Source organism: Ambystoma mexicanum, chromosome 12 (genome assembly GCF_040938575.1).
Source record: "Ambystoma mexicanum isolate Mex_15411 chromosome 12, UKY_AmexF1_1, whole genome shotgun sequence".
In the NCBI taxonomy this organism is placed as follows: Eukaryota; Metazoa; Chordata; class Amphibia; order Caudata; family Ambystomatidae; genus Ambystoma; species Ambystoma mexicanum.
In genome coordinates, this window is record NC_090936.1 from 693,066,428 (window position 1) to 693,138,516 (window position 72,089).

Below are 72,089 nucleotides of genomic sequence, written 5' to 3' on the forward strand. Positions count from 1 at the left end.
ACCGATGTTGGACGACGTGGATCAAGTATGTACCAATGCTCACGTGGGTGGAAACGGATGAAGACCCAATCACAATACTACCGCTGACTGCGCCCAAGGTATGCTACCAGCATAAAGGGGAGGTGGAACCAACTGTGCAAGTGTGATGGAGTTACCTGAGGGGGGAGCAGGAACAGCAGTAATAATGGACCATTATTGGGCCTGTGGAGAAAAGGCATACCATACACTGCCTCCCCTGTGGAATGGTGTGTGCACAATGGTGCACGTCAATGTACCATCATTAGTAGTACCCAAGAAGCATGTCAATGTAGCGAACTTTCCCAAAATGGATGAAGGGGACAAAAGAAAAAAGAGATCTGCACCACTTCAGGAGGAGCAAGGGAACAGGACCAACAGCAATGATACTGTCCTAAATAGAAGGAAAAGACAAGGAGAACCATTGACAGGAAATTACCTGTGGGGAAGGTCGGAAACGGCACTCACTTCAATACCACCAGAACACAGACTATTCAGTAGAGCAGCAATGTTCTTCTCCTCAATAATACATCCAGGACTGCAGGCTTACGCAAACGCAAAATGGCTCCAGATAACTAGATGGGAACTAAAGATGACCATCAATTCTACAGTAAATGGATTTTACGCAATAAAAGAGGAGCTGCGAGCTGTAAGGATGGTAGCACTCCAGAACAGATATGTATTGGACCTTCTCACAGCAATGGAAGGAGGAGTTTGTGCAAAGATAGGACAATCATGCTGCACGTTCATACCTGCCAACGATGCTGACAATGGAACACTGACAGAAGCAGTTTCACAATTGGCCCAGATGCACTCCAAAATGATGGATGAAAGTAACGGTGTAAACAAGGATAAGAGCTGGTTTTCACTATTATGGTCGTGGATGCCATCCTGGCTGTCAGATGGACTGAAAATTATAGTGGGTTGTACTATTTTGGCTGGAGCTACGCTGATCATAATTAGATTTTGGAAGGCCCGGAAGGCACGCACCACTGACGAGTTGCTCGAAATGGTGGGAATGCACCCCTTGATGCCAGCAGATGACGGCCAACATACAGGTATGATAATACAGGAGAGGGAGAAGTTGCGCAACCAAATCATCACCAACCATCTAGACCCACCATCAGTGAAAGTCGAGAACCCAAGAAACCCCAGGAGCTACATAGGGAAATGGGTATACTGTACTCCTGGAGGAACCTGTGAATATATGTATTGGTCATTTGAAGATCATGTGAACCACTATGGACATCTAGGAGGAATAACTAAGATATGGCGAGTAAGAGGAGATAACGAGAAGGATATGTTTGTGGTCGACAAGTCGACCAGAGGGGGGACTGAAGTGGGAGAATGGAAGACCAGACTCCCGTCCTTCACCTCTCGCGCTTGGCCTTAAGGGTCACGACCCAGACACCCGCCACGAGAAGAGTTTGTCCATTTACCAGACGACCAGATACCCTGGTACAGGAACATACGGATGTGTCCATCTGCCTGCCCAGCAGCCCGCACTGGCCATGCCGACACCTGCGGCACGGACCAACTAGACTAAAATCTACACGTCGTTAGAGATGCCATGACGACCTAGACAACGGTAAGCACACCTGTGCAAATATACACACTGGACATTCCCGCACCAATCTACACGAAGAATATACTCAGTGCTATGACGTAGGCGACAGGCATACTCACGGACGTGCATCTTTATTATTTTTACATAGGCTTTCAGAATGCAGAAACGCAAGACGCGTCATGAACTCATCTACAAGGCTTGCTCACGCTTCTCTTAAAACCAGTTACCACCATGAGAAATATAATGAAGACACGATACTGGTCATGGAACTATATGCTACTATAACCTAAAGCACCTGTGCACCAGACGGACCCACTTATGCACCAGGCCTAAGTAGGCCTCAAGCAAGAGCTCCCGTGGACATTAACAAAACAAGAGTCAGGTTGCTGATCCTGCAGAATGAGCCCGGCGAAGCAACCAGCCAAGGTCGCAATGTTGCAAACCCACATTCCAAGAGCAAATCATCAAGGGCACGATGTTGCAATCTCGCACGCCGCACACCAACGTTAAAGTCACACCTGCAAATTAAACCAGACACACAGTGGAAAAACAATATTAATTGTGCAGAATTCTGCCTCAAACACGGTCCCACCTCACGTGACCAAGCCGAACCTGACGAGATGCCAAGCCCAGGAGAAAAGAGGCGTCTGGATCCCTCGCTACGAGACACAGGCAGATACACTTGAAAGGCTCAATGGACATTTGCGACAGTGGGAGCGGTCAGCCTTCCAGCTATGAATAAATCCTCACATTGTCTGCACGTACCCATAGTGAAACATTGTTGCAAATTGCAGGTACACCGAGAGCTGGGAACAGCGGTGGTCCCAGGCTGGGAAGCTCACGGGCGCACCAATCAGAACATGGGGCTCTTATCACTGACGCCAGTAATATTAACCAATCCTTAGGAGTCTTCATGTAACAATTCTCATGTATCTAATTGTAGGGACAGCCCAGATATATCACCTGACTAACCCTCGACCACTAACATTGTTCTCTATATGTGTGCTATACTAACCCTACCACTCGAGCAACCAATTAAGAGTGGCGATAGGTTTTTTGTTAACTTTCTAAAGTGACGCAAGTAACGCGTCATAATACAGTAAAAAGGGCCTGCGAGCCCCACGATTGTGTGTGTGTCAGGACGGACGCGTACGCTCCTTGACCCATCCCTGCCGTTTTGTCTAATAAACAGCAGAGTCACCTTGCTTCTTGTGTGTGTCTCATACTCTATCTCATCTGGGATATACGGGAGGAGTTGGGGCCTCCCTGCCCGGAGGTCTGCGGACGGCCCGGCCGACCCCGGCAGAATTTCCCCCCGACAGGGGGGAGTACTGCCTGCAGAGGGGCCAACAGGGTTCCACGCAGTGGAAAATGAAGATAAGAGTTTGGTGCCCATGCAAGAGCCCCACATCCGGCTAGGGAAAGGACAGTCCAGCAACCGCAGAGGATGAAAAGATCAAATTATATTTCTAAAGACTCTTCCACATTGTTTGCTGAAATACCAGAAGAATATAGGCTTTTCTGTTCAGCAGAATAATTTTTTTGCCTCTTTACTCTTACCGGGAGTGCAGGCTACAGCCAATGCCAAATGGCTGCAAATAGTGAGGTGGGAACTGGTCCAGCTCATGTACGACGCAGAGAATGGGTTCAACGTGATCAAGGTCGAGTTGTGGGCGTTGAGACTTATGACAATGCAAAATGGCTATGTGCTGGACATGTTAACAGCGATTCCTGTTGTACATAGTGCCTCCAGAAGACACAGAGAACGCATCATTATCCCACATCATTGCAACCGTCCATGGGCGTTCGCATGGAGGAGGAGGGAGGAATACAGAACACTGACTGGCTAACTATGGCTTTCAACTGGGCCCGTTGTGGCTAGGAGCGATCGTGAAGATGTTAATACCCATCATTGTTTTCATCCTGGTCATTTTCTGCACTTGTCAGCTGGTTCTTCGATGCTGTGCCTCCGTGGCACTTGATAGCGCAAGAATGATGGTATCAATTGGGGGTTCAAAAGCACCTTGCAAAACAAAAAACATGGAAGTACAAACTGATATCCCACATGGTTGCCCGAAGTATAAAATGTTCCCCATCCTGTATGGAGATGAAGTTGATCCTCTATACCACACAATCATTTCCCCACCCCCTGATCCAGAAAATTAGAGGTTTGGGTGGACCTGGCGGGGGAGGGGAGATGAATTTACATTAATTGTTCACCTGAAGAGTATGCCCATGGGTGGGGGGGGGAGTTTGCAGGGCGTTGGTGCCCGTAAAGAGGAATAAGCCATATGTAGAAACTGGGCAGCGTGAGCACAGAACTATTCCAGAATTCGTTACTGTAGAAGTAACGAAAGGGGGAATGTTGGGAAGGGGGCATCCATGTCCGTCCCCCCGACGCTTTAAAGTAAGGCGAGATGCATTTGAGGCACTGTGATGAGCCAGGTGGGACAGTGAGAGAGACACCTTCCCATCCAGCAGGACCCCATGTTAATATAACCAATTACTTAGTATAATCAATTATAGTTTAACAACATGGTGTGGACCAAGGTGCAGGCAGCATCGCTATTTTTGCATAGATGCTAATAATCTTAGGTAGAAGAGAAGGCTTGCACGGCAAATGCACTATTACAAGCACCAGGCCCAAATCCACGAGGTCCCAAATCTCCAGTCATTCCCCAGCTCCCATAAGGACAGTTTGCACCCCCACTTGCCACACAGTTTATTCATTGTTCTTGAAAGTGTTGCAAAGATGTGTCTTTCACCCAAGAGGAATGCACCCTACAAGGCCGCAATCAGAGACCGGCACCTGGTGGGCATGTAATCTCACATTGGCCAAAGCATGACCCGGCTCAATCCTGAGTGCCCACAAGTTATATCCCATATAAGTGACTAAACCCTAAGAACCCCGAATTCCATGACACCAGGTGCCCTTTGACCACCAACCCCAAAGTGGCAAATCCTGAAATGTTCAAAGAGGATGGACAGGGCACATCGTTGAGCGACAATCGTGTGATTTGTATTGCAAGGTGCTTGGAGGAATACATTATAGTTCAAAGCGAGGGTGGAGACATTGGAGCCGGAAAGCACAGAGAGTGAGTGAAATGTGTGTCTGACGGTTAGAGTGCCCCAGAACCTCCTGTGTGTCTGTTTTGAGGCCTGCCAGGTGCACAGTATGAGCGATAAAACAAGCGGTATAGTAGGAGTGTAATAAGAAAAAAGAAAATACTGACTTTCAATGTGAGAAGATTGAGCCCCGCTGCACCCACGTGATGGAAGACTGACTGGGCTGGGACCAATAAACTGCCATGCCGTATGGATAAAGGTAGTACCTGTATAGGTTCCATCCAATCAGTCACGCAGGTTTTTACTGTATCTATTGCATCACTTATGATGATGTTTTGCCTTATAAGTTTCTGCTTGTACTACTTTTTGGCAGAACGTTCTTAGCAGCAGAGTTCTTTGCTATTGCTCATCTGCTTGTGAGATTAAACTTGTTATCCTTACAAGATAGACCTGGGCCTTTCTTCCCTAGCGGGTATATTCTCTCTGGTGTGAGCATCCAGGGACGTGCCTTCAGACCACTACCGTTCAGTGGGTGTTCCTTACGCCTGAGAGGCGGTGGGACACTTTCTGGCCCATTAGACCACCTCGGCATAGTTGTTCCAGCACATTCTGGGCCCAATGCTGCCTCTGGGCTCACTGTATAGCATGCTCGCCTCAAGATCAGGGGGTTCTCAGTCGAATAGGATCCCAATACCACTGCCCCTGCTGCCCAATCTTCGCTGGTGGCTGATGGAGACCAATGTCTCAGTGGGAGCCCCTTTTGCCTGTCTGGAGCCTATCCTGGAGGTAATGACTGACTCCTCCCTCTCGTGTGTGCGGGGGCTACTCTGGAGGCCTATGTGATTCATGGAGCATGGTTCAGGACGGAAACCCTCTTGCATATCAATCTGCTCAAGCTTAGGGCAGTGGGCATGGTCCTCAAGGCGTTCTTGCCCCTCAGCAGGGACAGGTCTGGTCAGGATGAACAATTCAACTACCATGTTTTACCTGAACAAGCAGGGGGGCACCTGTTCCCCCACCTCTGCATGGTGGCGGTTTAGATCTGGGAATGGGCCATGACGGAAGGGATTTGGATTTCGGCAGTCCACCTCCCGGGCGACAGCAATGCAGAAAAGGACCAGTTGAGTCACTTGGAGTCTAACACCTATGAGTGGGAGTTGCGCAACAACTCCTTGTTGCCTTTTCCAGCGTTTGGTATTTGCGGACCTAGATCTGGTCGCATCTCCCCAGAGTGCCAAGCGCCCCCAGTTTGCTTCATGGGCATGTTAGGGGTTACTGGAAGACGCATTCCAGACCTGTTGGCATGGCTGCAGGTGTTATGCATTCCTGGCCACCCCTCTGCTCCAACTGACTCTCTGCAAGTTCCTGGCCTCAGTGGGTTGCAGCCTCATCCTCGTTGCCCCCCACTGGCCTTCGAGACAATGGTTTTCAGATCTGCTGCAGTTGTGCTCTCAGGGTTCCGGCCATCTTCTGATCCTCAGCAGGGACTTCCTGACACAACAGGGCGGGCAGTGGAACATCTGGACCTAGCCAAACTGGACCTGGCAGCCTGGTTCCTGATCACCTGAGGCTTCAGAATGCTCAATTTTCAGATGACAACTGGGACATCATTCAGCAGGCCAGGAGGCCCGCGACTCGGTCCCAGTATAAGAGCAAATGTACTAGTTTCTGTCATTGGGCACGCAAAAAGGGCCTGGACCCTGTCTCCTGTCCTGGATGATGTACTGGCCTTTTTTAGCAAACCTGGCTCGTTCTGGTTGATACTTGCCACACATATTTGGTGGCCATTGGCTTGTGTTTTCGGGCAGCCAACCCAGTGTTTAAGGCCCACCTTAAGGAGTTGTCTAGGCTTTTTACTCTGGTGCATAGGCTGCTTCAAGCCTGGGACCTCTTTTTCTTGCAGCTTTGCAACACAACCCTTTTGAGCCAATGGCTTCTGTGGGCATCAGCTTGGTGATGCTGAAGACTGTTTTATTGGTGGCTCTCACCTCTGTGTGCAGGGTTAGTGCACACTCACCCAAACTTCTTGGTCAAGGTAGTCTCTAAGTTCCATCTGAATCAAGAGATCAGCCTGCTGGTGTTCTTCCCAAACCCACAGTCTGAGGCAGAGAGGGCCCTATATTCCTTGGACCACAAGAGGGTTCTCAAGTTTTCTCTCTGAGAAAATCCTTCAGGAAGTCGGAGGCATTGGTTGTGACTTTTGGGGCCTCCTCCCCCAACTCGCAGGCTTCCATCACCCGTTGGATGATTGAGGCCATTTTGGAGGCATAAACGGCCACGGGTAAACCTGTTCCTGAGGGGATTCATGCCCATGTGTCCAGAGATAACCCCACAGCCCTCACATTTCAGAGACATTCTTCTTGGGATGTAATCAGCAAGGCGGCTACTTGGGCCACTCTGTCGCCCTTCTGTAGGCACTACTCGCTGTACACCTTTTCGCTTCATCCTAGATATGAGACAGGTTGTCACAGCTCCACCCTATGTTCTTGTTTGGTGGAATCTCCCACAAGGATGGAGGAAAGGAGACGGGATGTATGAGTGAAGTACATAGGAGACTAGGAGTACTAGAGTACTCCTAGTCCCCTTTCGTCCATACGTCCCAACCGCCTACCTCTGCTAGTATGTCAATGGATTATGGGTAATAAGAGTAGCCAGGTACCTAAGAGCCCAATGTGTTCAAAGGGGACTGAGGTGAGGTGCTGGAGTGTGGGGCGTGCTCAATGCCGCGCCCCGAGCGCTATACTAAATTGAACAGGAAAGCTCAATTTTTTTGCTGCCGACGGTTTCGGTACTGTGCCCATGTTGGGAGATGCCCACAAGGATGGAGGAAAGGGGACTATAGACTGGGAACTCTAGTTACTACAGTAAGTAACTTTAATTTTTATCAACAGAAGATCAGGAAAGCCTGTAAAATGTTTAGTCGAGCAAAATGGTTGACCGCTTGAACCCAAAAAGTGTACTTGTGCCCTAACCGGAACAAAAGCAGTGATATTGTCTCACTTTAATTAGTATCCCTCTGTTCTCACCCAAGCCCTGTGAGAGGTCAGCAATGTCAGGCAGACGACTGTTCAAAATATGCCATTTTATTAAGGTATAAATAATATTAAATGCCTCACGATACCTATGGCAATTTAAAATAACATCAACATTCACAGTTAATCATACGTCCTGTCCCCTTTCCTCCGTCCTTCTGGGTGTCCCCCAACATGGGAACGGAAACGGAACCTTTGCCAGTGAAAAATTGAGCTTCCCCTTTAAAGTTAGTGCATCGTGCAGGTGTGTGGCCATGCCCCCTAGGCCCTGCCCACCTCAGTCTCGTTTTCCGCATGGACGGTATCAGACCTGGCAGTGAGACAGACTTTTTTTTTTTACTTTCTGCTTGCTCCCCTTCTTGTCTTTTTGAATCTTCACCTTCCTTTGGTGTCTCATCCCAGCACATGTTTGCTGCAGGAGTCTTGACGAGAGGCGTATCCTGTGATTGCTCATTCCTGGCCTCTGACCCCCATGCGCTCCGTCTTGAGTTCTTGGGGCCCCACCACCACTGGGACACGTGTGTGGCCTGCAGCGCTCTCGGCCACAGAGCATTGAAGAATAGTCTTTCACACTGGAGGGCGATTTTCCACGCTTCTCCCCCAGGTCATCATTTACAAATAAATACAAACAAGGCTACCGGCTCCTAAGCAGAAGGGCCCAGAGGCTCTTTTGGGCACTCCATCGACAGACCTGAGGCCGGCAGGGCTACTGGTTCCCAAGCCGAGGGGCTCAGGAGCTCTACCGGGCAGTCCATGGAGGGGCGATCAAGTTCATCCTTTCCAGCCCCAGTGGGCATGGAATCCTTGTGTTCTGCCTCCAACACGACTACCAGCTCTGTAGGAGGATGTCTACCGGAGTCTACTCTGAGGTTGTGGTACAGGGCGATTTGACTACCAGCCAGCACGCCGAGGGCTCCAAACCTACCAGAGCCGTCTGAGGTTGACGCTTCTGCTTTGAGGTCCAAGGAATGTCCTTCCATGTCTGAGCCTGCACGTGGCACAGGGCCTTCGCGTCCTCCCGACCATGGCATGGTGCAAGACCCCAAGATGGCAGACAAGCACATGACTGAGCCTGCTAGGCCGGTGGCCATCTTTGATTCGGATTCGGGCCTCCCTGGTTATTTGCCCACAGAGTGGGCCATGCAAGAAGGTTCCCGTCCCCTTCCCTCTTGAAGCGGCAGCAGACTTTAAGGTAAATGCAGCTGGTCTCTGCAGTGTTAAATCTACCCCTCGCAGCCATATGGCTACGCACCGCAGGCACCTATGCGTTTTGATCAGGCAAGGAGGCCCAATGCTGCCGTTGGGTGTGCCCCTCCGCACCCTGTGGTTTGCAAGGATCACTTCTTTGAGTGCTTCCTCGTCCTTATGCGCTCCCTGACAGGGCTCCTCAAGGGTATAGTCAAGGAGGTGATCCCTCAGGTCGTGCCTCTAAGGCTTCTTCCTCTGAGCCCTCCTCCAGGGCTCCCTGTACCATTGCCTGATCCCCCTCCGGTCCAGGCCCTGCCTGTGCTTCAAACCCCTCTGCCTCCTCCTGTACCACCACCTCCCCGGCAGCATCCATTTGATCCACAGCCATCTATGGGTCTGGATTGGGGGGGACCCTTCAGCTCTGTTGTCACAGGACTGAGATTCCCCCCCTGTCTGGAAAAGGGGGGGGCAATGACACCCAGAATAATGAACCCTTGGATCTATGAAGGCCATTCATGACCGCCTTTAGGGACTTGCAGAGTTCTGGGAGGGGGGTTCCTTCAGCCTGAGGAAGGCCCCCCAGGAGGCAGGAGTGCTAGCCAAGGTTTTAGCCAGGCACAACTCGAGCAGCTCAGGCATTACGCTGCAGAAGGATGTCCTGCAGGTGGCGAGAAAGGTCTGGGAGAAGCCTGGGGCCTACGCCCAGAAGAAAGATTGGTTAGCTGGTTTAGGCTCCTGGATGGGGAGCCAGCCCTCCTGGCCTCCCACCCTCAGCCACACTAAGTGGTGCCAGGGGCAGTGTTCCTTCTAAGCAGTGCGCTTGCCTAGCTTCCTTCTGGGTGCCGCTCAGAAGATTTTTAGCAGCGCACACAGACAATTCTCATCTATCCAAAAATATTTAATAAAGCACAAGCCACAGCAATTATTTGAAATTTGCTAGTCTTGATATTCTGCTAATTTGCATTACACTACTATGCAAGGGTGACCGTAAACACCTGAAATTCATAACCCCAAAATACACACATAAGAGGTTAAAAACTAATTTGAAAAACTCGCTCCATGAACAGAAGAATCTAACCAAGATGCGCCTTCACACTTAACCAAATAATGTTCCCTACCCACCCATGACTCCTAAATTTGATTATACCTCATGTTGACCTTATGACTTTAACTTCTGCCCCAGAACACATTAAGATTATACTGGACAACCTTGACTGCTCCTCTCTTGGCTCTGCGAAAGTTTAGCAGACGTGTTCCTTACATCCACTAATTTTATGTTTGTTGTAATATGAATAACGTTCATGTGCCAGAATTTCTGTTACTCATTGTGCCTTACCTAAAGCGTCACCCAGACGATACAATCGAACTACCAGCTAAAGTATTGGATACGGACTGTAAGTAAGCAGGCTACCTGGATGTGTAACCTTATCCTATATTTCCTCTTCTTTGTACATATGTCACGCAAGTGCTTTGAAGCGGCCCCCTTGCAAGTTAACGCATTATAAAACTCAAATATTAATTTGTATCTCCTACTTTAGCATTATTTACATTACCCTATAAGTGGAGAGCAACATTGCAATATCATTTACTTTGCCTACAAGGGATAATGAGTATGGACTATGCCTGGGATTACTCGTCCATAGTATCTGGCACCGGATATTCAGACAGGAGAATGCTTTTCACACAGTCTGCCTCATTTCCATGTGTTCAGAGTTCCTTTGGGCATAGACCTTCACACATTATATGGTAACTCGCTGATATGCCAAAACAGTTTCACTGAGCACTGTGTAATCCTAAACAATGATGTAAGGGTGAGGTATGTTGCAAACAATGTTGTATGCACTGCAAAAATAATTGCATACATGCAGAGTCATGACATTCTTAAAATGCCCATAATATGTTGAGGCATTAAATATGCATTGCTTGCAAAGTATTGTGGGTCTGCAAATATCACAGTGAGTGTTTACTGCTAAAATCCCTCACTTTTTACAGTGGTCTATCAACTAGTATTGAAGGCTAGAGTAGGGGCCGGGGAAGGTTATGGGTGGACGAGCACAGGTCATAACTCCTTGCGGGTGATGAACAAAGCAGCATATTTCAAAAACCAAGTCAGACGTTTCAGCAGTACATTGAAGGTAATGTGTTGCTCGTTTGCTAATGGATAGGAAATTCTAGTACCCGTCTAGACAACAGCACCTTCTTTCTATGCTCAACTGCTGAGGGCTTTTCAATATAAACATGTGCTCTGTATCATCTCTTGCATTTCCTTAACTCATAACAAAGAATTACAGAAGAGGGATCCATAGTTACAGAAGAAGGGACTCAATCTGTTTTATCTCTTGAGATTTGATGCCATTAACTTAAAAGGCATATATATGTGATCGTCTTACACAGGGAGCCATAATAAACATCAATAGAGCTCTTGTTTAATTTGTCTAGGCTGTGGCGTGGAAGGGTCACCAAAACTATAGACTACATTATGTTCCCTGTCATTTCACTTTCTATGTCAGGGTTACAAGCAAGGCTCTAATCAGATTTTGCTCCCTACTTGGAGTCAAATGATTTTTCAGGGAGTTAAAAAGTAATTAGCTTTGCCAATAGGGATACTTTCTGCTTATTAAAAGATGTTCTTCCCCTTAGAACTCCTGTTGAGATCAGGCATTAATATTATTATAGTTCCTTCCTATGCCGCTGCTCTCTACAGGTCACTAATTCAAAAAAATATTAGTGGAGCTTTGTGGGTTGAAGCAACAAAATGTTAATTGTTTCTCGGTTTTGTTGGACACATTTTCATTTTTAGGGAGTAAAAATTGATGGTGTATATGTCTCTCAGCTGTAAGGCTGGTATTATCATAACCAAAGGGCAACGTAATGTGGATAGTAAGCAGAGGCACAGTAATATTTGATCATTATATTCTGAGTTGCAGTTATTCTGATGCAATTATCATCCTTACACAAAGTATTAGAAGCATGTTCTCCTGGCCCTAGAAATGACTAAATAATTAAAAGTGGCACTTGAACTCCAATCAGCATGTTTTTTTGACACATTACTTTTAATTGCCATTAATCCATCAGCAAATGTTGTATTCTGAATTTCTTGACAGCTACATCAGTTTATGACAAGAGAGATTTGTATGTTGTAGTACACGAGTGATTTTCCAGTGGCATAACACGTTTGCAAGGTGCTGTGGCAGATGTTGAAGTCTTGGACTGGTTGATGAGATTTCTGTTTAATCACATATGACATATTCTATTTTAGCCTATGTGTTTGATAAAGTGTTGTAAGATTTGTCAAGAATTGCAGTGGCTGGGAAGAGGAAATTCCTTTCCAAACTCTCTTGTGTGGATAGTTCACTAAATACGCATGCTCACAAAGTGGCTTACCTCATTAGTCAGTTGCGCACATGAAAAACAATGTGCGCACAACAGCAAACCATTTCCGCACATAGAGAACAATAATTAGAGGGAACATTGACCTGGGGGCCTCTTTGTATTCTAAACCATCATCTTCCTCTGCAGGAGCCGATTCCAGTTGTCTGTCCAAGGAGGACAAAGCCTTTTAGTCTTTTGGTAAATGCTATGTCATCTCAGGGCTAAGTTTACAGCAGGCTAACACTGGCACCCTCGTAGACGCAACATACCAGAAGCTGTGGCGAGAGCTTGGAGTTCCTACCTGGTCTCCCCCTGGAGAGGCAGGCCTCCTTTAAGGCCGACCTGGTGGATGCCCAGGCCGTTTAGCTGGACCTCAAGGAGTCTTCGGTCTCCCACATTGACACAGCCAGCAGAGGGCTGTGCCTGGGGGTCGAGGTGAGATGGACTGCGTGGATGCATGCCACTAAATTATTGTCTGATGTTCAAGAGAATACTGCACCTTCATTTTGAGGGCTCAGATCTTTTTCATTTGTCCACCGATGACGAGTTCACTATAACGCACACAGACCGGCAGGTACTTGGCCTGCCTGACTAAGCCAGGGCAGAAGTCCTTCCCTCATATGTCGTATCCCCTTGCCTCCAACCTGTATGAGGCGTCCCTTGCAAGGGGCGGGATCAGAACCTTTTCTCCAGAGAAATATTGCTGTTCCCTTTAAATTTGGGCACGCATGGTTCGGGGAGCTTGTGCTCTCTTGACTCTGCCCACTGGCGCCACACCTCAGTCCTCTTTTCCGCATTGACTGGATCAGATCGGATTCTCCAGTGCTTGTGGTTGAGCCTCATGGCCTATAATTCCATGTGCCTTTACCCCCTAGTTTCTTTGTTTTGTTTAAATTAACTATTATTTTTGTAGAAACACTGTCCATGGGTGCCTTGCCTGTCCTTCGCGCATGTCGGCCGTGACGGGCTTCAGCAGGTGCCCATCTTGCGACAGTCCATTTCCTGCATCGGCCCCACATGCCCTCTGCCTCCGGTGCCTTGGGGAAGACCATGGATGATGCGGCTGCTCGGCGTGTGACGCACTTACTCCCCGATCCCTAAACAACTGGCTCGCGCGGTAGAGGGACTGTTCGCCAGTTCTCTTCCAGACCACATTAAGGAGTATGTCAGAAGGAAGACCAAGAAGATGAGTATATTCTCCAAAGCACCCTACAAAGGCGACTCCTTCCCAGGGAGATCAACCAGTGGGAGGGGCCAGTCAGTTCCTGGAGAGAAGGGTAGTGAAGCTCAAGTAGCTACCGGTCCAACGGCTGAAGAATCCAAGGATCTTCCAGGTCCCACACCCAAGGAGCCAATCGGCTCAAACACCGGTGAGGGCCTGAGCTGCAGGCAGGGGCACAGCCTACACGTGTCAGCAAACAGGCTGAGCCCAGGCCTGCATCAACCAGGCAGGCACGCCCTACAGGGGTGAACAAAATGGTGGCCCAGGCAGACAAGTTGGCAGCCAGATCAGATGCGCACCAGTTGGGCGAGCACCAAAGGCGGGAATCGATGCAAAGAGTGGATTGGACACCAGTGTCTGTGTCACTGGTCACATGGTCCACAACCTACCCAACAGTGTCGGGCCTATGTGCTACACGCCGGCCTCATTTGCACATGACAGGCTCATTGGGGCCAGACAGCAGGGTTAAACAACTCTTCCTACGCAGACACCAGTGCAAGAGCGCGCTCAGCCTGCGAGGAGATGTTCTTTGACAAATTCCTGATGCTCATGCAGTCTCTGCAGATGGGTAACATTCTAAAGAGCATCATCCAGGACATAATCCCTCCCATGTGCCCTCAGCAGCCAGTACCAGCGCAGGGGCCGGCCCAGCTACTGGCTCCAAGTGGAAGCAAAACACTGCCTCAAACTACGGCCCCACCCGCCACCCTAATAGGTGCCGGCATCCCTCCCCCTCTGGCCACTCAACCTCCGGTGGACCCTGTGGGTCCCCCTGGCGCAGGCAATCAGCAAGACACTGCTGAGGAAGAACAGAACACCTCTTTGTTGGCGAGACAGGACAGGATTGCCGGCCTGGTGGAGTGCCGGGGCATCCCCCAGCCTCAAAAGGCACAGTCTGAAGTTGGCATCCTGGCAGAGGTTCTCACCATCGTGCAGACTCCAGATCAGGTATACCTCTACAGAAGGATGTTGAAGCCCTGACTAAGAAGAGTTGGGCTAAGCCACACTCCACAAAGCCAGTGAACAAAAAGCTGGATGCTAAGTTTGGCAGGTCGAGGGCGATGCACTACTCTTGTACATACTCAGCCGCTGTCGTATGTCATTGCGGCAGCCTCCATGTATGCCAAATCCCAGGGTTCTTCAACCAGCACATCCACATCGGTGCTACTGGGCAAGGAGGGGAATGTCCTTGATGCCTATGGCAAGAAGGTCTATTCTAACGCAAGGCTTCACCTCAGGCAGGCAAATGCTGATGCTATCCTCGCCGCAGCGAATCAAAGGCTGTGGCGTGAAATTTCTAACTTCCTCCCAGACATTCCGGACCACAAGCAGGCTTCATGCAAGGCAGGTATGGCGGAGGCCAAGATAGTGGCACAAGATATCTTGGAAGCCACGGTCGCCCCTATTGATACTGCGAGTAGAGCCATATGCGTAGTGACTGACATGAGAAGGACGGCCTATCTCAAAGCCACAAGGTTCAACCCAGATCTCCATGAAAAGATTCTGGATCTGCCATTCGATGGGGGAGATTTGTTTCACTCCACTATGGACAAGCAGCTTTACAAAAAGTAAACCAACTCCCAGGCGGCCAAGTCTCCGGTTATCCTTACCAAGCCGGCAACCAAAAGCTTTGGCCAGGCGCAACCTCGGGCAGATTTCATGGGGTTCCAAGACCGAAGGGCCAGGCAGCCAGACCGGTACCCCAGTCAACACCACTGCAAGCAACAAATCCTTGTCCAAGGGTTTCTTGCAGTCCCACTACCACACCCAGCCTCGGAGGCAAAGAAACTATGACTGGACGGGTCAGATCCACAGCACTCCACTGGGAGGCAGATTGTCCTACAGGACTGACTGTGGAGGGCCAATGTTCTCAGACCCTTGGGTGGTGTCGGTGGTCTCGCAAGGCTTCCATCTCCCCATTCCGTTCACCCCCTACCTGTTCTCCACCCCTCCCCCAGATCAGGACACAATCACTCCTAGCGGCGATACGCTTGCTTATAGTGAGCAAAGCGGTAGAGGAGGTCCCAATCCCTCAGCGGGCGTTTGGCTTTTACTCCCGCATATTTGCTATTCAGAAGAACTAGGCAGGCCTGTGAGTGGTCCTAGATCTATCCTTCTTAAACATGTACCTGCCCTTGCAGGAGTTCAAAATGGTTATGCCAGCCCCGATAGCAGAGACTGGATGTGCTCACTGGATCTGAAGGAAACATTCCTACACTTCCTTATTTGGCAGCCCCTTTGTTCATTCCCCCGGTTTTCGGGTCATGGGCTTGTACTTCCAATACAAGGTGCTGCCATTTGGCCTCAGCTCAGCAGCAAGGGTCTTCACGAGGCTTATGAACACTGGCAGTGCAGCTCAGGTCGGAGGACCTACATTTCTATCCATACGTCAATGACTGGTTGGTCAGGGGGGAGTTTCCTAGGCAGGTCAAGAACACAGCAGATAGGCTCATGACCACCCTCTACAACCTGGTGTTCTCCATCAACTTTCAGAAGTTGCAGTCTGCACAAACCCTAGTGTTCCTGGAACTCCTATGGGCACGCACAACGGCAGATGATATTTCCTAAGAGAAGGTGGCTGCTGTCGAGGCGGCTGTTGGGCATTTCCTCAGCAGGACAGTCACCACAGCATGGTCGTTTCAGCTCCTGTTGGGCATAATGGCCACATGTCTCCTGGCGGTGCTGTACACCAGGCTCCAAACGAGGAGACTGCAGATACACTTTTCAGACTCCTGGAACCAGGAGGGCGGGGCCCGGTCAGCGGCAGTTGCCATACCGGCGAGCCTGCACCAGGATCTTGGGTGGTGGAGGCAGGACTCCAACCTCATGGCGGGCAGGCCATTCAAACAGCCGGAGCACATAGTTATGACACTCCTCCCTCCGGTGATGGGGAGCCACACTGGACAGCCAATGCCGTACGCAGGCTGTGGCCGGTGGACGACCAGCAGAACCATATCAACAAAAATGTGAGATCTTGATCTTCGAGAAACTACAAGATGCACATGGAAGGTGGAAGAAGTTTAACTGGCACATTGCCAAAGAGGGAATCCAGCTTGCAAAACATACCACATACCTGGGCATGAGGATTAGTGCGAGCAGAAATGATGCACCTTGGGCAGAAGCAGCCAAAAGCAAGTGTCGTCAGCTAGCATGCCAAGCCTCTCTAATTAACAGCAGATATGGAAAATTTTCACTAAAACCTACCATCACGTTTTTTCAACAGAAAGTTGTGCCTATCCTATTTCCTATGGAAAACGCATTTGGCTGCTCGTCCGACCTGTGGAATTCACTAGAAAACATCTTCTGGACTCGAGTGCTAAACTTACCAAAGGGTACCTCAACCATCTGCATACGGAACGAACTTGGTCTTATTTCAATCAACGCAAGAGTCTCATGGAACTTACTGAGTCTGTATCGTAAAACAATGATGAAGGACCCGGTACCTCAATTCGGCATCTTACACAACCCCGACTCCGATAAAGAGCACACCATCCTCTTTAAATGGAATTGCCTCTGTCGAGAATTATTGGAAGAGTATGACATCCCTCCCACAATGTTAATAGAAAATCCGGAGGCAGCTAAGAGGAAGTTCTGGAGACTGGACTGGATCAAGACCTGCAACCTAAGAGCAAATTCCAAAATGATGCACAAAGTAACGGGTGAGGCTAACGCATATGACCAATGCCACACTTATTTAACGCGCCTACCAAATCAGCACGCAAGGGCCCTATATATGCGACTTAGACTAAATGCACTTCCAACAAAAGAACGCATAGGTATTTGGTCCAAGCAAGCTATCCTTAACCCTATTTGCCGGTTTTGCAACGACGCCAAAGAAACACTAAAACATCTGATTATGTCATGCCCGGAACAAAGGACCAAAGAGGACTTAGTTTTGCCCCAGTGATTAACACCCATCGTACAAGGAGCATTGAAGAGTGGTGGAAAGTACTTTTTGAAGGATCCAATAGAGCAGCACTGTTCGCTCTAATACATTTTCTTCAAGTATTAAAAATCCAGCTAGATGAACAGGAAATAATCTAAATGGATACAGAAAAGTACCGTGCTTGTTTGAATGAGGGCACATTTCACCGTCCATAAAGTGGAGAAATTGACTTATTAAAGCCATCAAGAGAGTGGGAGGGAGGAAATGGATCAGTGAAACGGATCACTGTAATGGTGTGATTAGTGTTATGTCTTGTCTTTTTAAAGGTTGAACAAACCAATAAAAATAAAAAAAAACTGGTTGGAGATGATGGCCATTTGACTCTTGCTCAGGGCGGTTCTGCCAACGGTCCGGGGCTGTGCAGTGTGCACTCAAACGGACAACTCCACGTGCCATGCATGTACTATAACAACAAACTGGGCGGTACCAGGCCCCCCCCCCCCCCAGTTGTGAATGCTGGTCACCAGCGTCATCAGCATATGGCAGTGGGCCTTCGAGCACAGCATATGGATCTCAGCGTTGCGTCTGCTGGGGGAGTCGAACCTCGTGGTGGACAGGCTCCTCAGCCTGGGGTCTGACAATTTCAAGTGGCAGCTCAACAGGAAAGTCCTTCAGAGCATTTTCATCATCTGGGGGCATACTCACATAGACCTTTTTGTGACGGAACACAACCAGACATGTCAGCAGTTCACCTCCTGGGGGGGGGGCATTGCAGATGCAGTGGGACGGAATGTGGGCCTACGCATTTCCTCCAACCCTTCTGCTGCACAGGGTCATTCACAAGATCAGGGAATCTCGTCATCTGCAGTTGATCTGAATAGCGGCGAGTGGCTGGCCAGGCCTCTGTATTAAGACCTCCTACAGATGGCGGATCGCCTACGGTCCCCCTCCCTCTGGGGACTGTCCTGCTCCTGGTCCAGCGGGGGGGGGGGGCTGTGACACACCCCTCTCCACAGAGGCTAGCCATAGCAGCCTGGTCCCTGGGCAGATAACTCTTCAGCACCTCCATCTGTCTTAGGACAACATGGAAATCATCCAAGGTGCCAGTAGCCAAGCTACACACAGACAATACAGAAGCAAATGGGCCAGGTTCTGCTTCTGGGCCAGAGGCACAGGGGAGGGCCCTCTAACATGTACCCTGGACGAAGTGCTGTAATTCTCAGCGCATCTAGCTATATGAGGGGGTCCAGGTAAAGACATGCAGGACCTACCTAGTAGCAATAGGTGCGTGCAGAATCTCTGATACAATTTCTTTTTATACTTCCAACCCAGTGGTGACAAGACATCTGGTGGTTTTGACAAGGCTGTCCCTGTCGGTCAAGCGCCCGCGTCCAGTGTGGGATCTCAACATAGTCCTCAGCACACTTGCGTATTAACCACTTGAGCCCATGGCAGTTATGGACATCCGGCTGGTTACTATCAAGACAGCGCTACTTGTAGGCCTCACTTCGGCATGCAGAATTAGCGAAATCCAAGCTCTGGTGGCAACTGAGCCCACACAACTTTCCATCAAGACGTTTATTTCGAAGGTGGTCTCCTCTTTCCACATCGAGATGGTACTCCCAAATTTCTTCCCTAGTCCTACCGATGAGGCAGAGAAAGTGCTGCACTGTCTTGACGTCAGGCGAGCATTGAAATTCTACTTGGACAGGACCAAGGATTTCTGTAAGTCAGACGTTCTGTTTGTCACCTTCGGTGGAGCAAATCCGGGCAGACAAGCGTCCAAGCCTTAATAGCCAGTTGGATGGCTTTGGCCATTCAGGAAGCATACAAGGTACAGCGGAAGGAGTTTCCAAGAAACATACATGCTCATGCGATCAGGGCCAAGGCAATAGTGGTCCTTTCCAAAGACATGGACCATTAAACACAGCTCCTGGTGTCAAGCTTACCTGACTCTTCCAGGCTAGAAGTAGGAGCTAAGTAGCTCCCAGCAGTTTCGAACCCCGAGTTACTGTTCAGATTCTAATGCTAGAATAGAAATTGAGCTCTGCAGTTGTTCAGTGGATCTTCAGGTATATTTTTTGTAAATAAATATGTGCATCCAACATGTCTCTATCCAGATTTCTAGGCAATTGCAAGGTAATCTCTAAGAGAGAAAGAATATTGTGTTTTAGTTGACATTTACAACACCTTTACCATTATTATAGTCTGTGTGATAGTGGCATGAACGCCTTTTGGGACCAAACTCCAAAATGATGGAAATCACAGAGTAGGATTACAATGCCTTTCTGCATTTGGCCACAATAATGCTTAGGGTGGCTGGCCGGAGTCTTGTACGAAGCTACCCACGAGGTCGGGCATGTGAATAGGTGCTGAGGGAGGTTAAGAGAAAGTGCGAGGGAGTCATTGTGTCCGGCTGGCCTGAATTTGACTTAGGTCTTCGTTGCATACTGATGACAGAGATGTTAAGGCAGTCTGGTGTAAGTAGGCGGAACAATTGTGACCAGCAAGACCACATTTGTTGTATTCGTTGTTGTATTCTGATGTGTGCGAGTAGTCATACCTATGGCCAGTGTCCACCGGAGTGGTGCGTTTATACGTACTTAGAAACTCAGATGGAGATTTGTTGTAGATGCACCTGTTCAGGTAGTGTCATCCTCTGTTGATTTTTGCATCTTTGACAATTGGTTAGCGACACAAACTAACCTTCACAAATACCACTGGTAGAGTTTGGGCTATACTTTTAATCTCTTCCCGGTGGAGAGCATGGGGAATCTTCACAAATAGTGTGAACACGCTAAACCATCCCAAATGTTACAAGTACCATGAATGATCAACCCAAACAGTTGATCCAAACACGATACTCGGCCACCCCTCACGTCCTCCCAGTGCGATTTAGGGCAACTGTCTGAGTTTGTTCACGTGCAATACATGAGAAATCCCCACCTGTCCTTCAGGTGCAAGACATGGCCATGGCACACAATTCTTCCAAGGGCAAACCATTGCCAGACACCGCAATCTATCCAAGTGCAGCAGGGCTGTAGTTTTATCCCAACATCTTTGATTGCTATTTGCTTGTTTTCTTATACAAAACCGGTGCAGTGACTAATAAATCCAGTGCAATTTTATGGTGTGAAACTGGAGGAGTGCGGGAGCAGGGTGTCTTAATGATGCGGTTCAGGTGTTAGGGAAGGTCATGAGACTGGAAGATTGTAGTTGGTGTTTGATAGTGTGTGAGGTTGAGGCTGCTGTGATAACGGCTGACGTCCCCTGGTGGTGTGAGGTCAGGGCTGCCGCAACAACAGCCAGCACCACCTGATGGTGACTGTACGTGTGCTTGGATTGAGTATTGGAACATTAGGGACGGGGTTCAGGATATTGTGAGAAATAGACAGGTTTTTATGACTTTTTTTTTTAAAGAAAGGTAGGCCTCGATGCAGCGGATGTGAAGAGGAAGAGTGTTCCAGATGGTGGGAGCTAGGATAGAGAAGGCTGAGCTACCAACTCCAGTGGAGTGTTAAGGGGGAATAGCGAGGAGGAAAGTCAAACCCTATCTGAGGTTTCTGGAGGGTTGGCAGTGGATCCTCTTTTCCTGAACAAACTCCGGTCCTGTATTATGGAGAGCTTTGTGTGATGAACATGGCTTTGACGGTCACCCGTCTGCCGATAGGGAGCCAGTATAGTATTCTGAGGCCGGGATTGATATGTTCTCTAGGTGTGAGGGCAAGGAGGAGTCTGGCTGCTGAGTTTTTGATTTGTTGGAGTTTCTTGAGCTGGCATGCTAGGGCACCAATATAGAGGGTGTTGGCCTAGTCTAGGTGGGAGAGGATGACGGCAAGTATTGCGGAAACTCTGAGGATAGGCGAGAGAGAGAAAGATTTGCTCTAAGATGCGTAAGTGGAAATGGCACGTTCTGGATACAGAGTTGATGTGTTGAGAGAGAGAGGTCTGCGCCCATGGTTTGGAGAGCCGGTGTCCTTCCTTGCGAGAGAGATCAGGAAGTGTAATTAGTGGGCAATTGGTCGGGGTTGATGGTTTTTTTTTTTTCCAGCGAGGGAGGGTGATGAGGTTTTTTGAAGAGGTGTTTGCTGGCGGTGGGGGGAGTGGTGAAGACAAGAGAAGAATATAGTGTGGTGATCTGTCCAGCTAAGAGGACGAGGCGGGAGTGGAGAGACTAGATCTGAAGAGCAGAATAATGAGGCAATGGTGTGCCCTGCAGTGTGAGATGGGTAGAATATCAGTTGTGTTAGGCGGAGAGCTTCCAAATTGTTGTTGAGGGAAAGGGTAGGCAGGAACATCAAACCAAATATTAAAATCTCCTAGCAAAGTGAGTGAAGGGTGCTGGATCAGCGTGACTGAGAGGTAGTTACAGAGGGGAGTTGGTGAAAATCTGATCATAGGAGAAGGAAACTGTGAGAGAAGGAAGGGCTGAGGCAGAACTTTGTGAGAAGTGATTTGCATTCTGTGCTGCAAGATAGATTCTCTGTGGATATTACGGAAAGGTGTTGCTTGTGGAGGATGACTATTCTCCCCCCTGCCTGCCCGCTCTCCCCTCCTGTTGGACAGTTTTTGTACGACCAGGAATTAGTCAGGCGGAAAGGCCTTGTGCGTGATGGTATTGTAGTCATTGAAGAACAATGTTTCAGTGCTCAATGGGATGTCTGGGTTTCCAGTGCATATGAGGTCAAAGATGTGTTTATTTTTGGAGACTGATCTGGCATTAATGAGTATGCAAGATAACTTCAGCGAATTCTGCTGCATGGTGGGGGTTGGGCGGGTGGGAGGATATGGGAGGGAATGGTGGGATGCTCAGAGGGTGGGAGGTTGAGAGGGATGCCACTGGGAAGGGGTTCTGGAGGGTTAGTGAAGGGCTAGGACAGGGTTGGGAGTGGGGGAAAAGGCTTGGAAGAATAAGGAGAGGGTGTAGAGGGGATGGAGAGAGCAATGTGTGACGGTCTAAGATGAGCAAGGCCTGAGTGAGTAGGAGGGTTCATTGACAGGTTTGTGTTGGCCAGGGTCCCTCATGCTGTGCTGACGGAGGGGGAGCATGAGATTAGTGTACTAGAGGGTGGGGAATGCAACAGTGCCTTGTGAAAGGGGGAGTGGGGGGAGGGTTATGGTATGAGCTGTGTAATGGTGTTCTGGAGGGTGGCGAGCTGCCTGAGCCACCTTATTCCTGTTGAGGTGTGGTGAGCGGGCAAGAAGGGTAGAGCGCGAGTTTGGAAAGGGGCTGAGTATTGGTGTTAGCTGGGGGCTGGTGTGTACTGATGGGGTTCTGGAGAGTTGTGTGCCAGCCCGAGCCGCCTTATCAGCGATTAGAGGAATGCAGTGGTAGGGGTGTGGTATGTCTGGGGCCGGCATAATAGGGTGAGGAGTGAGTCACTAAATAGTGTGAGAAATTATGCCCTGCCTATCTCGGAGCGCACCTGGGAGAGAAATACAACCCAATGCCTATCTCTGTGCGCAGTGAATATGCCAAGAGAATAATGTCCATTGGAAGAATAAGAGTAAGTAGCTCAGAATACTCTTAGCTCTGATGGATACTTTGTTTCATCTGCATGCTCCTTGGCACCTGCTCACCTCCATTCAGAGTTGCCTGGGAATGTTACTAGTACCAGTTTGCCAGGAAGTATCCTAAGAACTATTGAGGTGGGTGGGTAGTGCCATTTTCGCACTGTGGTGCTGTCAAGACTATCTCAAGCCATACTGCTGCAGTGCCCCCTGTTCTTTTGAGAGCATGAAAAAGCTAACCTGGTGGCTTAGTATTCCAAAGATGAGCAATAGGCAGAGGACACAACGTATCTATCAGACCAGACTTTGCTCCAAGGTACAATGTTTTTGCTTGCTGAATGGGCCAAACATTCTGTATTGATTTTGTATGTGAATGGAAGTTACAATGCCTAAGGTTGGTTTACTGTGATATATTGAATGGCACAGCTTTATTGGGCATTCCATCAAAGTATACTGTGCCGAATCGAGGGAATTTGTCCTTTCTCCCCAAGGGGGACCCCCATCCCCCCCGTGCGACGGGGAAGGTGAGCCAGCTCCCCAATACCCTCTCTAGGGGAAGAGGCAACTTGAGACCTCACTGGGAGAGACTCCCCCTTTGGGGATAAGGACTCCTGTTCCCATGAGGGACCCCCTAAAGCTAGACATACTGTAGCTTACATGGGATGCTCAAAAGGTTTGGAGGATATACAGTATCAGGACTGGGACGAAGAAACATCTAGTCACTGCCATTATCTTATGAGAAAAGTGCATATCCCTTTAAATAAAAATGACCAATCCACTGAGACAAGGAGGTTGATTAATGAGCCCTCCATTTGGAGGCAACGAAAAGGAGAGACACAAGCATGTACGTAGGCTTGGGGAACTCCCACGCTATGTAGCTCCTGGGGAAGATGGAAAACTGGAAGCCTGCGGGTTTTGAACTTGCCTGAGAACAGTGTGAGACGCCTGCGATACTGTGAACTCCAACGGAGAGAAACCAGCACGGCAGAAGCCTGTGAGAAGGGTGTGGCGAAACCACAAATGAGAAGTTTGGTGGATAGTCTATCCACAGAATATCGCGGAGTCCACTGCCAAAAGTGAGTCACTAGGTGCCCGCTCACACAGTGAAGTACTAGGACACTACGAAGAAGCAAGTGAAGGGAGAGATGCCACTGAAACAAATAAAACGGCAGTCTGTGATCTGAAGAACGGTGCCCGACCAACAAAGCTCCTGAGGACGTCCCGCTTCAGTAACAAAGGTAACGGGAAGCACCCAGGTAAATGCTATACCGCACATACAACTCGTCTCAGTGAAAATTATGAAGCAAAGTTCACTGGGAAACAAATTAACTTAAATCTTATTGGTACTAGAGAAGAAACCATTGAAAACCTAAATAAAGCAAGAGAAAAGCTGTGGGACGAAATATCCCGGGGAAAGTAACTAAATACCTTATGCAAGAAGGGTATGTTGTGAGAGAGAACTAAACAATTGGACTATATATTAAGAGAAGTAGCCTAAGTGAAGGGGATATACAATTGTCCAGGAGAGAAAAGCCACCAGAACATTAATACTTTAATGAGATACACTAACATCAACGACAAGAGATATAAATCATGTGAGAAAGTCTCAAAAGGAATTCCTAAAGAGAAAGGAAGATTTAATAATGCAGTTGATGAACTAGAGAGACTGATTTACGAAGTCACAAGACACTATTTGCAAATTCAATACTAACAAGGAAGACTTATCTTGTTACTAGGAGTACCCTCAGGAGAAGGGAGTGGTTCTCCTGATTTAAGTTAGTTGTCATACTGGGTAGGGTCAGATAGGGTGGATTTTTGATAGCGGACTTGTTTATTTGGACATTCACGACTGACTAACAAGCACCTTAGTTAGGAACATAGGTAGGCACCACCCACAGTGATATGGAAATATAGGCCTTTTAAGTTAACTTGATAAAATACTGTGCATTATGTCATCTAAGAGTCTGTGTCCTTATGACTGGCCACAATACCTGTATGTGGTGCCTCGATCACTGGGCTCTTATTGGGAGGTTTTTCAGTGCAGTTGCGGGAAGCTCGTGAGATGGGTTAACTATTTTCTCATCAATCACTTTATTTCAGCCACAGCATAAATGTTCATTAATGGCACGTGCAAAACAACAATGCAATAGGCGTATCAAGCTGGACATCACATTCTTAATAATAGCAGCAACAATGGTACAGAACAAAAAATAAAACACTGGTTACAAACCAATCATGTGATAAATGAAAAGTTCATCAACACAAATCGAGCAGCATCAGTTCCAAGTTTTAAAACCGCAAGAAATGTTGGGACTTCACAGATTCATTAACACTTAAAACGGGCCACTAGTCTACCGATAAAAATGTGCCTAAAAATACACTAAAAGTCCATTAACCCAAAGATATAAATGAACAGGTCAACCAACATCAATTCCAAGTTAAAAACCACTACAAATAAAAACATACCAAATTAGGTAGTTGCCAGCAGTGGTAACCTCTACAGTTTGTCCTGACAGAGCAAGGGCCTTAGTTCTTACAGCCCAAGCCCTACGAATATAGGAAGACACTGCAAAGAATATTGCTCTATTTGCTGTGGATTTACAAAGGGCCAAAGAATCCCTAAGATTTTGAACTGCAAATGATCCAGCAGGGGCTTAAGAAAGCGAGACCTGACATGACTGTAAAAAGGACATAAAAAGAAAATGCGCTGCGTTTTCCCTATGCAACTGGCACAAGAGACAAAGATCAGAGTTGCTTGTGTGCCACCCCAACAACCGATCTTGAAGTGGTAGAATTCCTAATTGGAAATTGATATAAAAAGCATGAGGATACCTGGCAGACACAAAGTGTAAGTACGCTTCATAACTGTAATGTGTCTTCAAAGACTGATAGTCAGCTGTAAGGGCGGACACAGAACACAACACACTAAGTTCACTCTTTTCCTCTGCACATAATCACATTTACGTGCTAGTAAACACTTGACACTGGCTGCTATTTGCTTCGGATTATGTCAGAGCTCCCTTGCAGTATAGCACGTACATGAGAGCACCATTTCAAGTTCTGGCTACTACTTTGGGATAGAGCATCCTTTGTATATTTTCTCAGATGGGGTGAGGACCATAAGCACAACCAATATCGAACTGGAGTGATGGCAATGAAGTCATATATAGGGGGCTCGTTAAGTTCCAATCATAAAATCACATTTTGGGTTGATACTGGGAGACGCAACCCTTTTTTAAGAAAATGATTCTCAATTGTAACCAATTTAGATGTATTTTGTATTTTATTGAATTTATAGAATGCGTTGAACAAAAAGAGTATTAAAAAAAGTATTAAATTCAAACTGATAAAAAAATAAGCATATGTAGAAGTTGCATCAGAGGAGAGAGAAAGCAGAGTTTGAGACAAGAGAAGGTACAGTTTGAGGTTTGTTTGGAAGATGGGACGAGATGAGGTGGAATGGAGTGAGAGGGGAAGAGCGGTCCAATGTTTAGGAGCCAGAACAGAGTACAAGGGTGAAAATGAGACGAAGCACACAGAGTATTAGGAACAGTTAAAATACATATTCTGTGATTGCAAGGGGCACAAGGGGATATAGAACGAGAGTAGGATGGAGAGATAGGAAGTAATGAAATTGAGACTGGGGAGTGTGTTATGGGGACCAAATGGGTAAGGAGAAAGAAGACAAATGGAGGAATTGTAAATAGAACAAAGAGGAAGAAGGTCGCAGGTGGGGAGACCAGGAGACCAAGCAGTAAAGATGAACAATAGTCAATGCAGGAAAAGACTAGAGAAGAGGAGTTTTGTAGCATGAAAAGAAAGATGGGGGGAGCACGACAAATGTTAAAAAGAGCACAGCGACAGGAGCGGGCGATGGAAGAAATATGAAGGGAGAAAGACCAAAGGTAATGCCCAAGTTGCGTGCTGATAACGAAAAGCTGAGATGATGGGCGGGAAAGGATTGGGAGGGAGGGTGGGCGGGAGAAATAGTAGAGGCAGGAAAGAACAGAACCTCCTCAGTTTTTGAGGGATTAAGATGTAGGAAATGAGAGGACATCCAGTTCTGGAAGGCTGTTTGAAACAGACTGAAGAGCAGAATCAAAGGAGGAAAAGGTGAGAAAGATCTGGGTGTCGTGGGCGTATAAGTGAAAAAGGAGATGGAAGGAAGAGATAAGGGCACAAAGGGAACTAGTGTAAAGGGAGAAAAGACGACGCAGTACAGAGCTTTGAGGTACACCATAAAGAAGAGGGAGGGAGAAGAATGTCCAGCCCAGGTAACGGAATAGGTCAGTTGCGAAAGAGAAGAGCAGAACCATTTGAGAGCAGACCCAGAGATGCCCAAGGTGGAAAGAGAGGAAATAAGAGTGATCCACAGTGTTGAATACTGCAGACAGATCAAGGAGATTAAGAATAGAAGAACGTTTTGAGTTGCAGGCTGTGAGGAGAGAATTTGAAACATAAAGAATGAGACGGATGAAAAACAGACAGCAAAGAAGGGAGGAGAGAGTGAAGATTCAGATAACGGGTTAGCTGGGTATATACAGCTGCTATAGAAATTTGGAAAGGAAGGGCAGAAGAGAAATAGGGTGGAAATTAGCAATAAAAGGTTTTTTCAGAATAGGGAGAAAAAGTGTATGCTTAAAGGCCGGAGGAAAGCAAGAATGTACAAAGGAGGAGTTAATGAGAGAGGTAACGTATGGCAGATGAGGGTATACTTGAGGGATAAGAGGGGAAGGGATCATGAGAGGCAGTAGGATGAGCACAAGTTAAGAGGGCAGAAGTTTGCAAGGGGAGAGAATGATGAAAAGGAATGTAGCGATGGAGCAGGTGGCTGCAAAATCTGAGGAAGGCAGGGGCGAGGACGCAGGTGGAGTAGTGGTGTTAGGAGAGAGGATATTGTGTAGGAGCTGATAGACGACAAAGGTCGGGAGATACAGTGCGAGTTTGGAGAGATAGGATTTCTTTGCAATAAGTAAATGTGAGGCAGGCATGGTATCAAGAGAATAGACAGACAACAGGAGTAACAGTTTGTAAAACCTTTATTGAAAGTCTTTGTGTTGGTTTAACGCCCATCTTGCCCTATAACTAAGGTGGGGTTTTCCCTACCTAAATGAACTAAGGTAAGTCTGTCTGCGAGTCAAACTCAAGTCTCTATCAAAACACTATGCTTGCCCTCACATCTAATACTAAATATAGTAGGGATGTCAGTAACCAAATAAACATTGTTCAAACTAAAGTTCTGAGCTTCGTCCAGTTCTTGGCTTGCTCTTGGGCCCCTTTCCAAGTTCGAGATAGTTCCAACAAAAATGGTCTCGAGGTTCCCTTCCCCAAGTTCAACACAGTTCAAACAAAAGTATCTCAGGGTTCCCTTCCCCGATTTCAAGATACGGTTCAAATAATGTTTCACTGGATTCACAAAGTTCTCAGGCTCTGCCCGAAGCCATGGAATGTTCATCCACGGACGAGGACCTGGAGTCCTTACACACAGTTCACAAGGATGTGGAAGGGGACGATGGTGGCGCAGGGCCTAGTGTTCCGATTCCGCCAGTTCCGCTGAGGGATGTGTCGCTGGACATCCTATCAACCCTCCACACCTTGGTGTTGGAGATCCAGAAGAAGATGCTGCAAGGGCCGGTGCCAGTGGTCCCCCAAGCCCCTAACCAACCACCAGCAAAGAAGAGGAAGCGCCATCCGATGCCCCCATTTCAGTCTCCATACCCGCGTTGGGCCCCCTTTCCCTCAGCAGGCCCAGACACAGGGATGGGAACAGATGCGGAAAAAGCGACATCGTTGCGAGGTGGGGGTTGTTTCATTCCATGATCGCCGAAGCCTCCGAGCTGTTCCAGCTCGTGCCTGAGGAAGCCAGGTAGGAGGGTTTCCTGTATCAGAGGCGCGAGGCCAAGAGAAAGACTTATCATGGCGGTAATCCGCGTGGATGACGCGTGGTAGGAGGGCATGGCCCTCTTGAAGAACCCTTGCACAGCTCCAGCCTAGCGGGATAGGATAGAGAAGAAATACCGGGTACCGGAATCCATACCCAAGTGCCTGAGGTCGCAACCATCACCAGATTCAGTGGTTTTGGCGGCCACGAGGAAACGGTCAGCAAACCCATCCTCATTGTCTTCAGTCCCTCGGGACAGTGAGGGTAAGATGATGAACGCGATGGGGAGGAAGTTGATTTACTCCGTGGCGTCCACCATCAAGGCTTCCAATGCACTAGAGATCCTAGCCAGGTACGACCAGGAGCTGTGGTACAAGCTGGGTCTGATTTTGGAGTTCCTCCCAGATGACAAGAGGATGGAGGCGATCGCTCTCTTCCAGGTGGGAGAAGTATCGTCGGATCACGCCATCACAGTGGCGCTGGACGTCGCTGACACAGGGTTCCAGCAGATGGGGCCCGGTTTCTGACTTTGTCGCAAGGCTGGAAGAAGGCCAAACATTTCATCCCAGGAGGTCCAAGCGAAGGTGCTGGACATGCCTATTGGCAGAGATGACCTTTTCGGGAAGGTTGTCAACGAATCCCTACAGGCCATCAAGGAGGATACGGAGGGCACCCTTCCAGCAACACAGCTCTTCTTTTCATTCCTCCAGAGGAAAGTCGGGCAGATTTTTAAAAGGTTTCTCCTCCTCGTACCATCAGCCTTCCAGATCAACGACCCAGGAAGCTTACAGAGCCCGTTCCCAGGCCTACGGTGGAGGGCAGGGCTCTGGTGCCGAAGCAAGCCTGAACCGGCCAGGACATCAGGCCCCAACCTGTGCACCCCGGTGGGAGGCTGGCTGACAAGTTTCATTAGCGAGTGGGAAAAGATCACCACCGACAGATGGGTGCTGGATGCTCTCGCCCAAGGACATACCCTGGAATTTCAGTACAGGTGTCTGCGGATCCCTCCGGGTGCCCGTCAGGAGCAGCACATCCCTCAGCTCTTGGAAGAAGTACGGGGCATGCTACGAAAAGGGGTGATAGAGCTGGCTCCGGAGTATATTCCAGATACTTTTTAGTCTGAAAAAAGACGGGGGCTGGAAGCCCATTCTAGACCTATGACGTCTAAACAAGTACCTCAAGTCCCAGAAATTCAGGATGGTTACATTGCTGGTAGTATATATAAAAGAAGGTGTAAACACCGGACAATATATCCACAGGGATGATAAACACACGGAAAACCGTATATTGCCAAATATACTTCTTAATACATATATTTATTTAATTATGACACTCTTAAAATGATCATGTTACATAAAATTCATAATCAAACATACAAAATATAAAACATATAAAAAGACTACTTCACAAAACACATGAAATTCCCAAATAATGGGTTGATTCTGCTGATTTTTAAATTAGCTGCGTGTGGGGCTCCACACTGGAGTGATTTCTTTTTTGTCTAGGTATTATTAGTACTTTCTCAATAACCCAACATTGCTGCACATGCTCGGCCAACTGGAAAGGGAGGATTTCTTGACGTTGCTGGACATGGAAGACACCTACTTCCATGTACCCATTCACGAGAAGTACCGAAAGTTTTGTGCTTCATAGTGCAAGGACAGCGCTACCAGTTCAGGGCCAGACTCGATACTGTCTTGCCTCGCTTCTCCCTCAGAGAGGCTAGACGGCCACAGTGTGGACCATCAAGTCGTTGCTCGGCATGATTTTGTCCTGCATCTACCTCATCCGGCTCTGCAGGTTGCAGATGCGCTCTCTTCAGGAGTTCCTGGACGCTCGCTGGGTACAAGTGTCCAGAAACTTTGCAGACAAGATCACTCTGGACAACGAGTTCCGTCAGGCGATAAGGTGGTGGAGCGTCTGCTCCAACAAGCCCCCAGGCACAGGGTTTCAGGACCCCCCATTTCAGGACATGGTCACCACCATGTCCTTCCATGGAAGGCTGGGGAGTCCACACCGGGAGTGTGCACACCAGAGGCCTGTGGCTGCCAGAGGAGAAGTATCTCCATATCAACATCCTGGAGCTATGGGCAGTGTTTTGGGCCCTCAAGTAATTCCTTCTGTCTCTGAAGGGCAAGGTGGTGAGGATCTTAACGGACAACACCACCACAATGTTCTATGTCAGGAAACAGCAGGGCACTCTATCCCCGGTGCTCTCCAGGGAGGCGCAGCACTTGCAGTGCTGGGCCACCGGACAAGACATGTTCCTCGCCTCTCTTCATATAGCGGGAGTCAAGAACACCATTGCGGACTCCCTCAGCAGGAAATTGCGCTCCTGCCACGAGTGAGAACTTCGGCAGGACCAGGTGTACTGCATTTTCGCCAAGTGGGGCAGGTCCCAGATCGATCTGTTTGCGACAGCGGCAGAATGGCAGAAGTTTGCCAGCAGATTCCACCAACCGAGGAGCCTGGGGGACGCGTTCTTTCCTGTGAGAGGGGATGTTTCTGTATATGATATGATAGGTTATTTATAAAGCGCTTAATACCGGTCATGACCACTGTGAGGGGGCACACGTTGTGCCACAAGTAGGCTCCCACCAGAACCCTGAGGGCCTTAAAACCACTGCAAAAGGGCTCCTGGAGCCAGTCCTGGCGCCTTTGGCACCAGGCTCATATATAGGAAGGAAGGGCTGTTCAAACTGGGTCCCATTTATGTAAATGGGACTTTAAATCCAACATGGAAGCACCCACACAGTCTAGTTCTAAGAACCAAGCCATGCGGTCTAGTGTTTTGGGTGTGGCAGGCCTGGAACTACTTTACCTGGTACTACTTTACCTGGACTATATAAACCACACCCTGACTGCAGAACATGCTTCGTGTTATTCTGCAACCAGCAGCGTGACACTCACCGTGTCCAGCCCCTGGTCTTCAGCATCTTCCTGTAATCCTGCAAGAACAAGATTATTACCTGTAATCCTGCAAGAACAAGATTATTCTGTCTTACCTGAGGAAACACCATCCAGCACTCAGCATCTCAACTGGGCTGCAATTTGTGTAAACCGACAGAAGAAACACTCACCTGTGAGTACTAGCTTAAGGACTTCCGGCGAACTGCTACCACAGCTGCTGTTTGAACATTGCGGCCTGCAATAACGGGAAAGGGAAAAACAATGTTAGAACGCGCGCTTCCAAAACATCGAATTCCAGAAGTCTTACCAGAATTCCATCGCGCTACGCCACGCTTCCATCCGGAGCACCACAGCAACATCTGCAAAGGAAAAGAGACATATTCAGGTTCGCTTTCAATATTAAACAACCACATAGCGCTGTACTACCTTAACGGATTCCAGGTCCTGTTTTTCATTGCGCTCTCATCCACTCGCAGCACCACAGCGGCCTGTGAGGAGAAGAAAAAACACAGGTTAGCTTCAAAAGACAATAAAGGCGCTGCGCTTAGCACTTTCTCTTACCTAGAAACGTGCTTCTCCATCCGGCACGCCAGCAACAAGACCTTCGCACCCCAAAAGTAGGGGATAAAGACATTGACGAATTCCCACCATAAACAGAACAAAGACTTACAATTAACAAACCTACCTGCCTACCAGCAGATTCGGGATCACAGCAGGCCTGGGCCCAATGAAGGAGTACTGCACCAGTGAAGCAATTCGGGCAGCTCGCCAACAAAAGTCAAGCGCCCCTGCACAAGAAACGCAGGATGGATAGCTCACCCTACAAATAACTAAGATTAATTATTCAGCACTGGGCAACTATGCATCCAGCGTTCCAGATCTCAGAGCCTTCCAGACACCCCCAGGGATATCAGGTGAGTGTAACAATAACCAGAGGTTTCTATGTGTGGACCCGGGCCTCAAACCTGTGTTGCTCTGTGTCGTCTTGTTTCCAAGGCGAGCACGCTGCCCCAGAGTATCCTCTCAAGTATGCGTTTCCTCTGTTGCCTCTCCTGCTACGTGTCCTCAACACACTCAGTGTCAGTGCAGGATGATGCTCATCGCCCTGGCGTGGCCGAGGCAGATTTGGTACTCGGACCTTCTGAGCCTGTCAGCGTTGCCTCCAGTCAAGCTGCCGGCAGTCCCGGATCTTCTCACCAGAGAAGGAGGTGAAATCGTGCAACACGACCCAGGCTCGCTCAACCTAAGGGCTTGGCTCCTGCAGCCATAGAGTCTGGAGGATATGAATTGCCTACGGACTACAGGGAGGTATTCTCCAAGGTCAAGGCATCATCGATTTTAAAATAATACGGTCACAAATGAATTACCCATCTGAGGGTCATAGCCCCGCAGATTCTTCTATACTTACTATCATTGGCCAAGGCCGGACTTGCTCATGCCTGGATCAAGGTACATCGGGTGGCTATCTCCCGCTACACCAGGTCTCCAGGAAGGTCTTCACTTTGGTCTCATCGACTCATCAAGGAGTTCCTCAAAGGACTTTTTTGATCTCTTCCGCCAGTGAAGGCACCTGCCCCGGTGTGGGAACGCAAAGTGGTTCTGACGAGGTTCATGGGAGCGCCATTTGAGCCTATGCATGGGGCCCCTCAAGTTTCTCTTGTGGAAAATGGCTTTCCTTGTGGCCATTACCTCGGTCAGGAGCGTGGGTGAGATACAGGCCCTATCCTGCTAACAGCCATACCTGACCCCTCTTTCATGTCGAAAGTTACGTCGGGATTCCACAGGAACAAGCTACTTACCTGTAACTATTGTGCTCCAGCATGGGTCTGGCATGGATTCAGATGCGAAACCTCCCTCCGTCCCCTCTGCGGCTCTTCTTGGTCATACTGCCACTTTACGTGCCTACCAAACCTGAAGATGGCTGCCAGAGGAGGGGCTTAGGGAGAGGACTGTCATTGGATGGGGCAGTATGACCCAGAGGACAGTAATTGGTTTAGAGGAGAAATACAGTTTGTAAGTGAAAGTGAAACTGGTTTTCTTTTTACTGAGGATTCCCAGCCTGACGACAGAATATTCATGAGCATGTGAATGCATGCCAGACCCCGTGCTGGAGGAAAATAGTTAGAGGTAAGCAACTTGTTCCTTCAAAGCCTTTTAGAAGGTCACCCTTTGAGTGGGGTGGCCAGGGCTAAAGGTGTCCAAGGGGGCACTTCCTAGAGTAGTAGTCATGTGGAAACACGCAACTGCCAGTCACCAAGCACAGGGGAGTGGGACAAGGTTGAGGAACCCGCTGCAGTGGCGATTTAATGGCCACGATGGAAGTCAATTTGGAGGTCCACGAACAAAGGCACGGCGTCAGCAACAGATGACAATGGGAGAACAGCGCAAGTACACGCTACGACCAGTGAGCAGTGAAGGTGATCACACTGTTCCTAAGGCAGTGCCTAATATGGCGTGAGACCAGTTCAGAGAGAGGCACAAGGTTGGGAAGTCAGAGAAGATAGTAACGTAGAGACATTGGAGGATGGTAATTCCAATGTCCCAGGTAGAGGTCCAGGTGCAGGCAGCAGAGGATTACAGGTAGACCGTGCTCGTTCGCTGAGATCTTAAGAACTACGGGTCACATCCTGGAGTGGACTGTGGATACCACCCCAGCTGTTGGTTTCAGGGGGTGGGGAGAGAGACCAAGCCAGGAAACCTGGGTGCACAAGGGGCTCAAAAGCTAACTGCTCGCAGTCACCCCTGGTGACCCACCTCCCCCTAACCCAAGCTACCATACACTTAGGAAAGGAAAAAAGAGGGGGGGGAGGCTGTGCACAGATGTATAAATAGTGGGAGCTAGAGGTAGGGAGCAAAATCACAGATGGCAACAGAGAAAGCTTGGGTCTGTGATGGATTATAGGCCTGCTATGTGGGTCCCACCAAGTGATCAAGGCACTATAGGCACCAATTGCCTTCACAACATCTGTACCACAGTTCCTTCCCACCATAGGTTGCCCAGTTCACATTGTCTGCGCCTGCCGGACAGTGTGGGTCAGGCTCAGAGCCTACCAAACCCTGCAGTAGCAGGGCTCGAGGAGGCTCACAAAAGCATACAGGGGCTGAGGGGGCACCAGAGAACTGGGAGCTTGAATGCTCATGTAGGTGTGGCGCTATTCCTCGAGGGCAGCGTTGGAAGCCAGGCACAGAAACCACAGCTCCAGCGGCTTGGGCTTGTCTATCCTCAAGCATCCTCAGACGCCGGGTGGATCCCGTACTGGTGCTAGGGGAAGCCAGGTAGTTTAGAGGAGTGCACCCACCAGCGTGTGGGGTTGAGCATCAAGCTGCACTGTTCACGATTGCCAAGGCAACAGATGTAGATGAATAGTCCCAGAGCTCTTCCCCAAAACAAGCAGCGACTCTGGCCTGGTGGACTGGGCAGTAAGCGCCATTGACATGGTCTTGGCTGAACTTCAAAATCGCATTGCTCTGTCTCTCCAGGGACAGCATAGCCCGGTCCACCTGGCTAGACCAACTACCATTGCCAGAGAGCTTAATAACTAGATGCACAAAGGAATCCACCTGCTCAATGCTGATTGTGATCATCAGACTGGTTGGGCCCCTCTGCCCAGGCTTATGAAAGACCATTGACTTGGTCTTCTCATAATTAATGATGAGACGAGAACACATGCCTCAAAGAATACTATCATTACATTACAGCATTTGTATTGCTCACTGTGGACCCTTGGACATAAAGGCGCAGACAATTAGACAGACAATTACAAATAACATTTGTCACATGAAAATGTGAGCAGAGGCACCAGTAGGGAGCAAGGCAGAGGAGTGGGAATTAATCAAACAGATATGTCTTAAGATTCCAGACCTAGCCGATGGCTTTTAAGAAAGAGCTAAAGTGTTTAGGTAGTTGGTTCCAGAGTTTGGGAGCCACCAAATGGAATGCTCCCTTCTTGGCTTTTGGTGTTCTGCTTCTGGGGAGAAATAGCCCATTCTGCCCTCTGTACCTTAGCTATCTTCCATTGGCTTTGTCTGTAATGGAGTCCTGCAAGTATGCTGGCATAATCCCAAGTCTGCACTTGAAGGTCATAGTTAAAATCCTATAGCTACTGCGTGCTTCAACTGGTAGCCAGTGAAGAGACTGCCTGGCTCCCATTACATGGTCTCTTCTTGAAAGACCCAGCACTGCTCTCACTGCTCTATTCTGCATGGTCTGTAGTCTGTGAATGCCATGTGTACTAATACACGCCAATAAACTCCCACATCTTCGCGCCAATGATGGCTCTGGCGATTGTCTCTGCGCTCGCCTGGGTAATAAGTGGCTTAAAATGGTGAAGCAGTTTAATATAATACACTGAGGCAGTAACAATGCTAGAGATGCGGGGACCCATGGATAAAGACAGGTCAAGAATTATGCCCAAAATCTTTAACTTGGGTACTGATGCAATAAGGTCAGCTCCTAGCCTGAAAGAACAAAAACTACTGTCCAGCTTTTTTATGTCGACAGAGCTACCCACAATCATAAGTTCAATTTTACTTTTGTTAAGCGCCAGATTATTATTGAGCACCCAGTTCTCTATTAAATCGAAGATTCTGTTCAACTTGAGTTCATCCTGAGAATGACATCCTGAAAACAGGACAACACATTGTGTGTCTTCGGCATAATTACTGAACATAATTCCCTCAGCTTCCTAGTTTGTCGGCATAATTACTGAACATAATTCCCTCAGCTTCCTAGTTTAGAGAAAAACGGTGCCATAAAGATATTGTAGAGGCATTGAGTGCTGATGAAGACCTACGGGTGTTTGTTGAGAGCAACACGGCATCCTCCGCGAATAACGAAAGTAGGATTTCATCTGCACCTAATTTAGGTGTGTCAGATGGAAGATCTAGAAGTGTGGTTATGGTTTTGTTGATAAACAAAACGGTGCAAGGATGCACCCTTGGCGCACCCCTTTCTCAAGAGATATTGGTGCCATCAAATCCCCTGCAAGATTCCACCTGACTCTAGCCTTATTGTCATTGTATAGACCCTGAATCCCACATCAGAGCTGTGTTGGGATGTTAAGCTATTTTATTTATTATTGGGCTTTTAAACTGCATCAAGTACCACCATAGTGGTCTCAAAGCACCTTGCCTTGTCAGAGCTGTAGGGTGTTATTGGCTTCCCTCCCAGGGACCGCCAGACCTTGGTCTGCTTGATGTAAATGAAAATAGGGGAGTAGAGGTGGACGTGGCATAAAAAATGGGACAGAAGTAAGAGAGAGTAAGTGGAGGGGTGATATTGTAAAAGTATTGAGGATTGAGGTGCTAGAGATACGCTTGGGCTATCCTATGTATAGGGAAGGCATGATTGACCAGACCACTGCATGGATGAACAATGTCTTGTAAAGGTCTAGACAAGTGGGCGACCAAGGCTGGAATTTATAAAATGATCTGTGGCATCCATAATGTTCTTCCTAAATCAATACGATGACTAGGCTGGTATCCAATAACGTTAAAGACACAAACTGATTTTCTTAAATTAATATAAGTGATGAAGCATTTTTCATGTGTTTCTTGACAGTTTACTTAACAATATGACCAACCTGATGTGAAAAGCGCAGTAGATTTTAGCAGCGGCTGTGAGAAGCAGGCCACATGCAACAGGAGTAACGACTCCACCACAGCATTCAGCAGGACCGCATTCACGACAAAGAGTTTCCTCGAGTTCAGACACAGCAACGCCACCTGGTCAAAGACGGCCAGCTTTGGAAAGAAGAAAATCTTCCTCACCTGTTTGACAGTGCTGAAGAGGAGCTGCGCCGAAAACACCCAGATGCTGTCAATCCCCATCACCTTGCCTTTATAAGTGTATTGGGAGCAGCAGTGGGCTGTGGCGTAAGGCTTCCTGCCATTGGGTTTGGGCTGTCACTTGCATGAACAGGTGTTACCCCCCCTCCCCCAACTCTGAACAGCTTGAGAAAAAAGTAAGTTAATGGTCGACTGATTGATGCTGCACTTCATTAGTCAGTATAAGTCAACAGTTGGAGGCCGCATAGTGGCACAGTGTTGCATTTTGCTTTGTTATAAGTTCTGTGTTCCATGTACAGAACGCAGACATAGAATATCAAAGATGTTTGAGAAGATGCAAAGCGATTGGAAGTATGTTGGCATAGATGGCGCAGGCTCTGGAAGTTACCTCTAACAAATGTTCATGACTTACTTGGAGCATGTTTGAAGTCCTTTGTGCCTGAAACACAACACACCAAGTAGGCAACGGGAAAGCCTGTGGAACGAACCCACAAATGCTTGCAGCAGTGATCCAGGCGAAGGGACAATCCTAAAATAAAATCGGTAAACAAAGGCACTTGCAGAGGAGTTGAACATTGGTAAGAAGAACGAAATTTATCTACTAAAGAAACAAAGCAAGCATCACACATGCAGCGTGAGAAGTAGATCGCATTAGAGGGAAGAACCTACCAACATAAACACGCTGAAGAGGAAATAGACAAAGGAATGCAGGTTGCCGTAGCAATGGGGTTAGCTCTGATTGCGGAACAAGAAAGTCTGAAAGCCCACACCATGCAGGAAACACGGTATACAAAGGCAAAACAAACACTGAATAAAGTAAATAAGTCACAAGAAAATGCAAAACAATTAATTTTCAAAAGTAAATAAGAAAACAATTGCCAACAAAATAAGGATAGAACCTGCAAGCAATCACAGTACATCCCCCAGAAAGTGTTTAAAAAAGAAAAGAATGTATTTACCAATTCCGGGACAACCCTTAATTCAAGGGATGGAATGCAAGGTCTACTGGAAAACCCTATTTTATGGCTGTGGAGCATGACAATCTCACAGCTGATGAGAGTAAATCATTACCTCTCCAAGCATTGGGTCCGGAAGGACAAAGCAAATACAGAGAGCTACCACCACTGACAGAGGCAGAAGCAGGCAATATGGATAAACATAGGAGAAATATGAACGATGAAAAATGCTGTGCTCCTGATGCTAATGTGGCCATTAACAGATTCAATTTCTATTCAAGGACACAGAAGGAAGAAGAGCCAATAAAGGAATATGTCTTGTCACTATAAACCCTAGCCATATCTTGTAGATTTGGGTCAGGGATAACCTTTGGAGATGAAATCGTAATACACTCAAAGAACTCCACAGGGCAGGAAATACTACAGATATATGCAAAGCCATCGTTGAAGGAGGCCATTGCAATTGCCAAAAAAAAAAAATACATAGCCAGCTATGTTCCAAGGAAATAAAAATAAAGAAAAAGTGCTTCAAGAAAGAAATGAGACTAAGAGAGAAGTAGAGGAAGGTAATCAGATGGAAATTAATATTATCAAAAAGACTTCATAATACAATAAGCCAATCAGAGACAAAGAAACAAAAGAAGAAAAGATGCAAAAATACAGAGACATGGACAGAGCACATAAGGCTGATTCAAGGAAGAAATTCTAAATGTGAATCAGAAACATTCAAATGCTTCAGGTGTGGTAGATTTGGACACTGCAAGCTCAAAAAACTGCCCAGCAATGAGCCAATTATGTGCATCCTGTAGCGAGAGGACATTTTGCAGTTTCATGCACAAGAAGAGTGTTGATTTTACAAGAAGAAAGTGATGCAGAGGTGGAATGAGTAATGGTAATAATTCAGATGGATTCAAAGAAAGCAAAGCAGATTTAAGATGTTAGTTGTGAAATAATAGAGAATTGGAAAGTAAAATCATTGTAGAGTGTGTTCTCTATATACCATCATAACAAAACACAAGTGGGAGAAACTAAAAACTTGTGGCCTCACGGCAAAGTTGTATGAATCCGATATAAATAATCCAGGAGGTTTTGAGGGTTCAAGCATTGAAATAACAGGCTGGTTTAGTTCAACTGTTGAATTTAGAGAACGAGTAGCAGGAATCAAAATCTAGGTTGCAAGGAAGGGTGTGAACCTATTTGGTTGGAAAGACCAAGCAGCTTTAAAAATAAAACTGGACCCTTGCAAAGCAGAACCCGTTTTGAGCATAATAACTCAAAGGAAATAAGAACCGGAGCAATATCTGGACGTATTCGATTCTGGGAAGGGAAGTTTAAAAGGCTATGCTCACAGGATTATATTGAAACCCAATGCAATACCAATAGTTCACAAATGGAGGCCAGTACCATTTACATTGAGACAAAGCACAAAGTGAATTAGAGGATTAGAAAGGGGGGAGATCATTGAAACAATTGACTTTGCAGAATGGGTATGTCCCATAGGGGTAGCAATGAAGACAAAGGGCCTCATTATAACTCAGGCGGTCCGGAAATAACGGTGGCGGTAAACCCGCCGCCACCGTTGTTTCCGGACTGCCTGATCCCGACTCCTGCAGGCGGGAGGTGATGTTCCCGCCAGGTCTGACCTGGCGGGTTTAACACCGCCCGCCTGCAGGCGGCCGAGGAAACACCGGCAGCATTACGAGATGCTGCCGGTGTTTCCATGATCCCCATTCCCATCGAGTCCCATAGGACTCAATGGGAATGGGGATTAACACCATTCCGCGTCCGTGATTCCCGGAAAACCGGGGTTGTAATGCCCCGGTAATTCCGGGAATCACGGAGGCGGAATGGTAAAACGAGTCCGGCGGTAACCAGGCGGTTTTACCGCCGCGGTTACCGCCAGACTCGTAATGAGGCCCAAAATCTGATTTGCGCGGATCCATGAGATGTAAACGGGCACGTACAAGTTGATGGATATCCATTACCAATAACAATTGAAATGTTGAATTGCACCCAAGAAGTGATTTGTTTACAGCTTTGGATCTATCGAATGCTGATCAAATTATGTTTACTGAAGATTGCAGAGATCTCACCGCTTTTATAATGCCTTTTGGAATGGATCATTATCCCAAGATGCCTTCTGGTTTAGCATCGGCAGCTGCTGTTTTTCAGAGAGTAATGAGCAGTTTTAAAGGGATTATGTGGAGCTATGGTTTATGAAGATGATATTTTGGTAAGGGGAGGAAGGAACATGGGAAGTGCAAATTCAGAGAGAAAGAAGTAGAGTATTTAGTTCACGTGGTGAGTGGAAGTGGTTATCAACCAAAAGAGGGTGCCATGGCAGCGATAGAAGATGCACCAACACCCTCCAATAAGTATGAGATTTGGTCCTTTTTGGGATTAGCCAACTATGAATTAAATGTCACCAGTATAACATCCCATTAGGAAGTTGTTAAAAATTAAATTAAGAATGTGTGGAGGCTATGATTTTGATAAAGGAAGGGATATGTACATCAACAAATCTAGGAAATTAGAGTAGATGCAAGTGGACATGGATTAGAGGCAGTGATTTCTCAAGACAAGGACGGGGTGGAGAAGATGGTGTGCTATACCTCAAGGGCAAATTCATAAACTAAAGCAAGGTACTCCGGGGATTGAGAGAGAATTGTTCACGTCTGTCTGGGAAGTGAACTATTCTCGCAAATAATTGTGGGGTAATCGGTTCACGATTTACACTTACAATAAACCGTTAGTAGAACGTTTGGCAGTTAAAGGGATGTGTAAACGGACATGAAGGTTAGCCAGATTAAGTCTGAAATTACAAGATTATAATTATCAAGTGAGATAAGTACAGGTGTCAACAAGGTTGCTGCTTTCATGTCGAGATTACCTATATCTGGTAATGGAGAGCGAATGCAAATTAATGATTAAGAAGAAACAGTGGCTGCATTTTTAGACGTGGTGTCAAGGGAGCAATGGGAACAATAGTTGTTTAATGATTATATTTTACAGAAGGTAATAAGATCTACTATTTCGGGATGGCCCTAGAAACTAAAGTGGGAGCAGAAATTGTTGCAGTTTTGGGAAGTTAAAGAGCTATCAGTGGAGGACATGATATTCAGAGGGGAGAAACTGATACCATGTGAAGCTTTGAGAGGTGATTTGGTAGCAATGGCATATCAAGAGATATTGGTGGCTGTGTGTGGATGTCAAAGTTGGGAGGTTGGTGAGGAATTGGTGGCCATGTCAAAATTCAGATGCGAGTTGCAAAATACACAAAAAGGAAATGGTTCCAGTATTACCCCCTACAGGAGAATGGAAACAACTGGGAGTTGACATATTGGGAACATAGCATATGTTGAATTTAAATTTGAAATTTATCCTAGTAATCGTTGATTATTTTTCAAAAGGTTAGAGGTAAAATTTGTAAGGAATTTTGACACAATGGAAGTGATCAAGTTTATTGGGCATGGGGGCGCTAGGGAGCCTGCAACTAAGATGGCCGCCTAAGTTTGAGCTCTGTACGGACTGCTTGAAAGGGAGACCAGAAATGTACCCACCGGCGTGAGCAGCTTAATCCAACAGCAGGGGCCTATGTCTGATAGTGTAACCCATCTGACAACGAAATTTGTAAGCAGTCGGTGGCCGCGAAGGGTGCCTATGGTGAGGAGGAGGCTGTGTGAGACTGCACGTGTTGAGCACTTGGTGCCGGAAAACAGCGAGACTGGGGTGCCGTGGTGGCAGGGGCTAGTCTGGCGCTGTGGCTGGAAGGGCACACCACCCATGCAAGCTACCTACGTCGAGCACTGCAGGCGAGCAGGGGAGGAGCAGCTGATGAACAGGGAGAGGTGGACTGCCCGGTATGTGAGGCAGCATCAACAGCAAAACGTATCAGGTAGACTGAACAATACCATAGAGCGTGTGCATCGGAACGCCCATGCCACCAGAAATATGTCCGATATCCACTTGAACCCTAGGGAGGCTATAAAAACAACTGTGTCCAACAAGTGGCATGGTGCACGACGTGACAGGGCAGGAGCTATGCCTAATAAGTGCTGGGATGGAACATTAAGAAAATAAACACAGTGACCTTGCGGAGAAGCAGTGCCTGCAGGGCATTGGGAGGCCAGCAATAGCTCCTCTGGTTGCTGGGACTGTCGGCGGTCGATCCTCGTGTGAGGGACAGGCGTGGGACTCGCTGCAATGCTCTAACACCCCATAAAGGTGAGCTTGCCACCTTCTCAGTGTTGGGTGGAGGCTGTGACCGAACCATCAGTTACCTTGACATAGTTCGGTAAACTACCCCTCTCTCCACCCGCATCTCCCGGAGACGCCAACACAGACTACTGAACCCAATTACTGAACGCATTGTGCAGGATCCTCGCCCTGGCAAAGCCTGATACCATCTTAGCCCAAACGAGAGTGGGTGCAGTGTTTCTGGCTAACCTTTGGCTGGTGGGATTGACTAACAAACATTGTCCCTGCGCCCCGGTTGGCCTTGAACCCCACAACAAAATTCTCAAGCTCCTGATGCGGACCTGTAGGGTTGACTTCTGCTCCTGGGGGGATACCACAGACGTATGTGAACTGATCTGACGAGGACACTGGCCAGGGAGTGGATGAGGTGGTACCCTTGCCAACACAGATATCCGTCTGACCCCCCTTCCTGGGGGGGCTGCAGGCGGTCCCGGGTCTCCGCTGCCGCAGCCGTGCCGAGCCTCCTTGGGTGGCTGTAACTCACATTTGGTGCACACTACTGGTTGCTGACCCCCCTTTGGGAGAGCTTGAGATCACTGCTGATGGGTGAACTGCGGATTGTACAGCTGACTAAAAGCTGCTGACCATAGCGGTCTCTGGGGCACAGATGGTGTCCCAGGGCATGGTGTCCCAGTGAGGGCCGCTTGGGGCGGCGGCGTGGCAAAGAGCCACGTGGCCAAAGGAAACAAGCGACAATCTCAATTGCCTTTCACCCAGAAGGAAAGCCTTAGTGGGGGGGGGGCGAGAAGATGCTGTCACCCCGTGACAACACAGAGAAATCCAGCCTGCCTGACTAGGGGGAGGCCCCTCCGGAGTCTGCTAGTGGGGCGCCAACCTCGGAACTTGTCCTGGTGTTGACGGAGATGAGGTCCAGAATTGCATCTCTGAATATGAAACTCGACAGCATGGCGTACAAAGTTGATTTCAGGTAGGAACAGATCGAAAAAGAGAGTAGTCAAATCTCTGAGGCTGAACTGTCACGCTCACCTGGTCTCCACGGGGGCGTGCTCGTGTCCGCAGGATGATGTCTGCACTGGTGTTGCTCTGCTTAAATGAGGGTGCTAGCTTGCATCTTCCCTTCGTTCTTGCCTCAGGAGGAGTTCGCCTGCAAGTCGAAACAAGATATTAGCCAACTGAATGGAGCTGTTTTTGGTTTTCACCTCCTTTCAATTTTCCTGCTCTTCCTCTGGCTCACCTTGGTTTTTTAATGGGTGAGCTCTCCGTCCTGCACACTCTGGCAGGGGCGCGGTTACACTGTCGTTCCAGGATCAAGTTACTTCACTGATCCGATGGAGGTTGCTGAAGTGGAAGGACCGAAGTAAGCAGGTACATCTCTATTCCAATAACTCCTTGGAAAAGCTGCTTTAAGTCTTTCTGCTCAAGGTACCTAATGTTCGTTCTTGTCTTTCAGGTGCGGCATTAAGCGGCTTTCGGATGATGGGAGGACTCTTCTGACAATGATGAGCAGGATTCCTGCTGGTAAGTATAGCACTGTGCGACACACGCTAATTGTTCGCTTTATTTAGCTTTCCTTTGCTGTGTGCGACTAACCTGCTTTGTCTTTTCTGTTCGGCAGGTGCGGCGCAATTCCAGGAAGAAGATGGAAGAACCGTTTGACGGTGTCGAGTGGCGGCGCGATGCAGAATGATGGAGAACTGCTTGATAGAGTTCCTGGAGGTGGCCGATTCAGGTGAGTAGTTACCTGAGAAGGTACCTTCTGTTTGGTTCTTCTACAGATGCGGCGGTCCGTGGGTAAGAAGAAGGCGAGGTCCGGATGTTCTGCAGGTAAGGCCTTCAATGCATGAATAACTCCTGTTCTTCTCTTTTCACAGGAGCCGATGGATAGAAGAGTCTGGACAGGCGTGGCAGAAGGGAAGCAAGAGCTGAACTGACATGGTGAGCGTTACGCTGCAGGAGTGCAGAATAACGCGAAGCGTGTTCAGTTTTCAGGGTGCGGTTTAAATAGCCTTGCAAATAGTTCCAGGAAAATAGACCCCTTGACTGTATCCTGCCTCTCAGGTAAAATAGTCCCAAGCCACACCCTGTACTGAAGGGTTTAGCATCTCAGAGCCAAGTATATGGACCATATGTTTAACACCTACCATGAGCCTGGCGCCAGCGGCGCCAGGACTGAGTCCAGGTAAGCCTAGCTGGGGCCTGAGAAGCCCCCAAGGAAGCCTGAGGCAGGAAATGGGCTCGCCAGTTTCAGGGTTTTGGGAGCATGCACCATGACAGCACCCCCCCCCCCCCCAAGGCCACCCTAAAGGCAGACTCACCCATTGGTCCTGCTTTGTTTGGGTGATTGCGGTGGAACCTTTTTAAAAACCGAGGAGCATGCACATTCTCGCTAGGTTACCATGATCTTTCATGTGGTCCGTACCCTTTCCAGTCTATCAAGTAAAATAATTTTGATTTGGTGATTTTCGAGTCAATAATTTCTTTAACCTCGAACTCAGGTTCCCCGCTTACTGTGACCGGTTTCGGTGGTTTCACAACTCGTGTTCCAGGTTGCACTGGTTTCAAAAGTGATACATGAAACACAGGATGAATCTTCATGTGCGGGGGTAAGTCCAATTTCATGGCCACCGGATTGATAATGGCCTTAATGGTATATGGACCTAAATATCTGGGGTTGAAGGTATGAGGCCCTCTCACTGGTATGTGCTTTAACGCCAACCTGATATCTTGGAGCTTCACTTCTATGCACATCGGCTGATTTCTTGTACCTTTCCTTAGCTTGCTTTAGATGATCCGTTGCTTGTTTGAAGGCTTGGGAGATGGTAGAGTGCAAACTTTTCACAGCTGGCATTTCCAGAAGTTGCAGTGGGTCAAGATTGGAAGTTCGCGGGTGTAACCCATAGATTGTATAGAAGGGACTTTGACCTGTACTGGAATGTAGGGAGTTGTTATAGGCATACTCGGTGATCCATAAAACATCCTTCCAGCTGCCTTCAGTTTGATGTAACATGCACCTGAGATATTGCTCCAAGGTCTGGTTTGTCCTCTCTGTCTGGCCATCAGTTTGGGGATGGTGACTGGTGGAAAGTCTTACGTCGATTTGAGCTAACTCGCAACATTTCTTCCAGAAGCGTGAGATAAACTGGCTGCCACGGTCTGAGACCAGAATGGAAGGAAATCCATGAATTCGGACAATCTGTTCCAAAAATTCTTTAGCCAGAACTGAAGCTGAAGGGAATCCTTTTAATGGGATGAAATGGGCCATTTTCGAAAACAAATCCACCACTACTAAAATTGTGTTGACCCGTTACAAGGAGGAAGGTCCGTTATAAAATCAAGAGATAGGGTATGCCAAGGTGTAGGTGGGATGTCTAATGGCTGAAGCAGGCCTGGTGATTTTTTTTTCTGGGCCTTGTTTTGAGCGCAAACTCCGCGGGATAGTACAAACTGCTTGATGTCTTTACGCCATGTCGGCCACCAAAAATGCTGTTTTACCTTGGCCTCAGTTTTTGCAATTCCAGGATGACCTTCTACTATGAGTCATGGTAATGTGAGACAACCTTTTCCTGAAGTTCTCTGCTGGGTAGGTAGAGACGTCCTTGAAAATAGGGTAACTGATTTGTGACTGAATGGTGAGGACCTTTGGTCGGCCAATTCTTTAAGGCGTGGAGTCCATGAGATGAGAGATTCTTTCTTGAATGTCTTCTAACGTTAGAGACGAAGTAATTCCAAGAATCTTTTCACCAGGAATGATGGGCACTGGGTCGGGATTGGCGTATTCCTCGTCTACTCCTATACGGGACAGTGCATCTGCCTTGCCATTTCGACAGCCAGGTCCGTAAGTGATTACAAAGTCAAACTCAGCAAAAAATAATGCCCATAGGAGTTGGTGAGATGATTGAGCTTTTGCCACCTTCAGGTACTGTAAATTGCGATGGTCAGTAATTACTGTGATGGTGTGCCTAGTTCTTAAGAGGTAATGCCGCCAGGCTTTGAAGGCCGCCTTGATGGCTAACAGTTCCTTGTCCGTAATAGCATAATTCAATTCGGGAGCCGTAAACTTCCGTGACCAAAAGGCTACTGGGTGCAGTTGACCAGTTTCGGGGTCCCTTTGTGAAAGGACCGTGCCCATTGCCGGACTGGAAGCATCCGTTTCGACCACGTACGGTAGATCTGGACGAGGGTGTTTCAGGATCGGGGCTAAGATGAATCTTTGTTTTAGCTCCTGGAAGGCTTTCTCAGCCTCTTCGGACCATTGAAAACGCTTGTTTTTGCGGGGCAGAGTGGTGATGGGGTGCACTAGTTGTGAAAATCCTGGAATGAAACGACGATAGAAGTTTGCAAATCCAAGCATACTCTGAAATCCTTTAATCGAGGTTGGCGATGGCCAGTTGAGAATGGCATCAACCTTTCGTGAATCCATGCACACACCATGAGGGGTTAGGACAAATCCAAGGAACTCGACTTCAGTAACATGGAAGAAACATTTTTCCAGCTTTGCAAATAGTTTGTGTTGTCGAAGTTTGTCCAAAACTGCCCGGACATGTTTCACGTGTTCTTGCTCTGAACGGGAGTATACCAGAATGTCGTTGAGGTATACTATGACACACACATCAATCATTTCTCGTAAAACATCGTTCATGAAATACTGGAACGCCGCTGGGGCGTTGCAAAGGCCAAAAGGCATCACCTGGTATTCGAATAGCCCGTATTTGGTGCGGAAAGCGGTCTTCCATTCGTCCCCTTTCCTGATCCGTACCAGGTGGTATGCTCCGCGGAGGTCTAACTTGGTGTAAATTCGGGAATCTTTAACTTGATCCAATAGGTCAGGAATCAGAGGCAACGGGTAACGGTTTTTAACAGTGACCTGATTCAATGCGCAGTAGTCGATGCAAGTCCTAAGGTCACCTTCCTTTTTAAGCACGAAGAATAAGGGTGATGCCGCCGGGGACTTGGATGGGCGAATGAAACCGTTAGCCAGGTACTGATCTAAATATTTTCTCAAATGCAGGTTCTCGGGCTCTGTGAGAGCATAGATTCGACCGCATGGAATTTGTGCTCCTGGTACAAGGTCGATCTGGCAGTCATATGACCTATGAGGGGGCAGTGTGTTGGCTTGATCCTTTTGGAATACATCCCGATAGTCTTGATATACCAGAGGTAGAGAGTTGGTTGGTTTCATGATCGTTGTCGCTCCTGTGACCAAAGGTCCTTTAGTTGGATAACAAGTTTGAGCACAATCGACTGAGAAGGTCAACCTCTTGGCACGCCAGTCTATGCAAGGATTGTGTGATACTAACCATGGCATTCCCAGAATTATTCCAAATTGTGGAGTCTTGAATATATCAAACATTAAGGTTTCCCGATGACCGTCTTGGCACCAAAGAGTCATCTCTGTCGTAGAGAGTGTTACTGGACCCGAAGCGATTTCAGTTCCGTCGACTGTGGTGACTAAGTCTGTTGTTGCCTTTTCGCAAAGGGAAAGGTTCATCCTCGAAGCCAATTCTTGATCCATATAATTTCCAATGGCTCCACTGTCGATGTATGCTCTGACTGCATGCATTTGAGACGGTTGTTGGTGGTTTATAAGGACCATAGGCAAAACTAGGTGCGAGGTCTGGGAATCCTTCTTTTCGCTTGGCAAGCGGACCTCTACGCCTGCCGGGCGGAGAAGTTTTCCGGCTCAGACTATGTTTCGACCTTATCAGCGACTCCTACTGCCTTTTTAGGTGGCTTCACTGGGCACTCTCGAAGGAAATGGCTGGCTGACCCGCAATACAAACACAGGTGTTGTTGTCTTCTCCTATCCCTTTCAGCCTTGGATAGCGGCCCACGCACTCCTCCGATTTGCATGGGTTCTGAAACGTCGGTGGCCTTGGAGGCGTTTTTCTTGGGGCGTACAAATACCCTAGAATCGATTCTAGCACAATCTGTTTTACGGTTCTGCAGTCTGTGATCTAGCTGGACCACCAAGTCTATGTATTCAGCACAGTCTCTGGGTGGGTTAACCACTTGAGCTAAAACGTCCTATAACTCCCCTCTCAGACCGCGGTAAAACAGCGTTGTTCTTTTGTCATCCGGCCAATCAGTTTCCACAACTAGTCTATTGAAGGTCGCAATGCATGTTAGCAGATCCTGGTTGCCTTGACGCAAAGACAAAAGCTCATTGTCCAATGCCTGATCTTGGCAGCACCTGGCAAATAGCTTCTCCATATCCATTTGAAATCTTTGGAAGTCTCGCAAGATGGGATCATCCCGACTGACCAGCGGTACCGACCAGTCAGCAGCACTGCCACTAAGATATGAAAGTACAAAAGCCACTTTGGACTGGTCGTTTGGAAAAGCTCCTGGCCTGCATAAGAAATGTAGACGGCACTGATTCATAAACACTGCATACCTTTTTGGGTCCCCAGCAAATCGTTCTGGGGATGCCAAAGGTACAGCTCCTGGGAGGACCACCTGAACTGGATTGCTTGATGCAGTGGGTACCGTTGACCCCACCCCAGGTAGCGGTTTTTGCCCCGCCTGTGACTGGAGCAACTGCCTGGCGAGATCGTCAGTGCGGTCCTTGGCTACAATCAGTTCCCTTCGTAAGGCATTGGTTTCCTGTCTAGCCGAATGCACCTCGGCCCTGAGTTCCTCCAAAAGCTGAGCTAGCTGATCCGTTTCTGAGGTTTCCATGGCACCCAGATAGAGAATTTGTGTAAGGCTTCGCATTCTGTCACGCTCACCTGGTCTCCACGGGGGCGTGCTCGTGACCGCAGGATGATGTCTGCACTGGTGTTGCTCCGCTTAACTGAGGGTGCTAGCTTGCGTCTTCCCTTCGTTCTTGCCTCAGGAGGAGTTCGCCTGCAAGTCGAAACAAGATATTAGCCAACTGAATGGAGCTGGTTTTGGTTTTCACCTCCTTTTGATTTTCCTTCTCTTCCTCTGGCTCACCTTGGTTTTTTAATGGGTGAGCTCTCTGTCCAGCACACTCTGGCAGGGGCGTGGTTACACTGTCGTTCCAGGATCAAGTTGCTTCACTGATCCGATGGAGGTTGCTGAAGTGGAAGGACCGAAGTAAGCAGTTAAGTCTCTATTCCAATAACTCCTTGGAAAAGCTGCTTTAAGACTTTCTGCTCAAGGTATCTAATGTTCGTTCTTGTCTATCAGGTGCGGCATTAAGCGGCTTTCGGATGATGGGATGACTCTTCTGACAATGATGAGCAGGATTCCTGCCGGTAAGTATAGCGCTGTGCGACACGTGCTAATTGTTTGCTTTATTGAGCTTTCGTTTGCTGTGTGCGACTAACCTGCTTTGTCTTTTCTGTTCGGCAGGTGCGGCGCAATTCCAGGAAGAAGATGGAAAAACCGTTTGACGGTGTCGAGTGCCGGCGCGATGCAGAATAATGGAGAACTGCTTGATAGAATTCCTGGAGGTGGCCGATTCAGGTGAGTAGTTACCCGAGAGGGTACCTTCTGTTTGGTTCTTCTACAGATGCAGCGGTCCGTGGGTAAGAAGAAGGCGAGGTCCGGATGTTCTGCAGCTAAGGCCTTCAATGCGTGAATAACTCCTGTTCTTCTCTTTTCACAGGAGCCGATGTGTGATGCTGGAAATACATCCGAGGGACAGGGCCTCTGAATCCTTGTCCTTTACTGCTTTTTATCGTGTGTTCTGTCGTGTTTTCTGCCCAGGAGTCCATGTGGGACTCCTGGCAGTGCAGCTCTCTCTTTTGGTTTGGTGAACAGACCCATGGGATACCCTTATGGCACCCATGGGTAGGGGTACAACCCTGTGCCCCTAGTGTATGTTTTTGGGCACCTGTGGGTGGCCCACAGAGCAGGGTATGGGCTGGTGGCAGCTCCATGCTGAATTTGACAGGTGCTCTGGGTGTCCTCCATTTTGGGATACCCAGGCCCTGCCATTGGGATCAGTTGATTCCTGATAGGAAACAAGATGGCCCCTGTGGCCTCTTGCTTTCTATTGCCTGTTACCTTGTGTTCCCAAAGTCCTGGGAAGCCCTGACTCTGTCCCTTCCCCCTGACTGGCTGTTGGGTGGAAGTTCCATATATGGTGGTGTTGTGAAGGCCCAGCTAGACTGACTGGAGCCTTCCCAGTGACTGTATGTTGTGGGTACCTCCTGTGGGTGGGACCTGGGTGAATGGACTGTGTGACCAATATACACTCCTTGTTGTGGTTGTCTGGTTTCTGGCATGAGAGACAAAGACTGAGACAGCCCTGCCCGAAACTGGCCTGAATGCAGTGTGTAGTGTTGAATGGCTGGGTACTTGTCCCAATCCACATTCCTTGTTGTGAGTGTCTGAAAGGGAGGAGTGTGGCCTGAATGCACTGTGTGCCTGATTGGCTGACTGACTGCATGAATGCCCTTCTGTATGATTGGCTGCTGAGTGTGTGCCAGCAGTGTGGATGAGAGACAGAATAGTATATCTGGGGACCTCTCACCACTGGTAATTGTTCAGAAGCGTTCTGGAGCTGAGTCTCCACTCTAAGAGTAACTGGAACTGCTGATCCTCGACGTCCAGCTGGAAGAAGAAGACTTGCTGCTGCATTTGCTTCGACCGATCCGAAGGCTGCCGAAATCGTCGAAGACTGACCCGAGAGAGGACCTGGTAAGGCGCCCTCTTCCCGTGCTCCGAGGGACCATCGAGCACCGCTCCATCTTCGCCGAAGTGCCCTGGAAGTCAGACCCTCGAAAGGCTGCCGACCCGAGACGGGACCGCCGAGGAGATCGAAGTGAAGCATCCGGACATCGCCGCCGTCGAAGTCCATTGCCGTCAACCAGGGTTCGCAGGTCTGTGTAACCGCTGGAGGCCCGTCGAAGTTGTGTTGCCCAGCCGTGGGAACCACTTGACGCCATGCCGCCGCCGACCGGAGCCGTCCGCTCCTTGCCTAAGAACATTTGAATCGAAGGACTCCCTCGTCCGCACCGTCGACCGCTTTATCCTGCCGGAAAAAGTCGAGGACGACCAACGCGCCGAGGAGAAACCTGCCGGTGGGTTTACCGCCACCCGAAGACTACAAAGACTCGAACAACTCGACGCCCTTGCTGGGCCCCCGTCTTCACGAATCTTTGCGGTCCAGAACAATTGTCGTCGAGGTGCCCCGCACGCCTCTTCCTTGCAGGACGCCGACGCTCCGACGCCGACGAGCACCGCTTGGATCGAAGCTGCCGCCTCATCGACACTGTTCTACCCTGTTTGTTGTCGGACGTTCGACACCCCGTGTCTCCCGCTTGAAAGGGAAGGCATTCAAGAAGGGCCGTCGATTCCCTGACGCCGAACGCCGAGTTCCTCGACGGACGTTCGACGCCCCCTGTCTCCCGCTTGAAAGGGAAGGCATTCAAGAAGGGCCGTCGATTCCCCGCCGCCGAACGCCGAGTTCCTCGACGCTTCTCGACGCCTCTTGACGATCCGTGACTCCCGCTTGAAAGGGGGTCGCTCAAGAAGGATCTGTCGACGCCTCTTCGAAGAACTCGACTCCACCAGGTACATTGGGGGGGGGTAAAAACATTATAGGAGGGAAGACTTGCAGAACAATATATGGACTGGGCTTGTGCTATATCTTTATTTTACAGGTTGCCCAGGTGGGGGGATCTCCACACAGAACTGTGTCTAGTGGTAGGGGCCAGTATTCTGCCCATTGTTCAACCATCTTATTTTCTCTCCTCTCTCTATTGCTGGTTTCACTCTATTGATCTGTGTGACATTGTTACAGTATTGTTGATGCACTTTAATAAGATCTAATACAAAGGGTGGTACCACTTTAGAATTGTATATATTTGCCATTGTTGATTTTCCTAAGTACAAAGTGAGTTATTATGATAAGTGTACATAACCTTGAATATTGATTATATAAAGACTGTGTCTAACCAATACAGTGTGTGGACATTCCTTTGTGGGGGCTTGGGGACTACACTGTACTTAAGAACCAGCCTGCATCACCTCCTGAGAAGCTAGGCCTTGATTGCTCGACCATAGCTACCGAATAGAGAATCTAGGCTGGGGTCCTCTGTGCCTCCCCTCTACCATATAGAGAGCAGAAGTACAGACCACCCCCCACCGGTCCTTTTCAGCTGGTGGCAAGCGGTGGGATGCTTATGGTTTTAAGAATCAGTGTATAACCGTGCCACTTACAAAAGATATCTGCACTTTATTAAATTAAGGTTTAGTTGTGTACAAGATAACTGCATTACAACCAATGGAGTCTACTGCAAATGGCAAATTGACTCGGATGAGCTTGGAGGCTCTCCAGAGTGCTTGTGAAGCCAGGGAGTTAGACTTTGTGGATAAGTCTAGGGCTGAGCTGATAGCTGCCCTGGTGGACTACCAGACTGATGGTGAAACTCTTTATGAGGGGGGGAATGCAACCAATGAGGACTCTGCCCGTGGGGTTTCTGCTGAATCTGTTTCTGGGAATGCCGCCATTCCTGCTGCCTCTGTTCCAAGCCCCAGCAATTCCTTGGAGCTTGAGTTATTAAGGATGAAATTGGCCTTTGAATACCGCAAGTTGGAAATAGATGCTGAACTTAAGAGAGAGGAGTTGGCTCAACAAGTGGAGCTCAAGAATAGGGATCTTGAACTCAGAAATAAGGACCTTGAACTCAAGAGCCAGGACACTGAATGTCAGAGAATCCAGCTAGAGAAAGCTAGAGTGGAGGCTTCAGCTAAAACCAGTGAGAGTGTCAGGTCCCCAGCCACCAAGTTTATGAAAGATTTGGTTGGTGTATTTGTGGAGGGTTCAGATATCCTCCAATGGATTGAAGCGTTTGAAATGGCTTGTGCGATTCATGATGTTGATAAAAGAGATTGGGCTAAGTGTTTGTTAAGCAGAGTGCCTCAAACTGGATATGACTGTATTCTGAAGCTGAGTGTGGAAGAAAGGGGTCAGTATGAGTGTATGAAGTCTGCTTTGATTGCCAAGTTTGGCAAGACACCTACCCAATACCTTAAAAGGTTCAGGGATTTTAAGAAAAGAGAGAATGTGTCTTGGGTTGACTGGGTGAGTGCTGGGCACATGAACATGATGGGGTGGATTGATGGATACAAGGTTAAGACTTTTGTTGAATTGTCCCACCTCTTGTTTTTTGAGCATTTTTCTGAAGCCTGTTCACCAGAGCTGCGTCAGTATGTGGCTGACCAGAACATTTTGGACCCCTTTAAACTGGCTAGGTTGGCTGACAAGTGGGTCTCCCACCGGGTGTTCCCTAAGGACTCCAGTGGGAAGGACAAGGACAAAGAAAAGGGGGCCTCTCAGAAAGCTGAGGAGTCCCACAAGCAGTCACAGTCGGGTAAACCTAAACCTTCCTCTCTCAAGACCCAGAAATCTAGTGGGGATAAGTCATCTGTGGGTGGGAATAAGAGTAGTGGTCCACCAGCTGCAAAGCAGGCTCCCAGTGGTTCCAGTACCGTACCCCGCACTCCTGGCACTTGTTGGGACTGTGGGGCTCTGGATCACAGAAGGGGTGACTCCAAGTGTAAAGGTAAGGCACTTGGAGTACAGGCTGTCAGCCTGACCTACCCTTACCCCGTGTCTGAGGTGGAGGCCACCGTCCTCCACTCCTCTACCGGGATCACATTTGGTGCTCCGGTAGAGATTTCCTTAGTGTCCCTTGGGGCCTGGGACCAGTATGCAGAAGTACTGGCGACTATGCCACAGAATATCCATAGGTTTTTGAGAAGTGTCCTCTTGAATGGCCAGCCTTCTACTGGTTTGAGAGACACTGGGGCAAGCATGACAGTGGTGGACAGGACCCTGCTCAAGCCAGAGGACTATGTAGGTGCTCCTCTGAGAACCACCAGGTTAGCTGGTGGGCCTCCCAAATTATCACCTGAAGCCTTAGTCACACTCATGATTGGAGACAAGACAGCAAAGCTTCCTGTCCTGGTTCAGGACAATGTCCCTGCTAACATTCTGTGTAGAGTTGGGGTTGATCTCGGATGGTCTTCCCATGACTGCTGCTGCAGTCACTAGGTCACAGGTGACACCGGGTCTGGCTGTGAGTCAGGTACCCGAGCCCAAGGCGAGGCCTAAGGCAAGAAGAAGGAAGACCAAGAAGGCCACCTCTGTGGAGGGAACACCTTCTCTTCCTGCTGTTCCGACAGCACCCATTGGGATCCATGCTCCGGACGGGCTGGGTCCAGTGGAACACCCAAACTCAACTCCTGTGGGAGAAGAGACAGAAGACTCTCCTGTGGGAGCGGTTCTCAACCCGGAGGATCATCCCGACCTTCAATGCTTGTTAGCTGAAGGGGGACCCTCCCGGGCAGACTTCTGTGAGGGACAGAGAGAGTGCCACTCTCTCGAGGGACTGAGGAAACAGGCCCTGCCCCAGGCACAAGGAGAAGTGCCTAGGACGTTCCGGATTTATTGGGAGGGTGAGCTCCTTGTTAGTGAGCCCACTAAACCTGAACCTGGTGCCCTCAAGAGGTTGGTGGTACCCCAGGTTTACAGGCCCTTCCTACTGCAGTTGGCGCATGAGGTGCCCTTGGCTGGTCATCTTGGGACCAAGAAGACTAAGCAGAGGCTCTCTGCCCATTTCTACTGGCCACGGATGGGAGTAGAGGTGGAGTCCCACTGCAGGACCTGCCCAACTTGTCAGTTGTCTGGCAAGACTGGAGGCAGTGTCATTGCCCCACTGCAGCCATTGCCAGTGGTTGGCACACCATTTGAGAGGGTGGGCATCGACATTGTCGGTCCCCTTGACCCTCCCACTTCAGGTGGACATCGGTTCATCCTGGTCTTGGTAGATCATGCCACCAGGTACCCTGAGGCAATACCCCTTCGGACTGTTACTGCCAAGGTGGTTGCCAGGGCTCTCCTGGGGTTTTTCACCCGTGTTGGATTCCCCAAGGAGGTTGTCTCTGACCGAGGATCCAACTTCATGTCTAGTTACATGAAAACCATGTGGAAAGAGTGTGGGGTAACCTACAAGTTCTCCACCTCCTACCACCCCCAGACCAATGGTCTGGTTGAGAGGTTTAATAAAACTCTCAAGGGCATGCTAGGGGCTTTGGAAGAACCCCTAAGGAGGAAATGGGATCTCCTCCTGCCATGCCTGCTGTTTGCTTACAGAGAGGTACCTCAAGAGGGTGTTGGTTTCAGCCCCTTTGAGTTACTCTTTGGACATCCCGTGAGGGGGCCCCTCGCCTTGATCAGAGAAGGCTTGGAAGCCACCCCTCCAGGTCCCGTCAAGCAAGTGGGGGACTATGTGTTAGGCCTCAGACGGAGGATGACACAGATGATGGGTCAGGCAACAGCAAATCTCAAGGCCAGCCAGGAATTGAATAAGTACTGGCATGACCTTAAAGCCTCGCAAGTGGATTGGACTCCGGGACAGGAAATCCTTGTGATGGAGCCTACCAAGCCTAGAGCTTTGGCAGACAAGTGGACTGGACCCTTCAGGATCATCTCCAAGATGGGCGAAGTCAATTATCTGGTTGACATGGGAGCCTCTGGGGTAGCCCCTCAGGTATTCCATGTCAACAGGCTCAAGCCTTTCCACCGGCGAGCAGAAGTCTCATGTCTCTTGCTAGCTTCAGGGCAAGAAGAGGATGAGAGTGAGCCCCTTCCTGATTTGCTGCATAGCAACCCTCAGGATGGCTCAGTGGAGGGAGTACATCTCTCTCTGGATTTGACAACCGAGCAACAGAGGGCCTGCAGGGCTTTGCTCCAACAGTATGCCTCTCTGTTTTCACTGACGCCAGGCCTTACACCGTGGTGTAGGCATGAAATTGACACTGGTGACAGTGTGCCTGTCAAAAGCAGGTGCTACCGTATGTCAGATACCGTCAAAAACCACATCCAGGCTGAGGTCGCCAAGATGTTGGATCTGGGTGTTATTGAACCCTCAACCAGTCCCTGGTCCAGTCCGGTGGTCCTTGTCCCCAAGGCAAGATCCCAGGCGGGTACCAAGGATTGGAGGTTCTGTGTGGACTACCGAGGAGTCAATGCCGTCACCAAAACTGACGCGCACCCATTGCCCAGGGCTGATGAGCTCGTGGACACCATAGGTGCTGCCAAATTTGTGAGCACCTTTGACCTTACCTCAGGCTATTGGCAAATAGCTCTGACGGACCATGCCAAGGAAAAGACGGCCTTCTCAACACCTGAGGGACTCTACCAGTTTAGGGTCATGCCTTTTGGGTTGAAGAATGCCCCTGCCACCTTCCAGAGATTGGTCAACCATGCGCTCAGTGGGCTGGATGCCTTTTGTGTGGCTTACTTAGACGACATTGCCGTCTACAGTTCCACCTGGGAAGAGCATTTGACACATCTGGATAAGGTGTTGCAGGCCTTGAAAAGGGCTAACCTCACTATCAAGGCCACCAAGTGCCAGATAGCTCAGGGGAAAGTTACCTATCTTGGTCATGAGGTAGGAGGGGGTCAAATCCAACCTCTCTCCAGTAAAGTACAGGATGTACAGAACTGGGAGACTCCCACTACTCAAACCCAGGTGAGAGCCTTTTTGGGCCTCACTGGGTACTATCGCAATTTCATGGCAGACTATGGAACCATAGCTGCACCCCTGACAGCTCTAACTTCACCCAAACAGCCTAGGAAGGTTAATTGGACCGAAGACTGTCAGAGGGCCTTTGATGGCTTGAAAGAAAGTCTGTGTAGGGCACCTGTGTTGTGTGCGCCTGACTACAGCCAACCCTTTATCGTCCAGACGGATGCCTGCGACACCGGAATTGGAGCTGTCTTGTCCCAGTTAGATGACAAAGGGAGAGAACATCCTATCATATTCATCAGTAGACGACTCAAGGGTAGAGAACTTAGGTGGGCTACTGTTGAAAAGGAGTGTTTTAGCATAGTTTGGAGCCTTAGGCGTTTTAGGCCCTACCTTACGGGGTCTACCTTCAAGGTCCAAACAGATCATAAGCCCCTGAAGTGGCTTATGCAAATGAGGGGTGAGAATCCAAAATTGATCAGGTGGTCCATTAGCCTGCAAGGGCTAGACTTCACCATAGAGCACAGACCAGGGAAGAGTCACGATAATGCAGATGGCCTTTCCAGAAGGTATGTTGACCGTCTGGATGAGGGTGTCTATCCCGTGGGAGATTAGACACCCTCCACCTCAGTCTGGGGGGGGGGGGCGACTGTGATGCTGGAAATGCATCCGAGGGACAGGGCCTCTGAATCCTTGTCCTTTACTGCTTTTTATCATGTGTTCTGTCGTGTTTTCTGCCCAGGAGTCCATGTGGGACTCCTGGCAGTGCAGCTCTCTCTTTTGGTTTGGTGAACAGACCCATGGGATACCCTTATGACACCCATGGGTAGGGGTACAACCCTGTGCCCCTAGTGTATGTTTTGGGCACCTGTGGATGGCCCACAGAGCAGGGTATGGGCTGGTGGCAGCTCCATGCTGAATTTGACAGGTGCTCTGGGTGTCCTCCATTTTGGGATACCCAGGCCCTGCCATTGGGATCAGTTGATTCCTGATAGGAAACAAGATGGCCCCTGTGGCCTCTTGCTTTCTATTGCCTGTTACCTTGTGTTCCCAAAGTCCTGGGAAGCCCTGACTCTGTCCCTTCCCCCTGACTGGCTGTTGGGTGGAAGTTCCATATATGGTGTTGTTGTGAAGGCCCAGTTAGACTGACTGGAGCCTTCCCAGTGACTGTATGTTGTGGGTACCTCCTGTGGGTGGGACCTGGGTGAATGGAGTGTGTGACCAATATACACTCCTTGTTGTGGTTGTCTGGTTTCTGGCATGAGAGACAAAGACTGAGACAGCCCTGCCCGAAACTGGCCTGAATGCAGTGTGTAGTGTTGAATGGCTGGGTACTTGTCCCAATCCACATTCCTTGTTGTGAGTGTCTGAAAGGGAGGAGTGTGGCCTGAATGCACTGTGTGCCTGATTGGCTGACTGACTGCATGAATGCCCTTCTGTATGATTGGCTGCTGAGTGTGTGCCAGCAGTGTGGATGAGAGACAGAATAGTATATCTGGGGACCTCTCACCACTGGTAATTGTTCAGAAGCGTTCTGGAGCTGAGTCTCCACTCTAAGAGTAACTGGAACTGCTGATCCTCGACGTCCAGCTGGAAGAAGAAGACTTGCTGCTGCATTTGCTTCGACCGATCCGAAGGCTGCCGAAATCGTCGAAGACTGACCCGAGAGAGGACCTGGTAAGGCGCCCTCTTCCCGTGCTCCGAGGGACCATCGAGCACCGCTCCATCTTTGCCGAAGCGCCCTGGAAGTCAGACCCTCGAAAAGCTGCCGACCCGAGACCGCCGAGGAGATCGAAGTGAAGCACCCGGACATCGCCGCCGTCGAAGTCCATTGCCGTTGACCAGGGTTCGCAGGTCTGTGTAACCGCTGGAGGCCCGTCGAAGTTGTGTTGCCCAGCCGTGGGAACCACTTGACGCCGTGCCGCCGACGACCGGAGCCGTCCGCTCCTTGCCTAAGAACATTTGAATGGAAGGACTCCCTCGTCCGCACCGTCGACCGCTTTATCCTGCCGGAAAAAGTCGAGGACGACCAACGCGCCGAGGAGAAACCTGCCGGTGGGTTTCCCGCCACCCGAAGACTACAAAGACTCGAACGACTCGACGCCCTTGCTGGGCCCCGTCTTCACGAATCTTTGCGGTCCAGAACAATTGTCGTCGAGGTGCCCCGCACGCCTCTTCCTTGCAGGACGCCGACGCTCCGACGCCGACGAGCACCGCTTGGATCGAAGCTGCCGCCTCATCGACGCCGTTCTACCCTGTTTGTTGTCGGACGTTCAACGCCCCGTGTCTCCCGCTTGAAAGGGAAGGCATTCAAGAAGGGCCGTCGATTCCCCGACGCCGAACGGCGAGTTCCTCGACGGACGTTCGACGCCCCGTGTCTCCCGCTTGAAAGGGAAGGCATTCAAGAAGGGCCGTCGATTCCCCGCCGCCGAACGCCGAGTTCCTCGACGCTTCTCGACGATCCGTGACTCCCGCTTGAAAGGGGGTCGCTCAAGAAGGATCTGTCGACGCCTCTTCGAAGAACTCGACTCCACCAGGTACATTGGGGGGGTAAAAACATTATAGGAGGGAATAAGACTTGCAGAACAATATATGGACTGGGCTTGTGCTATATCTTTATTTTACAGGTTGCCCAGGTGGGGGGATCTCCACACAGAACTGTGTCTAGTGGTAGGGGCCAGTATTCTGCCCATTGTTCAACCATCTTATTTTCTCTCCTCTCTCTATTGCTGGTTTCACTCTATTGATCTGTGTGACATTGTTACAGTATTGTTGATGCACTTTAATAAGATCTAATACAAAGGGTGGTACCACTTTAGAATTGTATATATTTGCCATTGTTGATTTTCCTAAGTACAAAGTGAGTTATTATGATAAGTGTACATAACCTTGAATATTGATTATATAAAGACTGTGTCTAACCAATACAGTGTGTGGACATTCCTTTGTGGGGGCTTGGGGACTACACTGTACTTTAGAACCAGCCAGCATCACCTCCTGAGAAGCTAGGCCTTGATTGCTCGACCATAGCTACCGAATAGAGAATCTAGGCTGGGGTCCTCTGTGCCTCCCCTCTACCATATAGAGAGCAGAAGTACAGACCACCCCCCACCGGTCCTTTACACGATGGATAGAAGACTCTGGATGGGCGTGGCAGAAGGGAAGCGAGAGCTGAACTGACACGGTGAGCGTTACGCTGCAGGAGTGCAGAATAACGGGAAGCATGTTCAGTTTGCAGGGTGTGGTTTAAATAGCCTTGCAAGTAGTTCCAGGAAAATAGTCCCCTTAACTGTATCCTGCCTCTCAGGTAAAATAGTCCCAAGCCACACCCTGTACTAAAGGGCTTAGCATCTCAGAGCCAAGTATATGGACCATATGTTTAACACCTACCATGAGCCTTGCGCCAGCGGCGCCAGAACTGAGTCCAGGTAAGCCTAGCTGGGGCCTAAGAAGCCCCCAAGGAAGCCTGAGGCAGGGATGGGCTCGCCAGTTTCAGGTGTTTGGGAGCATGCACCATGACATGAACATCGGGTGGGAGCCCTAGAGGATTCCAGTAGCGAGACAATGCAGGTGATTGGTTCCCAGGTCTCTGCAAAAAAGGAAAAAAATTCGGATCTGCAGGCGAGGTCCCGGAGGAAGAATTTCTGGGTGGTGCGCGTCCCGGAGTCCACCCCGCAGCAATACATGGGGGTCTTCATGTAACAGTTAATCCCAGGAAGTGTTGACGATGCCTCCGCTGTCAACCCAGTTCTTGATCGAGAGGGCGCACAGGGTACCGCAGGTGGCCCCCAGACCGGGTCTGTGCCCAATAATAGCGTGCCTCCTCAAGTACAGGGACCGCAACACCATCATAAGGAGGGCCCGAGAGCTGGGTGACTTGACCTATGAGAAGTCCCTTGTATCGTTCTACCCGGACTTCACCCCGACAGTGCAGAAGGCCAGTTTGTCCTTCCTGGCGGCAAAGCGAGCCTTACGAGAGAAAGGGTTACAATATGCCATGCTATACCCATCCAAGCTATGTGTGCAGCACCGCGGCCGAGCACACTTCTTCACAGACCTGGGTGTGGTGCATGACTTTCTGGAGACGCTGCCAAAGGAATGACCTAGATATTGAGATCCCAGCTCGGTGTCTCCGGTATTGGTACTATCCAAAATTATATAACTTGTGAGATGTGAGGAGTAGCGTTTTGGTGGCCTACATAATCAGGCAGCCCCTGCGATTTACTCTTTGCGGCTATCTCCATGTCTCGGCCTGTGGGTTATAAATATGCGGGCCCATGTAACGAATCAGTCCAGAAGCAAAGTTAAATGGGTAATGTAAATGCCCCCCCCTAGGTCCTGGGGTGGCCGAGCCTATTAGTCAGGGTGTTCGGTGTCGACGGGTGATGGCCCAAGATGGATGGCAAGTTGGGGAGATTTGAGAGGGGGGTGTCTATCCACTGCTAGTTGGGGGTGGGCATTGTAGTTATCCAGGGAATGTTTGAGGGTGAGGGTGGTGGGGCTGGGGCATGTTGGGGGTTGTTTTTTCAACATTGTGCACATCTCAGGTACATGGTCTGCTGCAGTGAGTGGGAGCAAACGCACATGGAACGGCGGTCCCGCATGAAACATAGCAGGAGAAATGGCTAGCTGCAAGGTCATAAGCTGGAATGTAAGGGGGCTCAACAATCCCTGCAAGATTCGCAAGGTGATACAGTACTGCGAAAGACATGGGGCAAAGGTCGCCCCCCTGCTGTCATGACCCTTGCCCATGGCCCTCACTGGCAAGTCAGCCTTCCAGTTAGGGCCAGGTCAAAGGCCTTAAAACCTTTGGTGCCAGGCTCATAACCATCATTGAGACCAACATTAGAATGGGACTATTTACTTGGGACTATTTAACTTAGGGGGGTTCAGCCAACATGGAGACACACACATAGCTCAGTTACAAGGAACTGAGCTATGCGGTCTAGTCTTTTGTGTGTGGCAGGCCTGGGACCACTTTACCTGGACTACTTTGGGTGTGGCAGGCATGGGACTATTTTACCTGGACTACTTTACCTGAGACTATTTAAACTGCACCCAAACAGCAGAACATGCTTTGCGTTATTCTGCTGTGGGCAGCGTAACGCTCACCGTGTCCAGTTCTTTGATGCCAGCTTATCTGAAACCAAGGACCTGCAGAGAGAGAAAGAACACTACGAAACTTACCTAGAACAGTATCCGGTTTTCAATCCATCGCCAACTTTATTTCCACTCACCTGAAGGTACGAACTCCATCATCCGGCACCGCATGCATCCTGGAATACCATAACCTGGAAAGAGGAGAAAGAAAGACAGCATTAGTAAGCATTTACTCACGTTTCCTCCCGAATGAAGAACGCCACACAATTCTTACCTGGGTAGTCATCTCCTGGTCAGTATCATTGCTGGAACATTACGGTGCTCGGTGAGCAACATCGCAACCTGCAAGGAGAGAAAAGACACAGGTTAGCAATACAAAAGGCGAAACAGCGCCGCACATCGCACATTACTCACTGGACAGCATCGCGCACACCGCGCTTTCGCCTACCGGCCCATGCTCATCTTCAAATCTCATGACAACACCAAAATACCTTTCCATACCTAAAAGGAAAGAAGCAAGATATTATTATTCAAACTAAGAGGAACATAAGAACTGCATATAAAGACTGTAAAGCAGCAAACCTACGGAGTCACAGCAGGCCTGGATTCCCACAGGGGGGCTTGCAACAGTGAAGTAACTTGGTCGGTGCTCGCCTCCCACATCTACGCGCCCCTGCCACGAGGAGCAGGACGGAGAATCCACCTTTTACAATATTAAGGTGAGGAGAGGGCCCAAGGGGGAGGAAGGAGTTGAGGCCAAGGGAGGTGGGAAAACAAAGACAATCTGGTATTGAATCCAGCTCTCCTATATTTCAGACCCATCTTTAACCAGAGGCCTTACCAAGGGCCCGGGAGAGGGTTCGAGAGTGCAAATCATCCAACCAGGGCTGGGTGGCATCCCTGTGGATACCAGGTGAGCGCAACAACTGCAAGAGACCCACCTGGTTTGGAGAAGTAACGAGGGGATGGCTAAGTCCTGGGGAGAGTGCAAGTATTATACATCCTACTCCACATATTCGGCTGGGGCCATGATATTGATATACAAATTGCTCCGGTTCCGCACCAAGGAAACAGTGGTTGACCCGGTAGGTCGCTTTGTGATTGTCTCGGGGTGTTGAGGCTCCACGTTGCTGATGTTTGTTAACATCTATGGTCCGAATGGGAACAACCCATCATTCTTTGAGTCCCTGCTATACCTCTGCCAGAAATACACACGCACATCAATCTTGTCTGGGCGGGGGATTTTAATTTAGCTCTGGATCCGGCGAAGGACAGGTCAGTAGGTGGCACCCGACCAAGGTAGGTCTAGAGCTGCTGAGATACTGCATGACTGAGTTGGAGATGGGAGACATGTGGCGATTGCTGTGGCCGGAGGCCAGGGAGTACTCCTTCCTCTCTGCAGTCCATAACACATCCTCACGTATAGACTATGTACTGGTAAGCCTCCCTCTATTCCGCAGGACAACCGACTGCTGCCTCCTCCCTAGAACGCTATCCGACGACTCACCCATTTTTTGGTCCCTGGACTCAGGAGGCAAAACCATCCTCTGCCCTTTTTGGAGGTCCAAAGCGGCCGCCCTACTAGATATAGTATTTAAGAGCGAAATACTCGGCCTGGTCAAGCAATAATTCTAGGAGAACCTCAGATCGGTTCCATCGATGAGCTCCACATGGAAGGGGGTTTAAGCTGGTGTTGCGGGGGGGCCTTTCACTGGAGCTGGGGATCCTGAAGACAATACATAGATAGCTATCGGAAACCGAAATGGAAATCAAGGACCTCGAGAGTAGGGTGTAGGCCGAGGGGGACGCTGCATTTAGGAGCGGTATCAGGGAAGCACTAGACCGCTTCAACGACCTGGTGGACCAGGAGATCAAATACTTAGCGCGTCTGGAAATGGCCTGTCGTTACGAGGAAGAGGGTAGGCCGGGCCAGCAACTTGCAGCAATGATTCAGTGAGAAAAAGGGAGCTGGCCAGTGAGGCAGTGGTCATGCCAGAAGCCATCCTAGATGCTTTTTGACAATACTACGAGCGATTATATGAGTCCAAGGGATCAAACCCAGCTCCTGAGTTGGCGTAATATGTACAGGAAGCGTCCCTACCCACGCTGCCCTAGCCGTACCTATTACGCAGGATGATATCCTGCTCACTATTCGCACACACTCCCGTCTGCGATGGCCCCTGGTACGTACGGGATCACCGCCGAGTTTTACAAGGAACTGGGCCTTGAGGTGGCCCAGCACTTGCTGGCTGTCTGGCAGGAGGCGGTGAAGGTGGGCCAGCTCCCCCCGAACATGCGGGAAGCGGTGATCACCCTGATACAAAAACCTGAGAAAGACCCATGGAGTGCTCGTCATACCGCCCCATCTCCCTGCTCAACTTGGATACAAAGAGTTTCGCCAAAGTGCTGGTGGACAGGCTACTTCTGTAAGTCTCCAGCGTATTCCACGCGGATCAGTCGGGTTTCATAACTGGGAGGTCGAGTTCACTGAATCTGCGTAGACTCTTCGCTATCCTTGCCCAAATAGACCCTAAGGTGCAGGTAGTCGCGGCGCTGTTCGATATGGAGAAGGTGTTCGACTCCGTTGAGTGGGACTACCTATATACGGTCCTGCGGCAGGTGGGCGTCCCTGGGTACTTCCTTGCGGCTGGTGTATGTGGCCGCGAATGCACAAATTGGGCTCGATGGTAGATGGTCTAGGCCCTTCCCATTAGGCCGTGGGACCAGGAAGGGCTGCCCACTGTCGCTGCTGCTCTTCGCCTTGGTGATCGAGCCAATGGCGGCTTGACTGAGGAAACTGCGTTTGGCAAGGGGTTTGGCGCTGGGAAGCACTAGAGAACTGGTGGTGTTGTATGCAGACGATGCCATTTTGTACATTAAAAACCGTGTGATCAATCTGGGCCCGCTTTCACAGGAGGTAGCAGCGTTCGGGCGAATGTCCAGCCTCAGGAAAAACTAGACTAAGTCTGTCTTATTTCCGCTGAACGAAGGCACAGCTAGACCGGGTGACACCAGAGAGTACAGATGGGTACAGGAGTCAGTTAAATACATTGGAGTGCAGGTGAGCCGCGATGCCACAAGGCTGCTGGCAGACAATCACGTTAAGTATTTGAATGCTATGCGGATCAGGGTAGATAGATGGTGAAGACTTCCGCTCTCTTTACTTGGCCGGATAGCGATAGCCAAAATGATGATAGTCCCCAAACTTTTGTATCTCTTTCAAAATATTCCAGTGTGGCGGATGTGGGATTCTTTGCTGAAGTGAGGGCCCAGCTGAGTAAGCTAGCTTGGCATCCGCGGACCCCACGGGTGAGCTGGGACACCCTGACACTCCCCTGGGGGTATGGTGGAGTGGTGGCGCCAGACATAGAGCTGTATTTCATCACTGCGCAACTGTACTTCATATCCTACTTGATGCCGCGGGCACCCCGATACCCCCATGAGCACATAGAGAGAGGCTCAGTGCACCCCTTCAAGCTACAAGGGACCCTAATATCTTGGAAAGTGGCAGACAAATGTAAATTTGATCCGGTAGCATGCACAATCCATGCATGGAACGGGGCTCTGAAGCGCCTCCAGATCGACATCCCGTTTGACCCTATACCCTGGGGGAATGTTTGTGTAGAATGCAGGCAGCGTTTCAAACATGGTACCCACTGTTTCCAACTATACCAGTGACAACCCCACTAATGCAGGCTCTGGTCGGTTAATCGACAGCGAGACGTATGGTATCTATACTGTACGGGCTCCTTCAGAGGGATACCCCACGTGAGCCCCTTAGGTGCAGGCGGCAATGGGAGGGAGGCGCAGAGACCTCTTTCATGGACAAACAATGGGCACTTTTATGTGAGCGTACACATAGCAGGTGTTTAATACACTGCTGCAACTAATTCAGTTTAAAACTCTCCATAGGGTATACCTAGCACCTGACCGTATCCACATGTTTGACCGGACCAGGGCGAGCAACTGCCCGAGATGCAACACTGAGGGCCTCATCACGAGTCTGGCAGTAACCCTTAAATGCTGCGGTAGTGCTATTACCCCCGTATTTAAGGGTCTGCCAGATCATGACCTTGGCGGATTTCCCCCAGCCTTGAGCTGGGGGGAAATCCGCTGCAAATTTGCCGGTTTTCGGCACGTTTACCGCCGGCGGGAAATCCACCGGCGGTAATAGCGCGAATTTTCCCCATTGGGCCCAATGGGGAATGAGCAATAACCGTTCTGCCAAACCAGTGATCAGGTGCTTATAGCGCCGGGGGGTTTGGCGGTAGGGCTATTAGCGCCAGCGCTAGTAACACCGGCGTTACCGCCCAACTCGTGATGAGGCCCGAGTCTGCGAATTTTATCCACATGATGTGGATGTGCCCCATGCTGAGGGAGTTCTGGGAGGTGGTGGTGGAAACGGTATCTGCTATGTTGGGGAGTGTGCTTCCATGTGAATTATTGTGCTGCATGTTTGGTTGGCTGCACGGCGTGCCTAAACGCACCTGGAAGTAGATTACAACATGTATGATAATGGCTAGATGGTGCATTTTGATAAGATGGAATAGTGCAACTCCTCCTGATATCCAGACCTGGCTCAGGGATATGACCAAGCTCATGGATGCGGACACTGAATATGGGCTATTGTATGGACAGCAGACTAAGCCCAAGAACATATGGCGCCCCTTTGTCTCTTACCTCGTATCCCAGGGTGGGGAGTCGGCAGGAAGTGAATTGGTAACTGCCTCACAGAAATAAGGAAGTCACCTGAGTACAGTTAAGATTGACACAGCTATCCAGAATGTATGCTATGAGTGAATGTTTCTCTCACACTGCTAAATGTGATCTCAAGAAGCCTTGCTCCACGTTGACATGCTACTTCCATCTCCTTATGTTTCCTCTGCTGTATTTCATATGGATAATGAAACAATGAATGTCTTGTGACGTGTACCAACCAATAAAGAAAGTTAAAAAACATTATTCTTTTCCGGAGGGAAGGTTTTCCAGAATTTTCAAGTGACAATGGAGAACAGTTCAGATGCAGACAGACGATGGCTTATGCAAGCAAAGTAAGCATAAAATGGAAATTCTCTGCAGTTTACCATCCACAAACAAATGGGTTGGTGGAAAGCAGTGTCATAGTGGAAACGATTGGGCAAGCAATCAGAAATGGTTTGGAAGTCATTGAGTCCATTGAAGAAAGGGTGTTGAGCATGAGAATATCGATTAACAGTGTAGCTGGAGTTTCACCATATAGATTGATGAGCGGTAAGGAGCCCAACACGGTTTTGAACCCTTCATGGGTAACTGCCTTTAACAAAAGTAAAAAAAGTACACATCCCTTCCATTATCAATATCATAGTCTGCACACATTCTTGGCACTTTGAAACACTGTCTTGTTGAATAGGCGCCTTATAAATATCCAATAAATAAATAAAATGGCATCCCCTGAATAGGTTAGACAATGTATTAGAGATGATAAAATCAGGTATGCTATGCCCAGATATTGCATGACAGTTTGTTTGTAAATTTGATTGGGTGAGGGTTGGAAAGGGCATCTCATCACATAAAGGGATGTCAACATTTATTGACCCCATGAGGATGAGTGAAGTATTCACCCATGCAGTTAGCGGAGGATGGAGCAATATGGATTTTTTTTTTTAACTTAAGTTTTATTGACATTTTAGTAAACAACAACCAAAGGGCCCACCAGGGCCGGTCTAATATTCTTCCATCACTCTCTTATAGCCCCTCCGAACCTTTTCCCCCTCCCACCATCACCCCTCCCTAATCCAAACCCCCCCAACTTGGGTTTCCTCCAACAGAACCCATAAAAACTGCAACTCCATAATGTACAATGGTAAGGACAACCATGAAAATTCCATCTTCTGTGGCTGAGGACTTGACCAAATACTGAGCAATTGTTGGTTGAAATAATACCTATACCCGTGCGCCGGGCCGTGGGACCCTTTTCAACATTGTCATCAGTTCTTTTTCATCCCTTCTGTCGTATCCCGTAGACATCCACCTAAACACCCTAACCTGATCAGTCCTAGGGTTTCAATTTACCTCCCATCCCCATGCTTGCATAACACCACCCCAGTTCAATACAAATGTGCTGGAGTCATCATTGACCATAGCCGTCAATTTGTCCATGAGGAACATGGTTGTTAGTTTTGTCATCCAGTGTTCCCTGGACGGAAGCACCGGGGACCTCCATTACTGTGCCAGGGCAACCCTTCACGCCCTCAGAATCGTTTCCCACATTCTAGGGTACCTGTATACATCAGACTCTCTTGGAGGGAGGCCCAGCAGGATTGTTAGTGGGTCCAGCGGGATCATTTCCCCAATGACCTCTGCCATCCAGCCCGCAATACTTTTCCAGTAATTTTGGACATTTGGGCACATCCATCACATATGTTCCCACCTTCCCAGGCTTCTGCATCCCCTTGGGCACTTGGGCGAAACACCCGGGTACTTTTCTGACAGCATCAGAGGGTCTCTGTGCCATCCCACTAAGATCTTTAAGTTATGCTCTATGTCTACTGTAAAAAGATTCCCATGAAAGGCTATCCTAAAGATCTTGCTCCATGCTTCTTCTGAGAGGACCTCCCCCACCAGGTCATTCCAATAATTTCGGAACCCTCTCCTCCCAGATAAATCATTGGCATTTAAGAATTGGTACATTTTAGAAACCATCCCTCGTCTTGAGTCTGCAGTGTCCAGCATTTTCTCAAGGGGAGTCAGGGGTCTGTTAAGCTTTTGCCCCCAGATCCGGTCACACAATATGCCTTTCAGCATAAGGTATTCGAATATTGACATTGTACCCCGGCCTACAATTTCCCCCATTTCCTCATATGATAGAAATTCCCCCTCTCGGAACAGTTGACCTGCCCATTCCAGCCCTCTGTCTGACCACACCTGGGTATTTTTTAAAGCCCCTGCCACCCAATCCAATTGCGGGGCCCCACAGTGGCGTAAATGGTGAGGGTCACGTGGACAAATGGTTTAACTGGGGCCCCTCCCTCCATATGGACCAGAGTACCCCCAATGTTGAATGGTTCAATAGCTTATTCGGGATCGCCCTTCGTGGGGTCCAGAGGAGGTCCCTCACCTTCAGAGGATGGGCGTCCATATCTTCCAGATAGGTCCAGTAGGTCCCCCAGCCCTCCTTCATGTGTTCTAGGAGGACCCTCAACTGAGCCGCTTTAAAGTATAACCGAAAATCTGGCAGACCAAACCCCCCTTCTTCCCTGGGCAAAGTGAGGACAGTTCTTCTAATTCTCGAAGTTTTGCCAGCCAAATTAAATCAAGTACTGTTTTCTGAAGATCGCGGAAAATTTGCTCAGGGACCATTGTGGGAAGGGCCATGAAGAGGTAAAGCAGCCTCGGCAGGACATTCATTTTCACTGCCGTCATACGGCCGTACCATGACAGAATTAGGGTTTTCCACCTTTGCATGTCCGATTTAATTTCTGCCAAAACAGGGTCATAATTGGATGGGGTGAGCCTCGAGAGGCCCATAGTGAGGGAGATACCCAGATAACAGATGGATTCTTGCTCCACGCCGGTCCCCTCGAACACTTCTAGGGAGTCCAGCCATGAATCATGAGCCCGTATAGAGAGTAACTTGGATTTTTATTTATTTATTTTTAAACCTGAGAATTGCCCAAAGGAGGTTATTGAGACTAAGAGAGGAGGGAGTGATTTGCGCGGGTCCACCAGGTAGGCCAGAATGTCGTAAACAAATAATGAGAGTTTAAATTCAACTTCCCCCCTCTTTATTCCCTTTATGCCTGTATGATTCCTCACTGCTATTGGGAAGGGCTCCATTGTTAGTGCATACACTAGGGGGGACAAGGGGCATCCCTGCCTCGTGCCCCGTGAAAGGGGAAATGGGGCAGAGGGCTGACAGCTCGCCGTTCACCTGTATCCTGGCTGTTGGGGCCCTATATAAGGCTGCTACCCATCTTCTGATATGGAACCCGAAGCCCATCTTATGGAGGAGGCGTGTCATATATCTTCATTCGACCCTGTCAAATGCTTTCTCCGAGTCTATTGAAAGCAAAGATGAGTCCAGGTCCGCTTCTTGGGCATGGTGCATCAAATCAAGCATTTTGCGTATATTAGCAGCCCCCTGGCATCCCCTAATGAACCGCACCTGGTCCCCGTGGAATAGTGCGGGCATAATCCCCTCCATCCTATTCCCTATTACCTTGGCTAGGATTTTGATGTCAATTTTAAGCAGCGATATATCGGCCGGTAAGAGGAGCATTTGGTCGGATCTTTTCCTTCTTTAGGCAGGACTACTATTATGGCCCCCATCATTGTTTCCGGGAGAATGTCCCCATCAAGGACCCTGTTAAACACTCTCACCAAGTATGGCGAGAGAGTGGACTGGTACATTTTGTAGAATTTTACAGAAAAACCATCCTCCCCCGGGGATGTCCCAGACTTCATCTCTTTAATGACCCGCTCTACCCCCTCCTCCGTTATTGGGGTCTCCATCCCCTCTGCTACCTCCCTCCCCAGAGCCGGAACCGGGATAGACTGTAGGAATTCATCTATTTCTGACTGGTACAGCTTTTCGTAGTACTGTCTGAAGGCTTCTCCAATGCTACCAGTGTCATATTTAAGTTCCCCAGGCCCCGTACTAACTGCTTTTACCATCCTGCTTTTCTGCAACTCCTTCAACTTCCACGCTAGTATTTTGTAATCCCCTTTCTCGTAATATTTTTGTTTAAGCATCAGGAGGCTCTTCTCAGTTTTGGCTAATAGGAGGTCCTTCAGCTGGAGCCTATAACTCTCCAAATTGGAGACCCGGTCAGAGTCCAGAGGCCGCCGAGGAGACCCACGCGTTTGCAGCTGGGCTATTTCTTTCTCTTAGGATCTTCTCCTGGGATTCCCTCTCTCTTTTCTTTTGGGCTCCTATTTTGATGAGGGCCCCCCTGATGGTCACCTTGAATGCATCCCGCAATATATGTGCGCTAACCTCCCCATTGTCATTTAGCTCAAAAAACTCTACTATCTTATCCAATACTGCTTGTGCAACCACCTGATCTTTCAGCAGGGAGTCGTTACACTTCCAGCGGCCCCTCCTGTTACGATTCCATTGCCCCTTTACAGAAACCTGGACCAGATCGTGGTCCAACCATTGGACAGGCTGTACTTTATGGTCTACCACATAAGGGCGCAGTGATACATCAAGGAGGACATAGTCGATCCTAGAATAGGAATCGGGCAATTTGGAGTGGTAAGTAAACAGGGTGTCACCAACCCCCGGATTCAGGAGAGAGTCCTCTAAGCCCAGTACTTGGTTGGTTTTACGAAATCTTTGTGCCATGAGGTCGTCAGACAACTGGGTAGATTGGGGCCCAGTCTCCTCCGATCTGTCACAGGGTCCAGAACCATGTTAAAGTCCCCCACCACTATTACTGTACCTTGCACAAATAATTGGAGTTTCTCCTTCACCCCTTCCCAGAATTGTGCTTGGTTTTCATTGGGTCCGTACACTGCCACCACCATCAATGGGGCTTCCTGAAGGGTACCCCTCACCATCAAGTATCTCCCCTCTGGGTCCATCAACTTTGCTGTTGTGTTAAAGCCCACTTCCTTAGCCAAAAGGATAGCCATGCCTCTTTATTTGGATTTATATGATGCACTTATGACCTCCCCTATGGGTCCCCCCCTCCACCTGGGTTCTGCCCCCCTTGCCCAGTGAGTTTCTTGCAAAAAAAAGGAGGTCAAGTTAAGCTCTACAGAATTCTCTCAATAACAAGGATCTTTTGGTGGAGGTGTTCAGACCCCTAAAGTTTAGAGAACCCACCTCCAGCGACATTGGGTAGTCAACCATTATCAAAACCAGCACTCCACATGGCCTGAGTCCTCAGAATCTCAACCAAACCATTGTTTCCAAGATCTTCACCAGAATGCCCCCCATTTCCTG